Raw genomic sequence first — 71,755 nt, forward strand, 5'->3', positions numbered from 1 at the left:
CCTCACACAGGAAGCGGCGCAGGTCCTAATCCAGGCACTTGTCATCTCCCGTCTGGATTACTGCAACTCGCTGTTGGCTGGGCTCCCTGCCTGTGCCATTAAACCTCTACAACTCATCCAGAACGCCGCAGCCCGTCTGGTGTTCAACATTCCCAAGTTCTCTCACGTCACCCCGCTCCTCCGCTCTCTCCACTGGCTTCCAGTTGAAGCTCGCATCCGCTACAAGACCATGGTGCTTGCCTACGGAGCTGTGAGGGGAACGGCACCTCAGTACCTTCAGGCTCTGATCAGTCCCTACACCCAAACAAGGGCACTGCGTTCATCCACCTCTGGCCTGCTCGCCTCCCTACCACTGAGGAAGTACAGTTCCCGCTCAGCCCAGTCAAAACTGTTCGCTGCTCTGGCTCCCCAATGGTGGAACACACTCCCTCACGACGCCAGGACAGCGGAGTCAATCACCACCTTCCGGAGACACCTGAAACCCCACCTCTTTAAGGATAACCTAGGATAGGATAAAGTAATCCCCCCCCCCCCTTAAAAGATTTAGATGCACTATTGTAAAGTGGCTGTTCCACTGGATGTCATAAGGTGAATGCACCAATTTGTAAGTCGCTCTGGATAAGAGCGTCTGCTAAATGACTTAAATGTAAATGTAAAATAAAGGAAGGACTAAAAACAAACAAAATATAACTATTGTAAAATAGATTGTGTCTGTAAAATGGGTATAAGATGTATAAACTGAAGGTAGAAGCCTAAGTGTCATTGTTTATTCGTTTACTCCAATTGGGGTAAGGGTGGTAGGGTTTGTGGAGAATAATAAAGGTATATTCTAAAAAAAAGTGTGTATATCTATATAGGTATGTGTATGTATATGTGTGTATATGTGTAATCGGTGCTGTACTGCACCGCTGTAACTCTGCGTTGTGTGTGGTTGATTGAGACTATAGACGTGGACTTTGGAGATCAGGTTGTTTTAATGAATCAGAATTCACTCTCTGCATCCTGCATCCAGATGAAAATAAAACATTTGTAGAGCACCTATGTTCTGAGCATCGTTGACCTCTTTCTCTCATAGTGCATCAAAATGATTTTAGAATACAAAAATGAGTACAGCCTCTCCTTACTATGCATCAACACACAACATATATTTTACATAGATAAAACCACATATCTGCATCTAAAAACAAAATAAAACATTAGAGAATATATGTTCTGCGAACCGTCGCCTCTTTCTACAACATATGCACAATACAAGGGACTGGGATCATTTGAGGTGCTAGCCATCGTTCACACATACAATAAAGGGCGTGCTAATACCTTAGCTAGCTTTTAACCACATGTTGAATACAGAATGTTAATTTCATCCTAAAAAGTACAAGTACGGCCTCCCGGGTGGCGCAGTACTGCAGCGCCAGCTGTGCCACCAGACTCTGGATTCGTGCCCAGGCTCCTTCGTAACCGGCCGCGACCGGGAGGTCCGTGGGGCTACGCACAATTGGAGGGTTTGGCGAGTTTGTCTCATCGGGCACCAGCGACTCCTGTGGCGGGCCGGGCGCAGTGCGCGCTAACCAAGGTTGCCAGGTGCAGGGTGTTTCCTCAGACACATTGGTGCGGATGGCTTCCGGGTTGGACGAGTGCTGTGTTTTAAGAACCTGATGAAATTCACAAAGTACTTTAACAACTGTTAAATGTGCATATATGGATATATATTTACAACAAAAAAAGATATGGGGATTGGAAATTATGCAGACAATTACATTGATGGAAGCAACAATCTTTCCGCAATATTAAGCTGATCCACCCCTAAGAAAAAAAAAAAGAAAAGGGCTATAGTAACACTTTTCTACTCATTTATTACTTCTGAAGTACTTGTAGCGCTGAGTGAAAATGGTTTTGAAATCTCACAGTATCAATTTTGCTGTAGCTTTCTTTTATGCCTTCTTCATTCCTGCAAACACCGTCATCTGAGCCAGCCGATTAGCCCGCGGAAACCGAATGTGCACTTGATTTGCTCTCTGGGCATACCGGGAATGCAGTTTGTTTCTCTAGTCTAGACACATGAAATGGTTAAAAACGGTAAAAGTTGGCAAACCCGGCAGCTGAATTGAGTGTATCTACTGCCAACAGCCACCATTTTCTCCTTAATTTCGACGTTGTCTCATCGCTGACACTCCCCGAGCGGCGAAGGTGTCGTCATTATTGTTAAGTTTTCTACAGAAATATTGCGCAGCAGTCTCGGGACTACTGCGCGCACGCAGAAGTTTAGAGGGAACATTGGTTGTTTATCCTATCCACTATATTCATATATTGCTTACACCTCCCCTATCTGTGTTCAAATTCGTTTATCAAAACCTTCATGTGATTGTTGTTCATGCTTCATACTTGAGTCATTTTCTATTAAGGTATACTCAAGTATGAATGGAAACAATGAACTTACAATGACCGTGATATAGTGGTGTAAAGTACTTATTTTTTGACAACTTTTAGTTTTACTTCACTACATTCCGCAGGACAAGAAAATTGTCCAATTCACCACATATCAAGACAACAACTCATGGTCATCCCTTCAGCCTCTGATCTGGTGGACTCACTAAACACAAATGCATCTTTTGTAAATGATGTCTGAGTGTTGGAGTGTGCCCCTGGCTATCCATTCATTTTAAAAACAAGAAAAAGGTGCCATCTGCTTTGCTTAAAAGAAGGAATTTAAAAATATTTTTTAAACTTTTGATACTTAAAGTATATTTTAAAAATGACATTTACTTTTGATACTAAAGTATGTTTAGAACCATATACTTTTAGACTTTTACTCAAGTAGTATTTTACTGGGTGACTTTTACTTAAGTACGTTTCTATTGAGGTATCTATACTTTTACTCAAGTATGACAATTGGGTACTTTGTCCACCACTGCTGTGATATGTGGTTGTCCCAACCAGCTATCTTAAGATTTTTTTATATTTTTTATTGAACTAGGCAAGTTAGTTAAGAACAAATGCTTATTTACAATGACGGCCGACCCCAGCCAAATCCAGACGACGCTAGGCCAATTGTGTGCCGCCCTATGGGACTCCCAATCAAGGCCGGTTGTGATACAGCCGGGATCGAACCAGGGTCTGTAGTAACGTCTCTAGCACTGAGATGCAGTGCCTTAGACTGCTGCACCACTCGGGAGGCCCTAGGTGAATGCAATAAGTGTAAGTCGCTCTGGATAAGAACGTCTGCTAAATGACTAACATGTAAATGTAAAATGGGTTGTAAAAATACATGAAACATGTCCTGGGTGTGGGGAAAATGGGGAAATAAAGGTTTTTATCACAATCAACATCACATTGGATCACTTTTAAATGCGGAAGACACATTTCAGTTGAATACATTCAAGTGGAACTGACTAGGTATCCCCTTAACGGAAGACACATTTCAGTTGAATGCATTCAGTTGCACAACTGACTAGGTATCCCCCTTTCCCTTTGATTTGGGTTCGGTTTAAATTGTTCTATTCAGCCTGCCATCCAGATGGTGGCAGTAACGCATAGTTGGGATGTCAACCGCTGCTAAAATTCCAAAGCAAAGAAGAACTAGAAACGAATTCATTTACACACTCTGGAGGGGGGCATTGAACGACTCGTATTCATCCGTCAACGAAACATATTTAACATTCCTATCAACCTGAAGTCATTTCTAGAGGTTACGCCAGGCCACCTCCCAAATATTGACTGAAAGTAGTAGATTTCTAGACTGAATCATGGCGGATTCGAGCAACAGTGCTGCTTCGACTGGAGCTACAGGATCGAATACTAGTGCCGCCGGGGCTGTTGAGCCGGAGGGAGCTACTGGAGCTGCGGGGATCAAGCCCGTGTTGGAGGTGGTAAAGGGGCAGAACTTTGACGTTGGACCCCGCTATGTCAACCTCTCGTACATCGGGGAAGGGGCCTATGGAATGGTTTGGTAAGAGAAAATAAACAATGTTCGCCGTAAAAACGTTGCCTTCAGTATATATATATATATATTTTTTTTTAAACAAGCCAGCTAAGCTTCGCCTGAAGGCGTTGGCTAGCTCACTGCCTCCCCATATCGCCTAATAATTGACATATTGACAACTAACGTTATCTGGATGTAAACGCACAAGTCTGCACATACCCTTGTTGTGTATTCAATTGCACTTAACGTTACCACTTGTAGTGAAACTATTTATACGTAGTTAACTGGCTAGCTAGCAACAGATTGACAGCGTTTGGCTCACTTATCTAGCTAACGTTACAGTAGTTAGGTTTGTAGGTAATTACTAGCTAGCTACGCTGTGTGGTTTTAGTATGTTTTGATGCCCACCTATTGTATCCCAGTAACGTGCACAATTGCATAAAACGAACAAGCTAGTTTCTACAAGACACAGCATACGTCATTTGTAGTACATTGGGGCAAACAACGCTAGCAATCTAGATAGTTTGCAAACTAACTAGCTATATTATAACCGCAACGCAGGCTAACTTGCTAGCTAAAAACGTTCTTACAAATAGCTACCTAACTAGCTAAGTCGCTAATAGGCGTGGTTATTATGAGGCTGCCAAAATCTTTTTCAATACAGGAAGTGGGATGAAGTGATTGCGCAGGTCTTTGTAATGTTAATACATTTAAACAGTCCATCGTTCACACCGCGTGAGTCGATTTTTGAGGGGTCAACTGTTACTAGCTCGTTATTTACCGGTAGCTAACTAAACAGTTCGTTGGTTAGTTAACCAACCTCACTGATCGTACCACTAGTTTTCTAATAGAAAATGTCTCGCGAGGCTTTCTGTGCAATGTTGCATAGTGCACAAGGTGGGCGAGATAATTGTTTAATTAAGCAAGATCAAAGATTGAGTTTAGCACGATTTCAGATGTTTTTATTGGTCCTTATATGGTAAAGGGAAGCAGACTTTACAGCTATATGCAGTATCAACATTTTATCTACCTCTTGTAGGTGTATGGATGTCAAGTCAGCAAGGCAAGTTTTGACTTGCGAGTCAAGGCAAGCATTTCTGACCTTATCCAAGTTAACTAAACAATGGGAAAGTGTTACACCATTATTTCATACTTGACAGTTTTGACCAAATGCAGAACTTCCTAGGGCACGCCATAGCAAGCACACTGAATGTAATCAAAACCGTGTATAGACTGAATATTTATTTTTAATGGCTCAAGAACGTTTACATTTCCTTGACAGTTGTATTTACTAAGTTGTCAATTAGAGCCTAACCTTTAATAATTCAATATGAGCCCCTCTTCTGCAATGGTTCCTCTGGTTGTCTCATTGTGCTCATGCTCACGTGTCAGTCATCACTGTGTCACTATTATAAAGAACTGCCATGTCATATGCAATGTACTGGGCTTATTGTGCAGGTTGTAACTGGAGCCCTCTCTTCCCCATCTCTCCCCCACATCTTTCTCTCTCCCTGTCTCTCTCTTACATCCCATCTCTCCTAACTCTCCCCCATATCTCTCCCTCTATCTTCTCTCTCCTCCACCCCACGCAGCTCGGCCAATGACGGCATGACAGATTCTCGCGTGGCCATTAAGAAGATAAGTCCATTTGAGCATCAGACGTACTGTCAGCGCACACTGAGGGAGATCAAGATCCTGCTGCGGTTCCGCCATGAAAACATAATCAGCATCAACGACATCCTGAGGGCCCGCCGCATCGAGTGCATGAGGGACGTGTATTCTTTTACCCAGAAAGGGGGATACCTAGTCAGTTGTACAACTGAATAAATTCAAATGAAATGTGTCTTCCACATTTAACCCAACCCATCTGAATCAGAGACAAATGGGGAATCTGTCTGTCTGTCTGTCTGTCTGTCTGTCTGTCTGTCTGTCTGTCTGTCTGTCTGTCTGTCTGTCTGTCTGTCTGTCTGTCTGTCTGTCTGTCTGTCTGTCTGTCTGTCTGTCTGTCTGTGTGTCTGTCTGTCTGTGTGTCTGTCTGTCTGTCTGTCTGTCTGTGTGTCTGTCTGTCTGTCTGTCTGTCTGTCTGTCTGTCTGTCTGTCTGTCTGTCTGTCTGTCTGTCTGTCTGTCTGTCTGTCTGTCTGTCTGTCTGTCTGTCTGTCTGTCTGTCTGTCTGTCTGTCTGTCTGTCTGTCTGTCTGTCTGTCTGTCTGTCTGTCTGTCTGTCTGTCTGTCTGTCTGTCTGTCTGTCTGTCTGTCTGTCTGTCTGTCTGTCTGTCTGTCTGTCTGTCTGTCTGTCTGTCTGTCTGTCTGTCTGTCTGTCTGTCTGTCTGTCTGTCTGTCTGTCTGTCTGTCTGTCTGTCTGTCTGTCTGTCTGTCTGTCTGTCTGTCTGTCTGTCTGTCTGTCTGTCTGTCTGTCTGTCTGTCTGTCTGTCTGTCTGTCTGTCTGTCTGTCTGTCTGTCTGTCTGTCTGTCTGTCTGTCTGTCTGTCTGTCTGTCTGTCTGTCTGTCTGTCTGTCTGTCTGTCTGTCTGTCTGTCTGTCTGTCTGTCTGTCTGTCTGTCTGTCTGTCTGTCTGTCTGTCTGTCTGTCTGTCTGTCTGTCTGTCTGTCTGTCTGTCTGTCTGTCTGTCTGTCTGTCTGTCTGTCTGTCTGTCTGTCTGTCTGTCTGTCTGTCTGTCTGTCTGTCTGTCTGTCTGTCTGTCTGTCTGTCTGTCTGTCTGTCTGTCTGTCTGTCTGTCTGTCTGTCTGTCTGTCTGTCTGTCTGTCTGTCTGTCTGTCTGTCTGTCTGTCTGTCTGTCTGTCTGTCTGTCTGTCTGTCTGTCTGTCTGTCTGTCTGTCTGTCTGTCTGTCTGTCTGTCTGTCTGTCTGTCTGTCTGTCTGTCTGTCTGTCTGTCTGTCTGTCTGTCTGTCTGTCTGTCTGTCTGTCTGTCTGTCTGTCTGTCTGTCTGATTTATTTATTTAATTTATTACTAGTGGTGGGTAGGCTAAATAAATACAACAGAATAGGCCTAATTAAAATAATAGTAATTAAGGAACCGAAATATGCAGGGAAGAGCATGCCCAGAGCTCATGGCTGAACAGTCCCCGGATTGAAATTGGACTGGGTTGAAGGCCAACCTTGTTATTATAATTTTTATTATTATTATTTTTTTTTACATCTGCTCCACCCACCTGCAAAACAAGCATGGCTCCTCGCTCCACTCAGCTCACATGCTCTGGTGTGGTATTAAAAAAATATTCAGCTTTTCGTAGAATTGCATGAAATGGGTTTAATCAAAGGCTATTTTTTTCTCAGACCAGCAAATACCTTGATAGATTTATGAAATTCATCCAGCCTGTATCACAATCGGCTGTGGTTGGGAGTCCCAATTATTCCTAACTGACTTGCCTAGTTAAATAAAGGTAAATACATTTTTAAAAATGCTTTTATTATAAAGTTTAAAAAACAGTTTCTGAAACTGCATAGCTAAGGCTCTGGTCTGTCCAAGGAGTGAGGGTAAATGGTATGCATTTTCTCTGCTATATACCTTGTTTTAATTATTTTGGGGGGTATAGGGGAGGGTCTGAAAAAATTACATTTGTGGGAGGGTCTGGTACAAATATTTTACTGAAGGGAGGGCCATCCATTTTCATTTAAGAGTTGTCCAATTTTTCTCCAAGTATCCCTCATTATAAATAACGTGCAGTCCCTAAATGTTTTGCATGAATGCAGTATTTCCTTGTTCCTAGGTTGATGACTTAACCTTTGTTTTCAGTGTTATAATTCCATCCAGAAGCATTGTAAAATAAGCAAATTCATTGGACCTGCGCTGAAGCGAAAATTACTGGAAGTAAATGTTAGCAATACAGGGGGGACTACGTGATATTATTATGGGTGTGTAAAGGCCTTTGTTTACTAAAAATCCACCAAAAATTCACACTTAATACAGGGAATTGTTTACGGTCAGGTTCAAATGGATATGTGGTTGTTGTCCCGTAGTGCCTGTAACTGTCATATTCCTCTTCATCCTCTGTTGTCTCTTTAAATGGTGCCCCCTGCTGGTTCCCAGCTATATAGTGCTGAACCTCATGGAGACGGGCCTTTTCAAGCCTAGATCTAACAGAATAACATGGATTATGGTTTGGTCCCCCTCTGTTCGTTAGGCTCCTTAACCCCTTGTTTCCCAGCTACATAGTGCAGGACCTGATGGAGACAGACCTGTACAAGCTCCTGAAGACCCAGATGTTGAGCAACGACCACACCTGCTACTTCTTGTACCAGATCCTGAGAGGCCTGAAGTACATCCACTCTGCCAACGTGCTGCACCGTGACCTCAAGCCCTCCAACCTGCTCATCAACACCACCTGCGACCTCAAGGTAATGATAACCAGAATACTACTACTAACCCTATATCTACAATACTACTACTGCTAACTATAACACTATAACTAACCCCAACTGTAACCTTAAGGCATGGTTAGCTACCCATTGGTCTAAGATCGGGGCTGATATTTATAAAACGTTTCAGAGTATAAGTGCTGTTCTATGGTCAGTATTGCCTTTTCAATTATTTTTTATTTATCTAGCTAGGCAAGTCAATTAAGAACAAATTCTTATTTTACAATGACGGCCTAACCAGGCCAAACCCTCCCCAAATCAGGACAACGCTGGGCCAGTTGTGCGCCACCCTATGGGATTACAGATCACTGCCGGTTGTGATACAGCCCTGGATCAAACCAGGGTCTGTAGTAACGCCTCTAACACTGAGATGCAGTGCCTTTGACCGCTGCGCCACTTGGGAGCCTTAACTATTGCCTACCACTGGGCGCGAACTCGTGATACTCAGTTCACTAATGGACAGGAGGCACCTGATCCTAGATCAGCACTTTTTCTCTGAGACACTTATGAATACGCCTATGTTTACCCTAGCTATCACCCAATCATAACCATTAGAGAGTGGGGAAATCTAACCTTGGACCAGTGGTTAGGGTCTAACCAAGGTGTGAAGAAAAGTATCTACACTCTAACCAGAAGAGGGCGTTGTGATGATTTGCTGGCATGAACAGGCCCGTATTTATTCCGCCGATTCTGTTGCAAATTGTTTTTTAAGTTGAAGCTTTGCATATGTGTGTCTACATGCTTCTCTGCGTGTTTTAACGAGCCTCTTCCGTCAGATCTGTGACTTTGGGCTGGCACGGATAGCTGACCCAGAGCATGACCACACAGGCTTCCTGACAGAGTATGTGGCTACGCGCTGGTACAGGGCTCCCGAGATCATGCTCAACTCCAAGGTGTGTGTGTGTGTGTGTGTGTGGACTGTGCATTGATTCCATGTCTGTGGACCATGTTTTCTCTGTCAGGGCTACGCCTAGTCCTTTGTGTATGTGAATGAATGTGTTTGTACTAACTCCGTGTGTTGTTCAGGGCTACTCCAAGTCCATTGATATCTGGTCAGTGGGCTGTATCCTGGCTGAGATGCTGTCCAACAGGCCCATCTTCCCTGGGAAGCACTACCTGGACCAGCTCAACCACATACTGGGTGAGAGAGAGAGACAGGTTGCGATCCAAATGGCAGCCTAATCCCTATCTAGTGCACTTCTTTTGACCAGAGCCTTATGGGCCCTAGTCAAAAGTAGGACAATATAATATAATAATAATATATGCCATTTAGCAGACGCTTTTATCCAAATATAAAGGGAATAGGGTGTGACACTCCCTCAAACTTTTGCATGACTTGCTGTGTGCTCTTTTCTGAAATACCCTTTGGAAATATCCTTGACTTTGGCTTCTGTCTGTGAGAAGGGTGAACATGCAAAACTTACCTGAACTTGCCTTATACACTGAACAAAAATAGTTCCTCAGTATCTTGTCACGGTATATCTATGCATTCAAATTGCCATTGGTAAAATGAAATTGTGTTCGTTGTCTGTAGCTTTTGCCTGCCCATACCATAACACCACCGCCACCATGGGGCACTCTGTTGACATCCGCAAACCACTCGCCCACACAACGGCATAGACTCTGTCTGCCATCTGCCCGGTACAATTGAAACCAGGATTCATTGCTGAAGAGCACACTTCTCCAGTGTGCCAGTGGCCATTGAAGGTGTGCATTTGCCCACTGAACTCTGTTCCGACGCAGAACTGCAGTCAGGTCAAGACCCTGGTGAAGATGACAAGGACGCAGATGAGCTTCCCTGCGAAGGTTTCTGAGAGTTTGTGCAGAAATTCTTTGGTTGGGCAAACCCACAGTTTCATCAGCTGTCCGGGTGGCTGGTTTCAGACAATCCTGAATCTGGATTTGGAGGTCCTGTGCTGGCTTGCTTCCATTAGGTCTGCAGTTGTGAGACCAGTTGGACATATTGTAAAATTTTCCAAAACGACGCGGTCAAGAAATTAACATTAAATTCTCTGGCAACAGCTCTGGTGGACATTCCTGCAGTCAACATGACAATTGCATGCTCCCTCAACTTGAGACATCTGTGGCATTGTGTTGTGTGACAAAACTGCACATTTTAGAGGGGCCTTTTATTACCCCCAGTGCAAGGTGCACCTGTGTAATGATCGTTCTGTTTAATCAGCTTTTTGATATTCCACACCTATCAGATGGATGGATTATCTGGGCAAAGGAGAAATGCTCACTTAACAGGGATGTAAACAAATTTGTGCACAAATGGATCTCCTGAAACATGGGACTAACACTTCACATGTTGTGCTTATAATTTCCGTTCAGTATAAATGTTATATTTCCATTTTCAAAACATTTCAACTGTTTGCTACCTTGTGTCCTGCTGAACAGGACCCATGTTTAAAGTGTGTGATTGGTTGTGCAGGGATCCTGGGCTCTCCCACTCCGGATGACCTGAACTGCATCATCAACATGAAGGCCAGGAACTACCTGCAGTCTCTGCCTGAGAAACCCAAGGTCCCCTGGAACAAGCTGTTCCCCAAGGCGGACAGCAAGGGTAGAATACACATATACACACATTATTACATTATAGTAATTTATCTTACCCAGAGTGACTTAGATAGTGCATTCATCTTAGAGTCATTAGGTAAGATCGTTATTGTAAGTAAGAGTGTTCTTCAATAAAGCACCTATTAGCTAAGTCAGTGCAAGAAAGGCAAGTACAACAGCATTGTTTTATTATTTTTCACACACGTATGTGTACACCTTCCCATGCTAACACACACAAAATGCATACATTCACAGTTTTCAAATGCATTTGCAAGCATTACATGCGCACACACACACACACACACACACACACACACACACACACACACACACACACACACACTCACACTTCCCTTTTCCTAGCTTCACTAGTGGTCCCTGTTTTCCTACTCATGTGTGAGCTTATATGGGAATACTGGCTTTTGGTACACCGAGTAGACTTCAACCTAGTTCAAATGGTAACATTAGGTGTCTATCCTTCCCTTTCATGTTGGATTGTGGTATTTATGGATAATCTATTGATTTTGGGAAGAACTATCTGTTTAAAGGTCATGAACATTAAAAATCCTGTTTGTCATTCAATTTGGATGAAACAAGATCAAAGTATGTTGACCAAAGTATGAAAATGACTACATTGATCAAGTTTGATCATAAAGTTGGTGGTCCCCTCCCCCATGTCAAACACTTGGATTCAGGAGGTGGGATTAGTAAGGGGATAGGGTGACATCACCCTAACTAATTTTAATACACCAATGGTAACATAATATTCCCTTACCTAATTTAAATAAGTATAGTCTTGTAACCAACATTGGCGAAGTGTGCCAAACTGTGACTGTCAGCAAATATATAATACAAATTTTACACTTCATCTATGGCAAAGATACTTGTATGTTTCTCCTTTCATCTGTGTCTGGTGTTAGTTAGCTAGGTCTTCAGCCAGCTTGAAACAAAAGGGGGGAAGAGTCATTCAGTTGTCAACACATCCGTCAGTGTTGCTGTGAACTGCATCCCAAGAGACATGCCAAACATTGATGCAATTTCGATGTGCTTTGAGTTGCTTTGTGTCTCACAAAATTAGCTTGAGATGATTTTACTGCAACATGACCCCACTGCATCCAAGTTGATTTACACACTACTGGTCAAAAGTTTTAGAACACCTACTCACTCAAGGGTTTTCCTTTGTTTTTACTATTTCCTACATTGTCGAATAGCGTTGAAGACATTAAAACTATGAAATAACAGGTATGGTGTTTTAAAACTTTTGACCGGTTGTGTAGGTGTTTCAAAGAGCTGTCAGTCAAGGCGAGTTCATGAATGTAAGCTCCCCGGCCCACTCAGTATGTCTTTTCAAACTTCCTGGTAGTTAGCCATGAGAGGGGGGGGAATTCATTTTTCTCCGATGTTGAGCATTTCTATCCAAAACAAATATTATAGCTGAGTAACTCAAAAGGCTTTTACATGGGAATCAGAATGCCTGTTAAAGACCTTTTTAACAACACCCGTCTCTCCCTCCTCCCCTCCCTCCAGCTCTGGACCTGCTGGGCCGCATGTTGACCTTTAACCCTATCAAGCGCATCACGGTAGAGGAGGCCCTGGCTCATCCCTATCTGGAGCAGTACTACGACCCCACTGACGAGGTATGACAGCAGCAGGCTGCCCTCACATACACTATAGTGCCCTCACATACTGTAGTGCCCTCACATACTGTAGTGCCCTGTCCAGAAACCATCGAAGGCCCTTTTCACATATGAAATTCATTACTCTGGTTCAATTTCCTGAAGCGTTTGAGAATTCTACAAAATATGTTTTGCTTTCACAATGCCTAGAAATAGACCACATTTTACATGATAGCTTTCTAACGGTCAAAAAGTTCCACGCGGCTCATGCTGTCAAGTCACAATACCTGAAACTTTGGTCCTGGATTGGGGTCCGACTACTCCCGCAGGTCCAGGATTTGTTTCAGCCATGGTTCGTTTGCGTTTTGCACATGCTTTATAGCGTGGCTCAGTAGGGATGCGCATCTTTCCCTCAAGACATTTCGATTCGTATCTAGATACATGGGCTCTGATACGATACAAGAACGATACATTTTAGTTTGAAGCGATTCAGTTCAGAGAACAAATTGATGTGATTCGATACACTAACATTTGAATAAACACATTTTCCATTCTAAATAGAAATCTGCTGCTGGATCTCATGAGCTGGGCTTCTCTGAGCTGTATGTATGTGAGCAAGCCTCGTTCAGCAGGTATAGCCAGTAGCTTACTTTTATTCCAGTAAAACACCATTTTCAACAGTGTATAGATGATAATACCCAAGCAAATTATATGAGTTGTCACTCAACTATAGTAATAAAGCCTAATATCGCGCAAGCCATTTTGGCATTTGAATGCTGAAGGTGCTGTGCAGATGTGCAAGATTCAGGACAGGCAGCCTACCTAGCGTTGGTCAGGGTGTCAGGCTGGGCACAGTGCGCAGTTTGATTAGGATACTGATAGGCGTGTAACGTTTCAACAAACCCACTGTAGCATTGTACTTCTCATATCCCACTCTGGGCTAATGTGATGGGCTGTAACTGCTAAGTAGCTCTCTGTTGCCCTGGCAGTCCGTTCGTACAGTATGTAGTAAGTGCATGGATAATTAATTGATGCCTTCAGCTTGCTTATATAGAGTGGGTACTACTTGTTTGCTGAAATGGGTATGAGAGGGCGAAGTTCATAAGCACTTTCAAGAGGTGCTGAAAACACCCTATTCTTCTCAACCACCGAGAATGGGTGCATATTTGTGGCTATAAACATACCTATTGCTCTTGTAATTTCTTTGGCCTGGTCAGAATCCGCTGCGAAGGGCTGTTTGCTCCAGTGGTAGGAATACTGGGGTGATGTCGGCCCGTCAAAATGAAATCCAATTTTGGTGCCATACACATTTAGCAGATGTTATTGTGGGTGTAGTGAAATGCTTGTGTTCCTCCAACGGTGTAGTAATATCTAACAATTCACAACAATACACACATCTAAAAGTAAAATTATGGAATTAAGAAATGTAGCAATATTAGGACGAGCAATGTCAGTCTGGAGTGTATATGTATGTGATGGGATGTATAGACGTTATGGGCAGTATGTGGATAGAATATTTGGTATATTTGTAGAATACATAGGATAGAATTGTGTGTATGTGGCGCGCACACACAGCAATAGTTAAATAGGATGGCATTGACCAGAGTACAGTAATATACATGTGACATGAGTAAAACAGTATGTAAACATTTATTAAAGTGAGCAGGGATTCCATGTCTATGTACATAGGGCAGCAGGCTCCAAGGTGCAGGGTTGAGTAACCGAGTGGTAGCCGGCTAGTTACAGTGGCTAAGTACCAGGTGGTGATACAGCCCGACAGGATGCATCTGTAAAAGTTTGTTAGGGTCTTAGGGGCCAAGCCAATTTTTTTCCCTGATGTTGATGATGGAGAATTCTCCTGGTTTATCGACCCCACCACTCGCCATTGTACAGAACTGGGTCCCGGCTGCGTATCACAAAAGGACAGTTTGAAATGCGGCAATTGAGATTAAAATGTTTGCATATGGGCACTAGTTGTTTCAACGGAATAGTCTGAAATTGTTTTTTTTCCCCCAGCTCAGAATGACTCGAGGCATACAACATAACGTAGGCATAGCCTATAGGCCTAGTGTTTTTATATATTTTCTTGAATTTATTTATTTGGGTTCACAGTGCGGACCGAAACGAGGTCTCTGTGCTGAACGGTTCGGTACGAGATTTTCAGAAGGTAGAAAGTAATATGAGCAACAACAAAATGTGAATCGGCAATTCTGAACGTTTGAATCTATTTTTTTTCTGACGATGCGTGCTGCATTTGGATCGGTTTGGTGTCCGTGGACCGATGCAGTCGTATCTTAAAAATTTGAATCAGGGACTGATGCGTGTTGTGAATAGTTACATAATTTTGTTGTATACTGTTATTACACTTAAGAAAATATACTTAACAATAATATAAACGCAACATGCAACAATTTCAATGACTATATTGAGATACAGTTCATACAAGGAAATCAGACAAATTAAATAAATTCATTGGCCCTAAATTCATTGGCCCTAATCTATGGATTAAACATGACTGGGCAGGGGTGCAGCTATGGGTGGGCCTGGGAGGCCATAGGCCCACCCCCTGGGGAACCAGTCCCAGCAAATCAGAATGAGTTTTTCTGAACAAAGGGGCTTTATTACAGAGAAATACTCCTCAGTTTCATCAGCTGTCGTAGCTTTTGCCTGCCTATACCATAACCCCACCGCCAACATGGGGCCCTCTGTTGACGTCCTCAAACCACTCGCCCACAAAACGCCATAGACTCTGTCTGCCATCTGCCCAGTACAGTTGAAACCGGGATTAATCTGTGAAGAGCACACTTCTCCAGCGTGCCTGTGGCCATCGATGGTGAGCATTTTCCCACTGAAATTGGTTATGACAATGAACTGTGGTCAGGTCAAGACGCGGTTGAGGACAAAGAGCACACAGATGCGTTTCCCTGAGACTGTTTCTTCCTTGTGCTAACCCACAGTTTCATCAGCTGTCTGGGTGGCTGGTTTCAGATGATCCCGCTGGTGAAGAAACCGGCTGTGGAGGTTTCAGGCTGGCATGGTTACACGTGATCTGCAGTTGTGAGGCCGGTTGGACATACTGCCAAATTCTCTATAGTGACGGAGGGGGCTTGTGCTAGAGACATTAACATTAAATTCTCTGGCAACAGCTCTGATAGACACTCCTGCAGTCAGCATGCCAATTGCACGCTACCTCAACTTGAGACATGTGACATTGTATTGTGACACAGCTGCATATTTTAGTGGCCTTTTAATGTCCCCAGCACAAGGTGCACCTGTGTAATGATCATTATGTTTAATCAGCTTCTTGATATACCACACCTGTCAGGTGGATGAATTATCTTGGCAAAGGAGAAATGCTCCCTAACAGGGATGTAAACTAATTTGTGCACAACATTTGAAAGAAATAAGCTTTTTGTGCGTATGGAAAATTCAGGGATCTTTCATTTCAGCTCATGAAACATGGGACCAACTTTACATTTTGCGTTTCGACTTTTGTTCAGTGTAGTATTTTCATTGTGTGTGTGTAGCCTGTAGCAGAGGAGCCGTTCACCTTCACCATGGAGCTGGATGACCTGCCTAAGGAGAAGCTGAAGGAGCTCATCTTTGAAGAGACGCTCCGCTTCCAGGCCACCTACCAGGGCTCCTGAGACATAAAGGTACACACGCATACATACACTCACATCGCTCCATAACGCTTACTTGAGCTTTGAAAAAGATAGGTGGACATTCTGCTCACACATGAAGACACTTAGCTGTGACGATTTTTCTTTTGTCATTTTCATCTCCTGTTCATATGTGTTTCAGCTTTGAAGACGAGTGACAAAGCGAGTCTTGAAACAGGAAGACTCCAAACGACAAGATACAAAAACAACATATATATATATACAGCATACAAAAAAAAAAGGACCAGAAACATTTAACAGTTAGTATTTTCTTATATATATATTTTTATTTCTATCGCGGGGAAGTTTTTTTTTTGGGTGGGGGGACTGTTGTCTACTTAAAGGAAAGATTCACCCATTTTGAGTGTTATTTTGTTTATGTGCATCTCAGCGACTTTCTATTGATTCCTGGGTTATTTCATGTGTATCCTGAGCTATTGCCAATCAACAGGATGGTATGTCGTAGCATTGTAATAAAGCCGCTCTCACTACACTGTAAGTTAATAGGAATTTGACTGTTATATCGCAAAAACATCTATAATACATGTCAGATTTGGAATACTGGCTGATGTCACATGGGAGGTTGTCATCTCTCGAATGAACCGTTGATCATATTTTTGGGATTAATCCTACCTCGAAATATGTAATTAAACAGAGGGTCCACCACATTTCTCCTATTTGTCTGCTCTTTAAGTTGATGATGCATTTCATGGTTCCATTGCGTATGTCAGACTCTGCTCTGCGAGGCACATCGAGCTGCAGGTTAAACATGGTGAGATTGTAGACTCCTAAATTGATAGTGCTGTTTGTTTAGGCAATTTTACAACTATTTTACATGCTGATATTGACTCTGGTGTTATTTTGTGTAGCTACATTTTGCTAGCCAGCTTGCCAGCCAGCCCATAAAGAGAGCATTGGATTGTGGGTTCCATTTTCACATGTTGCCACCAACCTTATTATAACAACAAAATGAAACATTTGTTCACAAATATATTGTTCTTACATTGACACTGTAAATGATAGGAATTAGTGGTTTTGGGTGGATATTTTCTTTAAGTACTACGGTGCTCATTTTAACCACCATCAGGATACTCTTCCCTCTATCTCTTCTTTAACTGCTTTCTGCGAGGAGTGTGTACTGTTTAAAAAGCAAGACCTTAATCTTACTCCCGTCTGACCGACTCCATTTTACCACTCTTCCCTGTGAGCCTTTTTTTCCCCTCTCTGTAAATCTGTGCTCTTTCTCTCCATCTCTTTCTCACTAGCCACAGTATATGTTACTGTATTAACCAACACCTTAACTGTCTGTCTTGCTCCATGGAATTGTTGTTTGAGAAAAAAAGAGAAAGAAAAGATGGATGGGTGCTGGTTATATGTGTACATACATGGTTTTGTTTGAGTGATCTCATGGCGGTTTGGTTTGTACACCGTTATTTGAATGTTTATGATCAGTCAGGAGTCGTATTTGTATGTTTTGAAGTTTATATTTGACAATAATTTAATGGGTTTTTTTGGGGGTGGGGGCACTGATTTTTAGACATTCTTTACTTGCAAAAACAAACATTCTACATTTTACTGGCATGTTGAAGTTTTATATTTCGTTGTCTTTTCTTTAGAAATGATGTATGTTGTTCATCTAAATGAACATGCATACATTCTTGAAATGTACAAAAGTGGCAAAGGGAGAGTGGGATGGAGGCATGGAGAGACGAGAAATGGCTTAAATGCTCTTTGTGCTGTAGCCCACATCTGGCTTTCTCTATCCACACTTATAAAGAGGACTTCAGAGTTTTCCGATAGAAATGCATGACCTAGAACAGGCAGGATAACCCCACATCTTAGACATGCTGATGTGATTTCCCTATTCTTTCTGTGCTAGTCTCTGACTCACTAACACCGATCAGCGACATGCCACAGACCCTCACCGGTCCTTACATGGGAGGTTAAGAAAAAAAACTCCAATCTTTGTTGGAGAGGGGTACCTATAGTATGTTTCTCTTTGCCCAAAACCAAATTCAACTTGAAATCGGCCTCCATATTAGAAAATGTTAAGTTCTCTGCCTGTTTGCCATTCCTCCCTCTCTCCTCCCTTTATGTGTCTGGTATCGTTTCAGGGAGGACAGTGATCTGTAAATACTGTTCATTTATTTAGTTGTGGAGGGTGGCAGGCAGAATCAGCAGATTTCCGGCTGACCTATACTTCAAGCTTGTGTTAAACTGATAATGGTTGCCATGGTTACGGTGTCTATGGTAATTAGTGGCTGATTTGCTCTTTGTTTTATGGTGATTGTTGCTCAGAGCTTAACGCATCGCTGTCAGATCTCCGAATGTCACATTTTCCACTCGCATCTAACAGTGGACTGCTCCATTTTGCCATAGCACATCCTCAGCCCCTCAGAAGCTATAAGCCTCTATTCATTGGTAGAAGTGGCCCTACTTTCAGATCTGGGATCAGTTTAGCCTCTCCTAATCCTTACAAGGAGGCGGAGAGTAAATCTGAGGCCAGGTCTGTGTTCAGTACATTCTGGAACGTTCAATTGAACGCAAGCAATGCTGTACTGAACGACCAGTTGATAAACAGGGAGGGGTTGAGTAACGCTGTCAGCATGGTTACTGCCCTTTTTAAAACGCTGTCAGTTATGAGCAAACACACATCAAAGTGTGTTCAAGAATGTTTTTGGGAAACCGTTCCGCAACGTAGCAAATGTTCAAGCGAACTGAACGCACCTCTGATCGATCAGTGCATATGTGCAGTATCATCCATTCCACATCCCTCGATTACCAGCCATGCTATACTCAAAGGGCTTTCCCTCTCAGGTCCCACCCACCTTACATTTATCTTGCTTCTGATTGGCTGAGACCTCCCAAACCACATCCCAGGTTGTGCTGCCATTTGTTGACTCATTTCTTTTTCTCTTATTTCCTCCTGTACATATTCCCCATCATGGCTAGAAATTACAGCAGATCCGATTTTAAAAGGTGAGGAGCCTTTCTTGAGTGACATCTGTCAGTCATGTTGGGGGAAGAGGGGTTACTCGGGTCAATCATCTCAATCATCGCACCTGCACTTTGCCACAGTAACCAAACTTTTTCCCCTTCTGTTTTTTTTCTTTCTTGTTTTATTTTTTTAACTGTTTCTCTTAAATCAAGACATTGGCCTACTCTTTTGCAGTTAATTACATTTCTTATTTTTCCTCCCTCCAATCTGCTTGCTTTTCTGGGCAGATTTTTCATGGAAGCTCACTGGAGCTCGTCACACTTTTTATTGAGTGTGTGCGTGTCAAGTGTCCTAACACATGTTTGCGGTTTCACACCCTGGTCCGCACTGTTTCATTGTGTGTGTATAGTCTGTGGTTGAAACACAGCAGACACTACTCCAATCGGCAGGATGTATGCATGTGTCTCTGTGTTTTGTTGTTTTGAAACGCACTCCAGAGGCTTTCCCCTTACTTGTATCTGCATGTTTGGATTCTTGTGACTGTCTGTGTCGTTCTCTGACCAAAAGCTGCTTTACTATCCCCCAACCCCTTTTTACCCCCCTCCCACCAGCGACACGACCCAACTGACCGCCAGTCTCATCGGAGGACCATGCGAATGAACCAACGGGACCATGTTTGCAATACGCAATCACTCACTTTTTCACAGATACACACATCATTGCACACCACATATGCACACGCACACAATACATGAATAAAACATGCATAGTCAGGCATTTTTCTAAATAATGTCCTTTTTTAATTAAATGGCTGTTATTATTATAGTGAGTTTATTTTTTTTTTATATACATAAGGGAGTTTAAAAAAAAATGTTTTTATTTCTCTTTTTTGTTTCACTTATGGTTGTGCTATAACTAGTAGTGTTTTCACAGATATGAGCTATTGAGGGTTATCGTCTGAGTATTATGAATTAAACAATTATATACATATAATAAATACAATTCCTGATACTGGTAAACTGTCTGTTGGTTTTCTTTGTCTTATGGTCTGTCCTTGTTCGTGGTACTGAATGGCAGTGTGGACAGCGTTATAGAAATATCTTAGGCTAACAGTGAATTTACCAGTAATATTAGCTGTTAACGTGTCACAACCGGCTAAAAAAAAGAGTAATCTCCTCCCTCCTGTTCCAAGCCAAGTTGTCTGTCCTTTTAGACAACTCTTTCTCCTTTTCCTCCTCTGCATGTCTCTGCATGGGTTCGGTATTCTCCCACAGGGCTCAACCTCTGTTTACTTCATCAACGTTTGGGAATACGTAAAGCACGACTTTAGTTTAATAGCTAATGCAGGTTTGGGTGACAGACTGCATTTGCTATACTGGTTGGTTTACAGAAGGCAAAGGGCACTAGAACGTCTTACAATTTACAGTACCTGCTTAAACTGGACCTTGTGTGTGTGTGTGTGGCCTTGTCAGTTGAGGAAGGAATGCTATACTGGGGAGTGAACAATTACTTTTCCTTCTGGCATACATGCTATGCTTTTGCTTCTCTCCGAATAGCTAGTTTCTCGTTTGCTACCTTTCAGCATTTGTATTGGTGTAAACAATGCTGTGCTATACAGTATTCTGCTGAAGTTGCATGCCTGCTTGTGAAAGTGCATTTACATGTATTCTTTGTTAAGTACACTGTCTCTGTGTGTGTGTGTGTGTGTGTGTTTGCGCCTGTGTGTGATAAAAATGAGTTTACATACCCATCCTTTGTTAAAAGGTTCCTGACGGCATTGAAACCTGCCATGTATCAACGCTTGCTGACATGCTCTTTAACAGCCTATAGTGTTAGCTCTCTCTCATATCTGTTGCTAGAGGTAGCACCCATAATGTTATCATTACATTCATATTCCCACCCATAAATGCATGTTATTTGAGGTTTGCTTTTAATGTATTTTATAGCCGCACTTCGTGTAGGATAGTTCCATTTACATGATTACCTTATCACACACACAGTGAAAGAGAGCGTGAGTTTGTGTCACAAAAGGTTGTAACGCCTGAGAGAACAATATATGCCACAGGGAAGGGAAAAAGAGGGGAAAGACAGGTGTGGGAGGCCAGCTCCTACTGACGGACTAGTATTTAATTTACTGTGATTTTACGACTTTGTGTGCGTCACAGTTACTCAGTGTGGGAGAACGGTAAAAAGGGAAAGTGCGAAGGAGAGGGTTGACTACAAAAAGAACCCATGGAGGGAAAGAGAGTAGCGTTAAGTGAGGTTATGAGTAAGAGTTTTGCTAAGCATTTGAGTGGAAGTTATTTGAGTAGGACCTTGTGGCACTTCCTTCGGATGCCTCCTTAGGTTGTACCAGTTTTTCAAGTCATGTTTTTTTTTTTTTTTTACTGTATGAAAGTTGTTACAACATTGTTCTAGGCTGAGAGGTGACCAATGAACTGACGGAGAGAGAAACCGAGTGATCAGAATAAGAGAAGGAGTAGTAAAGTGGAGGATAGAAAGAGAGAAGATAATTGTGTGAAAAAGAGTCAAGTGAAGTTTAATATAACCAGATCAATTGAGTGTCTTTAGATGCACTTGAAGAGGATTTGGAGTGGTTTCTACATTGGCTGTTAGTTACCTATGTTATGAAGCAGCACGGTGGGCGATAGCTGAAAATATTTTATTACAACTTGCAGAACAAGGGACTCATATCTGGCAGGTTATTTTCCATCAGTACACAGCCAGACACTTGTAGGTGTTCTATTCATTTATTGTTAGAGTATCTAGGAGGATCCAAGGACCTCTGCCTTTTGATACTGCGCCTAATTGCCTTCGGACACTTGAGGACCGTTTGCTGAGGAGAATTGATTATGGCCAGTTTCCTGTACTTTATCCTTCCGGCCCTAGGGGGCTACACCCTGACGTCGCTCTACCTGTTGAAGAACCCTCAGATCCTCCACAAGAAGAAACGGGCTGCCTTCCACTGTACCCACATCTCACACAGAGGAGGTAAGGAAGGAACGGTGGAGGGATGTGGTAGTTACCTTGCTGTTTCACTTTTCATCTATAATCATTGATGTGAATGGACTGGACAAGTGAAAGTGGGATGTTTGGAGCCTGTGGTGTAGCTGCATGCAGGAATGCTGAGTGTCTATTGATTTGACCCAGAGTCACACTATATCTGGATAAATATTTGGCTCTGATTTGAACTATCCTGTTATTTCAAGTCAGTGGGGATCAAGGAAAAGCAGGCAAGAGAGCGAGAGTCTTGGAGCTGGATGTGACAGTGATGTTCTCTGCTTTTCTGATCTGTCTTGGCAGGAAGCGGCGAGAGGATAGAGAGCACCATGGAGGCCTTCACACAGTAAGTGACCAACCCTAACCAAACCTGGCTTCAGATCAGTTACAGTGCGTATCATAAGTATTCACCCCCATTCGATTTCTTAACATTTTATTGTGTTACAAAGTGGTATTAAAATGGATTTAATTGTATTTTTGTTCAACAATCTACCTAAAATCATTTTTTTTTCTCCATTTTTATAAACGAGTCAATACATAGAAACACCTTTGGCAGCAATTACAGATGTGATTCTTTTTTGGGTAAGTCCCTAAGAGCTTTGCACACCTGGATTGTGAAATATTTGCCCATTATTCTTTAAAAAATACTTCATGCTCTGTCAATTTGGTTGTTCGATCATTGCTAGACACAGACAGCGATTTTCAAGTCTCGCCATAGATTTTCAAGCAGATTTAAGTCAACTGTAAGTAGGCCACTCAAGAACATTCACTCATTGGAGGCTGCTGAGGGGAGGACGGCTCATAATAATGTCTGGAATGGAGTCAATGGAGTGGTAACCACATCTTTAATGTGTTTGATACCATTCCATTTACTCCATTCCAGACATTATTATGAGCCATCCTCCCATCAAACTTTATTTGTCATGTGAAATGCTTACTTACTACAAGCCCTAACCAACAGTGCAATTTAAGTTGAAAAAAAATAGGTATTAGGTAAACAAATAAGTAAAGAAATAAAAAACAGTAAAATGACAGTGAAAATAACAGTAGCGAGGCTATATTTTTATTTAATTTATTTTATTTCACCTTTATTTAACCAGGTAGGCAAGTTGAGAACAAGTTCTCATTTACAATTGCGACCTGGCCAAGATAAAGCAAAGCAGTTCGACAGATACAACGACACAGAGTTACACATGGAGTAAAACAAACATACAGTCAATAATACAGTATAAACACGTCTATATACAATGTGAGCAAATGAGGTGAGAAGGGAGGTAAAGGCAAAAAAGGCCATGGTGGCAAAGTAAATACAATATAGCAAGTAAAACACTCGAATGGTAGTTTTGCAATGCAAGAATTTGCAAAGTAGAAATAAAAATAATGGGGTGCAAAATAAATAAATAAATTAAATACAGTTGGGAAAGAGGTAGTTGTTTGGGCTAAATTATAGGTGGGCTATGTACAGGTGCAGTAATCTGTCAGCTGCTCTAACAGTTGGTGCTTAAAGCTAGTGAGGGAGATAAGTGTTTCAAGTTTCAGAGATTTTTGTAGTTCGTTCCAGTCATTGGCAGCAGAGAAATGGAAGGAGAGGCGGCCAAAGAAATAATTGGTTTTGGGGGTGACTAGAGAGATATACCTGCTGGAGCGTGTGCTACAGGTGGGAGATGCTATGGTGACCAGCGAGCTGAGATAAGGGGGACTTTACCTAGCAGGGTCTTGTAGATGACATGGAGACAGTGGGTTTGGCGACGAGTATGAAGCGAGGGCCAGCCAACGAGAGCGTACAGGTCGCAATGGTGGGTAGTATATGGGGCTTTGGTGACAAAACGGATTGCACTGTGATAGACTGCATCCAATTTGTTGAGTAGGGTATTGGAGGCTATTTTGTAAATGACATCGCCAAAGTCGAGGATTGGTAGGATGGTCAGTTTTACAAGGGTATGTTTGGCAGCATGAGTGAAGGATGCTTTGTTGCGAAATAGGAAGCCAATTCTAGATTTAACTTTGGATTGGAGATGATTGATATGGGTCTGGAAGGAGAGTTTACAGTCTAACCTGACACCTAAGTATTTGTAGTTGTCCACGTATTCTAAGTCAGAGCCGTCCAGAGTAGTGATGTTGGACAGGCGGGTAGGTGCAGGTAGCGATGGGTTGAAGAGCATGCATTTAGTTTTACTTGTATTTAAGAGCAATTGGAGGCCACGGAAGGAGAGTTGTATGGCATTGAAGCTTGCCTGGAGGGTTGTTAACACAGTGTCCAAAGAAGGGCCAGAAGTATACAGAATGGTGTCGTCTGCGTAGAGGTGGATCAGAGACTCACCAGCAGCAAGAGCGACCTCATTGATGTATACAGAGAAGAGAGTCGGTCCAAGAATTGAAGACACACTGAACTCTATCAGAGAAGTAGTTGGTGAACCAGGCGAGGCAATCATTTGAGAAACCAAGGCTGTCGAGTCTGCCGATGAGGATGTGGTGATTGACAGAGTCGAAAGCCTTGGCCAGATCAATGAATACGGCTGCACAGTCATGTTTCTTATCGATGGCGGTTAAGATATCGTTTAGGACCTTGAGCGTGGCTGAGGTGCACCCATGACCAGCTCTGAAACCAGATTGCATAGCAGAGAAGGTATGGTGAGATTCGAAATGGTCGGTAATCTGTTTGTTGAATTGGCTTTCGAAGACCTTAGAAAGGCATGGTAGGATAGATATAGGTCTGTAGCAGTTTGGGTCAAGAGTGTCCCCCCCCCCTTTGAAGAGGGGGATGACCGCAGCTGCTTTCCAATCTTTGGGAATCTCAGACGACACGACTGATTTGAAGGGGTCCAGATTTTGCAGCTCTATCAGAACATCAGCTGAACGGATTTGGGAGAAGGAGAAATGGGGAAGGCTTGGGCGAGTTGCTGTTGGGGGTGCAGTGCTGTTGACCGGGGTATTAGTAGCCAGATGGAAAGCATGGCCAGCCATAGAAAAATGCTTATTGAAATTCTCAATTATGGTGGATTTATCAGTGGTGACAGTGTTACCTATCTTCAGTGCAGTGGGCAGCTGGGAGGAGGTATTCTTATTCTCCATGGACTTTACAGTGTCCCAAAACTTTTTTGAGTTAGTGTTGCAGGAAGCAAATTTCTGCTTGAAAAAGCTAGCCTTGGCTTTTCTAACTGCCTGTGTATAATGGTTTCTAGTTTCCCTGAACAGCTGCATATCACGGGGGCTGTTCGATGCTAATGCAGAACGCCATAGGATGTTTTTGTGTTGGTTAAGGGCAGTCAAGTCTGGGGAGAACCAAGGGCTATATCTGTTCCTGGTTCTAAATTTCTTGAAGGGGGCATGTTTATTTAAGATGGTTAGGAAGGCATTGTTTAAAAATATCCAGGCATCCTCTACTGACGGGATGAGATCAATATCCTTCCAGGATACCCCGGCCAGGTCGATTAGAAAGGCCTACCGTGCTTCTACACCTGCATTGCTTGCTGTTTGGGGTTTTAGGCTGGGCTTCTGTACAGCACTTTGAGATATCAGCTGATGTACGAAGGGCTATATAAATAAATTTGATTTGATTTGCTCGCTGAAGTGTTTCAGGGAGTGTTTTAAAGTGATGAGTGGAGATCGTTTGACCGCTGACCCATTACGGATGCAGGCAATGAGGCAGTGATCGCTGAGATCTTGGTTGAAGACAGCAGAGGTGTATTTAGAGGGGAAGTTGGTTAGGATGATATCTATGAGGGTGCCCGTGTTTAAGGCTTTGGGAAGGTACCTGGTTGGTTCATTGATAATTTGTGTGAGATTGAGGGCATCAAGTTTAGATTGTAGGATGGCTGGGGTGTTAAGCATGTTCCAGTTTAGGTCGCCTAGCAGCACGAGCTCTGAAGATAGATGGGGTGCAATCAGTTCACATATGGTGTCCAGAGCACAGCTGGGGGCAGAGGGTGGTCTATAGCAGGCGGCAACGGTGAGAGACTTGTTTTTAGAGAGGTGGATTTTTAAAAGTAGAAGTTCAAATTGTTTGGGTACAGACCTGGATAGTAGGACAGAACTCTGCAGGCTATCTTTGCAGTAGATTGCAACACCGCCCCCTTTGGCAGTTCTATCTTGTCTTGTCCGGTGTTACCGGTACAGAGTCAATGTGCGGGTGCAGTCGGGCTAAATGAGGTAATATCTACATGTGGGTATTGTTAAAGTTACTATACATAGATGATAAACAGAGAGTAGCAGCAGAGTATGAGATGGGGGGGTAGCCATTTGATTACCTGTTCATGAGTCTTATGGCTTGGGTGTAAAAGCTGTTGAGAAGCCTTTTGGTTGTAGACTTTGCGATCTACCGCTTGCAATGTGGTAGCAGAGAGAACAGTCTGACTGTGGTGGCTGTGGTCTTTGACAATTTTTAGGGCCTTCATCTGACACCGCCTGGTGTAGAGGTCCTGGATGGCAGGCAGCTTAGCCCCAGTGATGTACTGGGCCGTGCGCACTACAGTCTGTGGTACTTTGAGGTCGGAGGCCGAGCAGTTGCCGTACCAGGCAGTGATGCTCTCGATGTTGCAGCTGTAGAACATTTTGAGGATCTGAGGACCAAAGCCAAATCTTTTCAGTCTCCTGAGGGGAATAGGTTTTGTTGTGCCCTCTTCATGACAGTTTTTGCGTGTTTGGACCATTCTAGTTTGTTGGTGATGTGGATACCAAAGAACTTGAAGCTCTAATCCTGCCACACCACAGCCCCATCAATGAGAATGGGGTGTGCTCGGTCCTCCTTTTCCTGTAGTCCTTTGTCTTGATTACGTTGAGGGATAGGTTGTTATTCTGGTGTAACAGTATAACTTTAGACCGTCCCCTCGCCCATACCCGGATGCGAACCAGGAACCCTCTGCACACATCAACAACAGTCATCCACGAAGCATCATTACCCATCGCTCCACAAAAGCCGCGGCCCTTGCAGAGCAAGGGGAACCACTACTTCAAGGTCTCAGAGCAAGTGACGTCACCGATTGAAACGCTATTTAGCGCGCACCACCGCTAACTAAGCTAGCCGTTTCACATCCGTTACACTGGCACCACCCCGCCAGGTCTCTGACCTCCTCCCTATAGGTTGTCTTGTCGGTGATCAGGCCTACCACTTGTCGTCTGCAAACGTAATGATGCTGTTGGAGTCGTGCCTGGCCCTGCAGTCGTGGGTGAACAGGGAGTACAGGAGGGGACTGAGTACACACCCCTTAGGGGCTCCTGTGTTAAGGATCAGCGTGGCAGATGTGTTGCTACCTACCCTCATCACCCGGGGGCGGCCCGTCAGGAAGTCCAGGATCCAGTTGCTGAGGGAGGTGTTTAGTCCCAGGATCCTTAGTTTAGTGATGAGCTTTGTGGGCACTATGGTGTTGAACGCTGAGCTGTAGTCAATGAATAGCATTCTCACGTAGGAGTTCCTTTTGTCCTTTTAAGGACGCACTGAAGAATTAACATATTAGACCAGTTATGTTCAGCATCAGCTGAAAAGGTTACAAATGGTTCAGAAATCTACCACTCTATAGAGCAAGCGTGAGCCGAATGTTGCAAAATGGTTATAAACTCAGTTTGAGTTTCGATCACTACAGAAGAAGCAAATCCTAGACGTCGCCTTATCAATCTGCAGGTGGAAGCATACGTAGCCTAGGATGAGAACATCGATAACCTCTGAAGCATTCTAACGAGATCAACTCTGAGAACTACTGTACAAGGTACGGTGAAGTATCCATTCTTACCACCACCATGACCAGTAGTTCTACCTAGTCTTACACCCAACATCTCCGTGACCAAGGATTTGGACGATCAAGGACAGCTCAGTCATAAATACATATATTGCGTTCTCTTTTCCCGAGTGAGCGAATATTAGAGTGCTTAAGAGTTTGTGTTTTGTGAGCGTAGCTTCCCAATGTCCAATAGAGTAACTGCTTTGTCTCCTCGCCACTGTGTTATACCCAAACGGTCCTGTTTTGCTAGTCTTCGAGAGACAATTTACTGTATAATGTTTGTGTATTCTGTAATTGTTTAATTAGTTAGTAAATTAATAAATAATTGAGCTGATTCATCAATAAAGTAGGGTTAGTGCAGACGACAAGAAATTACGACGTTCAGAATGACTGAGGTAATAATACATTAATAAGTGACTGTAATCGATAAGACATGAAAATATCTGAAGAGTTCAATTCGGGAAATAGTAACTTTTTCCCATGGTGCCACAACTTCTTAGTTCATTAATGTTACAAGTCTTCACATTAAGGAGAAGTCACGACAGTATGCTTATCATCATTAAGGACTGGGGAGAATTTTAGGATAAAAAAAAAAAGATACAGAATTGATCTAAGCACAGGCAAAACCTTGTTCAGTCTGCTTTCCACCAGACACTAGGAGGTTAATTTAACTTTCAGCAGGACAATAACCTAAAACACAAGGCCAAATCTACACTGGAGTTGCTTACCAAGAAGACGGTGAATGTTCCTGAGTGGCCAAGAAGACAGTTTTGACTTAAATCTACTTTCAGGCAAAAACCTGAAAAGGCTTGTCCAACAATGATCAACAACAAATTTGACAGTTTGTAGAATTTTGAAAAGAATAATGGGCAAATGTTGCACAATCCAGGTGGGGAAAGCTCTTAGAGACTTACCCAGAAAGACTCACAGCTGTAATCAATACCAAAGGTTCTTCTACAAAGTATTATACAACGGGTGGGTCTAATATCTTGTGTTTCACTGAGTCATGGCTGAACGAAGACACGGATAATATTGAGCTGGCTGGGTTTTCTGTGCATCGGCAGGACAGAACAGCTACATCTAGTAAGACGAGGGGTGGGTCTATTTGTCAATAACAGCTGGTTTGTGATGTCTAATATTAAAGAAGTCTTGAGGTATTGCTTGCCTGAGGTAGAGTACCTCATGATAAGCTGTAGACCACACTATCTGCCTAGAGAGTTTTCATCTATATAATTCGTAGCTGTCTATTTTACCACTACAAACCGATGCTGGCACTAAGACCTTACTCAAAGAGCTGAATAAGGCCATCAACAAACAAGAAAATGCTCATCCAGAAACTGCGCTCCTTGTGGCCGGGGACTTTAATGCAGGCAAACATAAATCCTTTTTATATAATTTCTACCAGCATGTCATATGTGTAACTAGAGGGAAATCAACTCTAGACCACCTTTACTCCAAACACAGAGATGCATACAAAGCTCTTCCTCGCTCTCCATTTGGCAAATCAGGGATTCTGGCCCACTCCTCCATACAGACCTTCTCCAGATCCTTCAGGTTTGGGGGCTGTCGCTGGGCAATACGGACTTTCAGCTCCCTCCAAAGATTTTCTATTGGGTTCAGGTCTGGAGACTGGCTAGGCCACTCCAGGACCTTGAGATGCTTCTTACGGAGCCACTCCTTAGTTGGCCTGGCTGTGTGTTTCGGGTCGTTGTCATGCTGGAAGACCCAGCCACGACCCATCTTCAATGCTCTTACTGAGGGAAGGAGCTTGTTGGCCAAGATCTCGTGATACATGGCCGCATCCATCCTCCCCTCAATACGGTGCAGTCGTCCTGTCCCCTTTGCAGAAAAGCATCCCCAAAGAATTATGTTTCCACCTCCATGCTTCACGGTTGAGATGGTGTTCTTGGGGTTTTACTCATCCTCCTTCTTCCTCCAAACATGGCGAGTGGAGTTTAGACCAAAAAGCTATATTTTTGTCTCATCAGACCACATGACCGTCTCCCATTCCACCACTGGATCCTCCAGATGGTCATTGGCAAACTTCAGATGGGCCTGGACATGCGCTGGCTTGAGCAGGGGGAACTTGCGTGTTCTGCAGGATTTTAATCCATGACGGCGTAGTGTGCTACTAATGGTTTTCTTTGAGACTGTGGTCCCAGCTCTCTTCAGGTCATTGGCCAGGTCCTGCCGTGTAGTTCTGGGCTGATCCCTCACTTTCCTAATAATCATTGATGCCCCACGAGGTGAGATCTTGCATGGAGCCCCAGACCAAGGGTGATTGTCCGTCATCTTGAACTTCTTCCATTTTCTAATAATTGAGCCAACAGTTGTTGCCTTCTCACCAAGCTGCTTGCCTATTGTCCTATAGCCCATCCCAGTCTTGTGCGGGTCTAAAATTTTATCCCTGATGTTCTTACACAGCTCTCTGGTCTTGGCCATTGTGGAGAGATTGGAGTCTGTTTGATTGAGTGTGTGGACAGGTGTCTTTTATACAGGCAACACGTTCAAACAGGTGCAGTTAATACAGGTAATGAGTGGAGAACAGGAGGGCTTCTTAAAGAAAAACTAGCAGGTCTGTGAGAAACGGAATTATTACTGGTTGGTAGGTGATCAAATACTTATGTCATGCAATAAAATGCTAATTAATTATTTTAAAATCATACAATGTGATTTTCTGGATTTTTGGTTTTAGATTCCGTCTCTCACGGTTGAAGTGTACATATGATAAAACATTACAGACCTCTACATACTTTGTAAGTAGGAAAACCTGCAAAAGCAGCAGTGTATCAAATCCTTGTTCTCCCCATTGTATCAATTGTAAATTCTAGACACTCCCATCTCAAATACAATCCCTCCTGGACAAGATCACGGAGAGGAGTGACTGGCACACAGACATTGTGGAGCCAACTAACTGGTTCCCCTTTAATCACGCCATCCCTTCACATGGTTTAGAAATAGTTACAGACACATTCACAGATAAGACTAACCTGACCTCTCCCCTCTCTGGACCCCAAGTAACTGAGCCCTAGCAGAGAAGGGATAACTGCACACTGTCAACAGTATTTTTCAAAAAGAAGACATTCTAATGACAATAAATAAGATAAAACATCTTATTTATCTATGTTACCTAACTAATTCTGATTTTGCTACCACAAGGTACATATCCCAACCAGAAGTCATGGTTTACAGGCAACATCCGCACCGAGCTAAAGGCTACAGCTGCCACTTTCAAGGAGCAGGACTGTAATCCGGACACTTATAAGAAATCCTGCTATGCCCTCAGACAAACCATCAAACAGGCAAAGCATCAATACAGGACTAAGATTGAATCCTACTACACCGGCTCTGACGCTTGTTGGATGTGGCAGGGCTTGCAAACTATTAAACTACAAAGGGCAACCTAGCCGCAAGCTGCCCAGTGAGGCGAGCCTGCCAGATGAGCTAAATGCCTTCTATGCTCGCTTTGAGGCAAGCAACCCTGAAGCATGCATGAGAATGCCAGCTTTTTCGGATGACTGTGTGATCACACTTGCCGTAGCTGATGTAAGCAAGACCTTTAAACAGGTCCACATTCACAAAGCCACGGGGCCAGACGGATTACCTGGACGTGTACTTAAAGCATGTGCGGAACAACTGGCAAGTGTCTTCACTAACATTTTCAACATCTCCCTGACCGAGTCTGTAATACTTATGTGTTTCAAGCAGACCACCATAGTCCCTGTGCCCGCGAAGGTAACCTGCCTAAATTACTACCACACCGTAGCACTCATGTCGGTAGCCATTCAGTGCTTTGAAAGACTGGTCATGACTCACATCAACACAATCATCCCGGAAACCCTAGTCCCAGTGCAATTCACATACCGCCTCAACAGATCCATAAATGACGCAATCTCAATCGCACTCCACACTGCCCTTTCCCACCTGGACAAAAGGAACACCTATGTGAGAATGCTGTCCATTAACTACAGCTCATTGTTCAACACCATAGTGCCTACAAAGCGCATCCCTAGGTTAAGGATCCTGAGACTAAACACCTACCTCTGCAACTGGATCCTGACAGGCCGCCCCCAGGTGGTAAGGGTAGCAACAACACGTCTGCCACACTGATCCTCAACACTGGGGCCCCTCAGGGGTGTGTACTTAGTCCCCTCCCGTACTCCCTCTTCACCCACGACTGTGTGGCCAAGCACGACTCCAACACTATTATTACGTTTGCAGATGACTCAATGGTGGTAGGCCTGGCCCCCGACAATGATGAAACAGCCTATAGGGAGGAGGTCAGAGACCAGGACAACAACCTCTCCCTTAATGTGAGCAAGACTAAGGAGCTGATCGTGGACTTACATGAAAAGTAGGGCCGAACAGGCCCTCATTAACATCAATGGGGCTGTAGTGGAGTGGGTCGAGAGTTTCAAGTTCCTTTGTGTCCTCATCACCACAAACTATCATGGTCCAAACACACCAAGACAGTCGTGAAGAGGGCACGACACCTTTTCCCCCTCAGGAGACTGAGGATTTGGCATGGGTCCCCAGATCCTCAAAAAGTAATACAGCTGCACCATCGAGAGCATCCTGACCCTTAGCATCACACCTGATATGGCAACTGCTTGTCATCTGACCGTAAGGCGCCACAGAGAGTAGTGCATACGGCCCGGTACATCACTGGGGCCAAACTTCCTGCCATTCAGGACCTATACACGAGGTAGTGTCAGAGGAAGGCCCAAAAAATGGTCAAAGACTCCAGTCACCCAAGTCTTAGACTGTTCTCACTGCTAACGAACGGCAAGCGGTACCAGAGCACCAAGTCTAGGTCCAAAAGGCTCCTTAACTGCTTCTACCCCCAAGCCATTAGACTGATGAACAATTAATCAAATGGCCACCAGGATATTTACATTGAACCCCCCTTTGCTTTTACACTGATGCTACTCGCTGTTTATTATCTATGCATAGTCACTTTACCCCTACCTACATGCACATATTACCTATTACCATATTACCTTCAACATTTCAACATTGTTTCAATATTCAAACTCAATCTCAAGCTGTCCCATAGTTATGAAAGTGTCGGGAGTCAGGATGAGACAGACAGGCAGGCAGCATTTCTCAGCCAGTCGAAATCATGAATCAGCTGGCATAATTTTCATGGATATATACAAAGAAATATCAATTGAAAAAAGATCAAATGAAATGAAGTCCGGCTAGTTTAAAGTCTATCCAGCTTCAGTTTGAAGTGTTTGTGTTAGCTGTGTTTTTGGCTAGCTCCTCTGAACAACAGTGTCCTGATGAGAGAGCACATTTTCTATGCCAGGAGAAATCCAAATAGATTACACTAGAAAGCAATTTAAACATATGCAAATTAAGCTACTTTGCTGTTATTTTGGCTGCACTGTTTGACGTGACTGTAAGTTAGCTGTAGTTAGCTAGCTAGAATTCAAGGGATAAAAATGTTGCCAGCCAGTATGGGTATGAAACATTTAGAACGAATGACTAGAACAATTTAGAACAAAAAGACTGAACAACTGGGTCGAGTCTCTGGCAAACGAACTGGCTTGGGGTGCAACCTTAGATTTGTGTCGGGACTATATCTTGCGGAAGGATGAAATAGTTTAAATAAATTCATCAAGATAAAGTTTAATAAAAATATGTCAATCATTATTTGAATATGTAGGTAACCCTCGAAGCCGGTGTTTGAAGGGTATTGGCACAGTTTGCCGGCCCTCGATGAACACCCGTGCCAATATATCCTCCAAACACAGGCTTCTTCGGCATTATCACTTAATTGAATCAGTACTTATGTAAATTCGATATTTGAAAGAAATTGATGAAAACATCTTTTAAATGTGTTATTATGTGTAGATGGGTGACAAAAATATATTTAATCCATTTTGAATTCAGGCTGTAACACAATAAAATGTGCAATAAGTCAAGGGGTATGAATACTTTCTGAAGGCACTATAGGTCCATTGTAATTTTGACATACTTTCGATTTGGTTTTAGTCATTTTAAATTATGTTTTATTTGAGTTTTTTGTATTTTTCCCTCAAACCACCCTAAAACTGGATTGGACCCCCTCACAGGCCAGACTCGGACCGTATGTTTGACACCTCTGAGCTAGATTCAATCAGATCAAACATTAACATGCGCTAACCGACACCTGCATAGTTGGTGTTTCAAATCGGTGAGCAGCTGCTTGTGTGGTCATTGTCACAAAGCCACACCCATCCCACTCACGTTATAAGTTCAGAACTAGAAAATGTAGGCTATATAGAAATAATGAAACTCAAATTAAAAATCATTTAAACTAAATATTTCAGCCTAATCGATGTGTAGATTGTATCACACATTCCAGTGTTGGAACTTGTAAACATGGCTACATGGGATTACTACTAATGTGGCAATGTCTGCAATAAGCATGATGCCGGGAGCCACTTGTGGATTGACAGCTCTAATGCAGTTCCACCTACGACACGTTCAAAACAACAGTTATGCGGGTGTCGGCATTTAATCTACCACCACCCCCCCCCCTCAGTGCGGTGGAGCAGGGTACAGGAATGCTGGAGCTGGACTGTCACCTGACCCGGGATGGTCATGTGGTCGTGTCACATGACGAAAACCTCCTGAGGCAGACTGGCCATGATGTCACCATCTCCTCCCTAAACCTAGAGGTTAGAGGTCAAATGTATATTAAAACCATAGAATATAAAGCTCCCCTTGATTGTTGCTTGAACTCTTTGTTTACCATAGCTATTCTGACCTTAATATGTATGTATTATAATGTGTATACATGTAGGCCCCTTTTATAATCTGTTCCATAAACTGGTTTAGCTTTTATAAACTGTCCCATACAGTAATGAGGCAGTTCATTCATTTTGTAGTATAAAATATGAATTGTGTTTTCTTTTCAGGACTTACCCTTGTATAAGGACAGACTGGAGGTCACATTTAATGCAGGTATCCACTGTAACACATACACTACATGGCCATTTATTATGTGGACACCTGGTCGGCAAACATTTAATTCCAAAATCAAAGGCATTAATATGGAGTTGATCCCCCATAGCTGCTATAACAGTCTCCACTTTTCTGGGAAGGCTTTCCACTAGATGTTGGAACATTGCTGCAGTTACTTGCTTCCAATCAGCCACAAGAGCATTAGTGAGGTTGGGCCTCGCTTTGTGCACGGGGGCATTGTTTTTCATTTTAATTTTTTTAATGTTTTAATTATTAGTTTAAATTTTTTTTTTTTTTTTTAACCCCTTTTTCTCCCCAATTTCGTAGTTAGTCTTGTCTCATCGCTGCAACTCCCATACAGACTCGGGAGAGGTGAAGGTCGAGAGCCGTGCGTCCTCCGAAAAACACAACCCAACCAAGCTTCTTGACACAATGCCCACTTAACCCGGAAGACAGCCGCACCAATGTGTCGGAGGAAACACCCTGACTGTGTCAGCGTGCACTGCGCCCAGCCCGCCACAGGAGTCGCTAGTGCACGATGGGACAAGGATATCCCTGCAGGGCAAACCCTCCTCTAACCCGGATGACACTGGACCAATTGTGTTCCACGCCATGGGTCTCTCAGTTGCCGCCGGCTGTGACAGAGCCTGGACTCGAACCCCGAATCTCTAGTGGAGCTAGCGCAGCTAGCACTGTGATGCAGTGCCCTAGACCACTGTACCAATCGGGAGGTCCGCACGGGGGCATTGTTACGCTGAAACATGAGGGCCTTCCCCAAACTGTTGCCACAAAGTTGGAAAGGGCCAAGCACAGAATCGCCTAGAGAATGTCATTGTATGCGGTAGCATTAAGATTTCCCTTCACTGGAACTAAGGGGCCTAGCCCGAACCATGAAAAACAGCCCCAGGGCATTATTCCTCCTCCACCAAACTTTACAGTTTGCACTATGCAACTACCTCTGCAACTCAATGCTGCAAGGCAAACGCAACTTTTCATTGGAAATTCGTGTACTTCTGGTGTACCAAAATACAACGACGCTGTCAGCCTAATTAAGGCACACACACTCATCCACCATACTTCTCTGACAGAAGTGGGTCAATGGCATAGACAAATTCTCTTTGTGAGGTTTCGCACCAATGTGTGTGTGTATATGCGTGCGTGTGTGTTATCATGACATTCACTACCTCACCCTTCTCCCTCTCATCCCCTCCCTTTCTTCCTTCCTTTCCAACACCAGGCCACTACAGCACCGGTACAGACAGGAAGTTCACCCTGTTGGAGGAAGTGTTCAGGAAATTCCCTAAGATGCCAGTCAACATCGAAATCAAAGAAGACAACAGCTTGCTGATGGAGAAAGTACAGGACTAAGCTAAATTCAATCAAATTCAACTTTATTTACAGAATATACTTTATAGGGTTCACAAGAAGACAGAAAGGACACAAGATAGTTGGATAGCAAAGCAAGCACTATATCATGTAGGAACTATCTTCCTTCATGTGCAATCAGTGAAAGCATTACCATGGTTCTCTCTCAATACCACATGTATGATGACATCTATAGTGCCACCAACTGGTCCAGTGCAGCCATCTAAGGTTGCAGTGACTTTATCACACAGCTTCTAAGGACATATACATTGGTTTACGTACCAAATTTCATGGCCCCATGTCTATCGGTTCAATTCTTATAGCCCTGGTGTTATATGGTGCCATCTAGTTGTGTGACGTGGCCGACTTTGAATGCAGCAACTAATCCTTCTCCAATTCATTACAGGCTAATTCATTGAGTCTATACCAAATCTGGAGTCAATATGATTTATGGTTCGTGAGAAGATTTGTGTTTTTAGCATTAGCATATGCTAACGTGCAGGTTACAGTGCAGCTATATTTGAATTTAACAACTAAAACCATTTAAAGACTGATGTCATGAATAAATAAAAAAATCTGGACATAATCTGACATGTGGTTCATGAGGAGAAGACGATTGCAGATGTTTTTGAGCATAAGCGTTCCTTAGGAAAAGAAGTTGTTAAGTTCTCTTTTTTGAGTAATCAATACCAATTTCAGTTTCAAGTTGATAGGCCATTGTGAAGTGGATTTAAAAAGGTTTTAAATGGACACACAAAATCAGATTTTTTGATTTGTCATTAACCAAACCCCAAGCTTGGTGTGATTTGGACTTGTTTTTCAAAGGTTTTCCAAAATTCTCAAGGTGGATGAAAAAAATATCCTGACAGGCCTTATGGGTCCTTGAGGCAAATTTGTTCAGCATGAGGAAAGACACCTACGTCAAACGGGGCGGTGGATATGAGGGTTTAAGTGAGACCGCTTATAACATTGCCACCTATAGGCCAATCGGTACCATTCTTTTTGACACATTTTACTCATGGTCTTTGTGTGCCAAATTAGGAAAAAAAGTTAACAATCTATGCTTGAGTTATTTGACTATGTCAGGGGGAAAAAAATAATCTAACGATAATAGGTTTCACAGCTTCACTAAATGTTTTAGTCACAGACAACGAATAACTCCCGTCTCCCTTTCTGCCCTGGTCTCTCTCTCGCTCTCTCTCAGGCGTCCAACATGGTGAAACAGTATGATAGAGAGGACCTTACAGTGTGGGCGACTGTAGACTCTACCATTATGAAAATGTGCCGCAGATCTGTAAGTGTCAACTAGGGGAAGATACAATAAACTGAACCAGGGGTCCAACTCCTGTCCTAGGGAGAGATATTTTCTTGCACTCTCTCAACCCAGCCTCTCTCTTCCCTGTCCCTCCTGTTCTCTTCTATCCCATTCCTCCATCTCTCCCTCTCCCTCTCTGCTCTCCCTCTCTCCTTATAGAACTCCACCATGCCCTATAGTTTCAGTATGAGACGAGGGCTGCAGCTGCTCCTCCTTTACTACAGCGGCCTGCTGCCCTTTGTTCCGCTGGGAGAGAGCTTCCTGCAGTTCTACCTGCCCCGCATCATTAACAGGTGTGTGTGTGTGTGCGTGCGTGTGTGTCATGTATGTTTTTTTGCGTATGGGTTCCAAAGTTCATGTGCTGATACAGTACCCATCTGACTTCACCATCATCTGTTATGTCTGTGCATGGATGTGTGTGGTCACATGTTTATCTTTGAGTATAGGTGCATACGGATGTGGTGACAGAGAGCTTTCTATTGTTCTTTCTCTGGCAACCCTGTGTGTGTATGTCGTAAATTGTAACTATCATATAATCTCATTCTATTTATGCAGAACATATATTCCTGAGGAGCGTCTTCTGAAGAACAGAATGGTCATCTATCTGATAGAAAAGTGGGTACATTTACTACAGTAACAAAGCAGTTCCCTTTCCCTACTAAAACCAACAGACCATGTACAAGCTTTGATAAAAGATTAAACCACCTGCAAAACGTTAATGTTTTTCCAGATTAACGATGAGGAAGAGTCTATTCAAACATCTGGCCAACAGAGGAATTCAGGTACAGAGCAACCACCATCATTACTATTATCATCATAATTGTTACTGCCATCACTTCCTAGCCCCTTCTGCTAACCGCTTCAGTATGTCATGGCCCGTCAGTAGGGTCAGCAGAGCTCCTGTTACATCCCTCTTTCCCTTATCCAGCCCTTTAAGAACTATAGACACTGAGTGTCTAGGGCAAGGAGCAAACATAGGAGTTCCAATCCAGCTCGATTTTAGTGGAATTTCTCTGTTCTACTGATCTATAATGGACTTTTGGATGATCAGTGGGCAATGGCTGGCCTACCCCACCAAGATGAGCCGGCCCAGTTCTGATAGACTTGAGGTCATGCAAACTCACATTCAAAGTCAAACGCGGCATCAGCAAAGAGACCTGCTCCCAACTCCATCATCAGTTAGTCAGCCAAGATCATGGGTGGTAAAAAACGGAAAGGGTGCCTATAAACTTAGAACACATTCTACATTGTCACCTCACTCAAAACATCCTATTTTTGAGATGGCTAAAACTATGATTTGGTCAAACACTAAAGTCCATTATCCTAATGATTCCTGTAATGAAAGTGGCTGCCCTCCAAATATGCCTGTGTCCTCACTGGGGCCTGCTGATGCAATGAGCGAGCCACTCTCCTCTCTCCCCATGCGCTCGAGAGAAAAATGCTTTCTAACGTACAACAAGCTTCATCCCCTTGTCCCTGTCGAAGAGAGGAGGTCCTCAGCTTTCTGTAGGTATACTTATTTATTTCCCAACTGTTTTTTAGCACATAACATTTAGTGTTGAATTAATGTGCTTTTTTAGTAGCTTCCACTTCTACAGGTGTTGAACCCTACATTAATTAGCCTATGATATTCGTTACTGCACATTAAGATGTATGTAATTCATCTCTATAGAACAAAAATAAATCAGTAAATCCTGGAGTCCTATTTGGACAGTAAAATATAGCAATTATAGTTTAATTTTGAACCCCAAAATTCATGACAATCACTGGATTAGCACATAAAAATATATTGAAACATGCATTCCTGCTTGGACGTGAATACCTCCGTAGTCTATTTATTATACTTCTTAATAAAGTACTACAAATGACTTATAAGATGATTACTTGTGATTTGGGTCCTACCAAATCATGGGCTGGTGCCACCAACTGTAAAAGTAAGTGACACCAGTGGAAAATGACAGTCTGGAGGCCTGTAATAGAAACGAATAGGGTAGGTGTTGATTCAGGGGAACACATATGATAGGCACTTGTTTGAAATATATCTTAAAGCCTAGATTCAATCAGATCAAGAGTTAACCAGCGATAGCTGCATTGCTGATGTTTTGGCGGTGTTGGAGCTGTCAAATCGGTGAGCAGCTGCTCTTGATTATTGTCACAAAGACACACCCCTCCCACTCACGTTAGAAGTTCAGAACAAGAAAGTGTAGTCTATATAGAAATAATGATGCTCATATTGAAAATAATTCAACTAAATAATGAGGATTTCTATCAGCCCAATCGATGTGTAGATTAATATCTCAAACTCCAGTGTTCAAAATTATAAACAAGGCTACATGGAATTTCTCTTAATGCAACTTGGTACAGCCTATGGCAATGCCCACTTTAGGTATAATGCCAGGAGTTACTTGTGGATTTGACATTTCTAACACAGTTCCACCTCCAAAACAATTGCTATGTGGGTGTTGGCTAAAGCAGAAGAAGCACAGAGTGACAGCAGAGAAGATGCTGAGACCGACCGACAGCACACCAGGAAGGCAAACAAAATAGCTAGAGCAGAGGCACAGTTAAGTGTTAAGTTGTATCTCCAGTGGTGCTTTTATATATTGTACTTGTTTTTAACATGAGCTGGTTACAAAAGATGAGGAGGACCACATCTCGTCAGCCACTGGTTGAGAAACGCTGTACTTAACTGCCAATGTTATGTGTCAACACTACTGCTTGTGTCTAAGTTTAATTTAGTGGATGAGAATGTCAGACAGAAGACTCAAGCCTGGTGTAGATGTAGGTCTGTGATAAAGTCTGGGCAGTGGCTGATAGTCTGGGGACCACTACCCCTGTGGGGGGTTGGCGGCACGTGTAGTGGTGTGGGCTCCCAGTCCACTCCTACGGCCCAGCTCACTAATAATCACCTATATTTTGACCATTTTTAGTGCAGCGCTCTTGACCTTGTTGAAGACCGAATGCACACCCGGGTCAAAATGAGTTTGACACTCCTGGTGAAGGGACAGGTGACTGAAATGGAACCAGGGTCATGTTCATTCAAGAACACCATAGCAAAATGTTGCGCAACAAAAAATGTAAATCAGCATTTCACATTCAATGTTCAGATAGTAGCTCCCCGTTTCACTTTGTTTTGAACCTAAACAACACAACACAGCCTTCTCACTCATATCCGCCAACGTGGAAAATACTATAGTAATTATTGTAGTGTTTTTGCAGATTTTAATATACTGTAGTGTTCACTGTAGAGTTTTTGCATAATGTACTATACTGTAGTATTTATGGTAGTGCTTTTGCAGGCATTACTGTAGGATTTACTATAGTGCTTTAGTTTTATTATCTTTGACATAGAATTGGAGGCTTTCTCCTACAGGAAACCTACTGGAGAAATACTAAAAGAGCAAATTTGACATAACCTGAAGGTAGGTAGGACTGGAGTCAGAATGAATAGTTCAGAGCTTCTGCTCTTTTCTATAACCTGTAGGGATCACGATATATGGTCCATACTTAGCATGTAGATGTCTCACTTACAGTGCATTCAGAAATTATTCAGACCCCTTCACTTTTTCCACATTCTGTTACGTTACAGCCTTATTCTAAAATTTATTTAAAAAATGTTTTTCCCCTCGTCAATTTACACACAATACGCCATGACGATAAAGCAAAAACAGGTTTTTAGAAACTGAACTATCACATTTACAAAAGTATTCAGACCCTTTGCTATGAGACTCGACATTGAACTCAGGCGATCCTGTTTCCATTGATAATCCTTGATGTTTCTACAACTTGATTGGAGTCCACCTGTGGTAAATTCAATTGATTGGACATAATCTGGAAAGGCATACATACACCTGTCTATATAAGGTCCCACAGTTGATAGTGCATGTCAGAGCAAAAAACAAAAAGTGAATGGAATATTTCTGGTGGCACAAAATAGGGTGAGGGGAATGGGCAGGGTATATGCAAATGGAATACTATAGTTCCTCATCACCTCTTTGAAGTCACATAGATGGTATTCAGAGAGTTAGGAAAATCAGCCTTTAATTTCCTTGCACCTTACTTGTGGCATGATCTACAATACACTTTATAATTGGTGGAATTTGTGCCTCTATGGTATTTCAGACGGTTGTGAGGGGACCTTTTTACTGAAGATTGTCTTTTCTGTTATTCTTTTTGTGTATATGAATGTGTTTAGATGTGTATTTTGGTGCTTAATACAGGGCTCATCTGGAAAAGTGACCTTGGTCTCAGCATTGACACCTCGTCAAAATAAAGGTTAAATAAAAAAAATGGTATTTACTATTGTTAAATAAGTGTAGTGTTTTTGCAGACATTACTGTAATATTTACTACACTGCTTATTTTTGCAGATAATACTGTAGTATTCTACAACATTCTAAAGTACAAGTACAACACATGATCAAGGGATACTACAGTGTGTAGTACAGTATACAAAAGATTACTATAGAATTCTTTAGCACGTACTGTAGTATTTTTCTCATGTGGGATAACTGACGTCTGGCCCTCTCGATCCTCAGGTGCACCTGTTCGTCTGCAACGAGGATCCTGACATCGAGGCGGCGTTTGAAGCAGGAGCCACAGGCGTCATGACAGACTACCCCACCCTCCTGACTGACTACCTACACAGACACAAGACTGACAGCCCAAACCTCAAATCAAACTACTAATTCACAAACAGGTTCTTAACTGACAGCTCGAGCTACCTATCAAGAGACCTCCACTCGTACATTGTGTGTCACCGAAAGAACCACACTGAAATCGCAATTTTACTTCACAACTCCGGTCTCCACCAATGAGCAGAAGGACAGCTCTGTGAGGAAGTTGGCCTAAAAAGCACAGATCCAAGACCAGCGTAACTTTCCGAAATCCCAACCTTAACCAATAGAGGGACAAACATATAACCAATCTCTGACCAATGTCTTTAGGCAACTTCATTCCATCTACACAAAAGTATGTCACTTACACTTACTGTCTTTTGGTTAATGGATTGTGGCCATATATTGAGACACTGTTCACCTCTCTCTGCAACCTTCCCAAACCCTAATGGATCTATCAGTGAATGTCTGGATGTTGTTGGGAGGAGAAGTGATTTCTTTAAGTATATATCCTTAATGTTCTCTCATAGTATTATGACATTTACATAATGGAACTGACTTTTGGGATATTTAAGACATGCTTTACAAATTGTATGTTTGTCAATGCAAAGATGATTTAAATAAATACTTGTATACCGTAATTTCCGGACTATAAGCCGCTACTTTATTCCCACACTTTGAACCTCGCGGTTTATACAACGACGTGGCTAATTTATGGATTTTTCCCGCTTTCACAAGATTCATGCCGCCAAAAAACTGAGCACCGTCACATAATGTGACGTAAATCGAGCGCGCTCAAACTTCCCAGCATAATGATTACCGTAGTAATTTTGTCACCCTCATCATGGCAAAGACACAGAGAAATGCATATGATGCAGCTTTCAAGTTGAAGGCGATAAATCTGGCTGTTGGAAAAGGGAATAGAGCTGCTGCATGGGAGCTTGGCCTTAATGAGTCGATGATAAGACGTTGGAAACAGCAGCGTGAGGAACTGACTCAGTGCAGAAAGACAACAAAAGCTTTCAGAGGGAAGAAACGCAGATGGCCCAAAGTATTTACAGCCACATCAGTGTAAATCGTGCATTTAAGGTGGCGCTCCTTGTTCAGTGGGAGGCTTGGAAGACAAGTGGGGAGAAATCCTTCACTAAAACGGGCCGCAGGCGAAGAGCATCTTATGGTCAAGTCTGCCAGTGGGTCCTGACAGCGTGGAGCATTGTCAAAAAATCCACTATCATCAACGGGTTTCGTAAGGCTAGACTGCTGCGTGTTGAAGGGGCAGCATGAGCTCAGCGGGGTATTTGCCTCTGGATGAAAGTGACGAGAGCGACAATGAAAACGATCCAACATCGGATGAAGCAATTCTGAGGCTATTCAACTCCGACACCGAAGGAGATGACTTCAGTGGTTTCAGTGCACAGGAGGAGGAAGATAGTGACCATTGACTTTCTTGGTAGGCTACTGTTTTAATTTTTGTTACAAGCCGTGTTTCGGTAAAGCCTATTTATTTTTGTTACAAGCCGTGTTTCGTTAAAGCCTATTTATTTTTGTTATACAAGCCGTGTTTCGTTTAAAGGCTGTGTAAAGTTAATTTGTTTCAATGTACCGGTAGGCACCTGCGGCTTATAGACATGTGCGGCTTATTTATATACAAAATACATATTTTTTAATAATTCAGTGGGTGCGGTTTATATTCAGGTGCGCTTAATAGTCCAGCAATTACAGTAGTTAAGCATTCAAGGCCAACTTCCATTTGTTTGTACCACTGGAAAATAACGGCTTCCAACACACAGTATTTATGTGTTTACTTGCTTCACTTCCTCATTCTCTCAGCCCAGGCCATGGTCAAAGTCCGTTCAGTTCTTAACAATAATCTACCAGCCAGTCAGGTCCCAGTGGGAAACAAAGGCTGCACTTCCTGGTTCTATGTGTGTTGGATGCAGTATAGCAAATAGGTTAAAATAATAAGTAGATAAATTCAAACAACTCTTTAGAGACGTATTAAGAGATTAAGACCTTGTCCTTTAGAATTCTGAGAAATAAGCCTTCTGTGACACACACAGCAGCCACAATGAATAAGAGCTGAAAACACAGGGCACTGGACTGGTTCATCTAAATCTAGATAAGAATTTCAGACTTGAGAGTTGAGCACAAGTCAGATCTTTAGCTAATGTAAATTTCTTATCATGTTCATGTATAATGATTTAATTCTGTTTTTAGAACAATAATTTGCCCCATTGTTTTCATTTTTGTTTGTGGCTTTGATGGTATGCCATCTAACAGTGGCTATATTAGTAGGCCTACTGCTAATGTTATGTGTCAGTACTACTGCCTGTGTCTAAGTTTAACTTAGAGTGGATGCGAATGTCAGAAGACTCAAGCCTGGTGTGGATGTAGGTCTGGGCACCACTACCCCCGTGGTGGGGGTGAGTTGGCGGCACGAGCAGTGGTGTGGGCTGGTATGGATAAAATGCGAGGGTCGAATTCTTGTCCCAGTCCACCCCAGCGGCTCAGCTCACTAATAATCACCTATTTTTTTAAACATTTTGACAGCGAGGACATATAACCAATTTTCAGTGCAGCGCTCTTGACCTTGTTAATCCAGTGGCTTTATTAGGCCTACAGTTATTGTGTTATGTAGCAAGTAAACTGTAGCTAGTATACGGTCTTGAGCTACAGTAGAATCTCTATGATCTTTCTCATGCGTGACCAAGGACAACATGGACAGGATTCAGATGACTTCTACATAGCTTAACCTATGAAACTAGTCCCCCTACTAGTTTCCTACTCGGGTCTTGACGAGAAAAAAAAAACTTGTCGGGGGAGGTTCTCTTCTGCACTGTTCAACCAATCCAGTAAATGTGGAGGAGAACAGATGGCGTGTCGCCATGGAAAGGAGTCACCCTACCTCAGTGGAGTAGCCTTGTTAACGTCCAAAAGAGGAAGTTCAGTCACAGGCTCTCTTTCCATTTCCCCTGAAAACCGGAACATCTGGTCGTTGGGGACTCAGCAGAGATACTTAGAAAGTAGGAGATAGGAATCTCAGTGGCCAATGAATAGTAAAACATATAATGCCCCACTAACAGACTTTTGACCAATCGTGTTCACGTTGTCATTCTGCGTCATGCGGTTGCTAAACTAATCATCAAGCAATCCCTTCTAAAAGTCAGGGTATGACGCCACATTCATGTGCAAGTCGGACCTAAGAAACTCTGACATTTCCGACTTGCTAACTGGTTATATACCACGTTCAGCAAGTCGGAAATTTCTGTGTTTCCTAGTTCTGTTTAGCATATGAACAGTACCACCGTATGAGTCATAATATCCATAAAACCTTGCAGTGAAACGGTTCCAATCATTTTCCCCATAAGCGATTTTAGAAATACTTAAAATAAGGGCTGTGTATTGTGCAGTGGTGAATAGTACTTAAGTAATTTTTGGTGGTGTATGTACTTTGCTATTTCCATTTGACAACTTTTACTTAACTACATTCCTAAATAAAATTGTTTAAGCTATATAAGCTAGCTAAATTTAGTAATGAATAAATTGGCTACATTTCTTTAAATTGACTATTCTGTGAACTGCCTTGTGCAAGTTTTAAAATTGTCACAATACCTGTTAGCAAAGGTGTCAGCTAGAGATGACATGCAGGGATTTGTAATCTTGCACAATGTCTACTTTGATGCTAATTACTATTTTAGAATCTGAGGGTAAATAGAGATATGTCACCTTATCCAGGAGAGATTTACATAGTTATCGAAACATCATGCCAGGGTAAGCCCACACCAAACAAACCTTATTTTAAAATCCCTTATGGGAAAAATGAATGGTGGAAAAACGATATTAACCATTTCCCTGTTTGACAGCTAGGTTTTATGGGTATTATGACACCTCCGCTGTGGGGCTCTATGTCGAGAAACCTGACTAGGTAATCTCACGATTTAAAAGCTATATGACATTACAGGGAGCAAGTTAATCATTTCATATTTCAGAAAATATTTGTAGTTGCACTTGTTCTTCACAGTAGGCTGCTGGGGGGAGGACGGCTCGGCTGGAATTGCAAACATGGAAGGGCAACATGGAATGGCATCAAATACATGGAAACCATGTGTTTGATACCATTCCACTAATTCCGCTCCAGCCATTACCACGAGCCCGTACTCCCCAACTAAGGTGCCACTAACCTGCTGTGGTTCACGTAATTCGTGCTAATGTTGAGTTTTTGACCTAGTGCCCAATTGACTTCCATTCCCTCCTTGATGGAGTGATCTCATGGCCCAGAATGCACCGACCTGCCCAAGCATTTGCAACGTACACAATGTGCGTAAATACGATTCCAATTGAGCTTCCTTCCCATCTCCTCAAAAGTATCTCTGGACTCGGCAGCGGCTAATGGTTCCAGCAACCTGGAAACTTTGGAAAAAACGAGCTCCAGCAACCTGGAAACTCGGGAAAAAACGAGCTCCAGCAACCTGGAAACTCCGATTTACCGACCTGAAGATCACTGCCGTCGCGATTTTTTTTAAAGAAGGAAAAAAAAAAAGTTTTTTCCCCGAGTTCCCAGATGTTTGAAAGTACCATAACTATGGCATTGTTCTATTAAACTGGCCCGGGTTAAATGTTCCTATAGCCCGTCGTGTGACTGGGTGAGCGCTAAGCGCCCTGCTCAAATCGAACAAGTCTGCACCGCTTGGTTATGTTGTCAACAAGGCAGCATTGTTCATGCTTCAGAAACATGGCTCACAAACATACCTGGGAATCGAATGCAATAAACTTTCAGCCAGTGCAAACCATGCCTACATTGGCGCCCGGTCGAATCTACTCATCGAAATTAGTAAAAATACAACTTAAAACTGTTCGACCTACATTCCCCCAGTCAATCTGACGATTCCCATTGGTCGTTGGGGATTGTTTTGTAGCTGGTGACGTGTTTGGTTCCGCCTCCTTAACCAGCGTTGTAAACAAACACTGCATAATATTGCAAGTTTGACCGTCACCACGAAAATATCCTATCTGCAAAAAACGTAGTCGGAGTAGCTATTGTTATTTTAACTACAACATACACGAAACTGTTTCATCTCTGATGAAAAACGTGTTCCTGTTGTCAAGTGTGAGAGACCGAGAGAATCTGCACCACGATTCTTCTTGTTTGTTTGGATCCATCAGTCCGATGGTTTCTTGCTGAAGAAGTGACCCAACAAACAATCTCCTAGACGATTTAGCAATTTACTGATGCATCTTAGTTGACCATCTTAGTTGCTGGTCATATCTTCGTTCAAATTAGGTCTTCCACTGAAACCCCGATAACTACTTTAGGTGAGTCCAGGGCTATTCTATTGTGCTTGTATTTCCTTCCATGTAGGTTGCTAGCTAAACCTGAAATGGCGGGTTTACAGTAAACATATGCGTCTTCTCTAAACCCAGATTATGGTTCAGTTGCTAGCTAGCAAGATAACGTCAACATGTTAGCTAGTCTCTCACGATAGTTTGCTAAAATGGGTAGCTAGCTCCAGAGGAAGGCGGTCGATGAATAATTCACTGTATGCATCGTTTTGGGGAATTATTGGCTAGCTGCCTATGTAACAGTAACGTTAGTTAGCTAACGTTAGCAAGTTGCTTTGTCAGGATGTGGGGCGAGTCAGCCAACGTTAGCAGGCCAGCAAAATCGCAAGGATCAGAGTGATGTTTTGCTTGTTCTTGTGTATACCGTGGCATTAATACCGAGGCGTTATATTGAAATTACTCTAGCTACACTAATGGATTTTCACACGGACATTTAACCGTTTTAAATGACATAAGACTTGAGTAAAAAGTAACACATTTTCCTCATCCATCTATGGAGCGCTTCTAACTGACCATACATCGTCGGGTTTAGCTGGTACAGTAAAATAGGTCAATGCATGTTGTGTTCTGTCTGGTGCAATGGTCAGAGTTATTGGGATCCTTGCGACGTCCCTACCCCAAACTTAACCCCTAACCGTAAACCCTTACTTAAGACATATCAAATGTAAACTTCAATAGGTAGGGAGGGACGTTCCAATGATCGCTTGATAGCACGGACCCTGCTGTAATTTTACCAGGAAGTGTGCTGCGAATTAGACATGCATATGGCTTAAAATAAAGTCACTAATATGCGCCCAGACCTGTTTCCCACTCCTAATAATACAGTTAGTTAATTGTGTGATTCCTTCTGACATTTTTTGACACTCAAGGTGTCATGCCTAAATGGAGGAAATTAACAGTTGAGTGCATGCGTTTTCTACAATGCTGGCATTACTTCTTTGCAGTGTTGGACAGGACAGAGGACAGACAGCCAAATGTTGTTGAACTTGTTTCTTTCTCTTGCATTTTTCAGTTGAATGCCATGGGAATCATACGTTTTTTGTTTGTGTTTACCCAAATTTGCCTAACCCTATTTGGCAAATAAGCTTACAAAATGGCATTTTCTCATAGTTACTACACTTCACAAATAGTGAAATTTAGGGTTTACCATGATCACATTTAGGAGTAGCCTAGCGTTAGGAGCCCCAGGAATGCCCAATATCCTCTCGGTCTCTCCTGTTAATCGCTAAGTCTCTCTGTTTTCTTCTCAGACATGGTGAAGCTGACGAAGGCTAAGACGTTCCAGGCGTACCTAGACTCGTGCCACCGGAGGTACAGCTGTGTTCACTGCCGAGCACACTTGGCCAACCATGATGACCTCATCTCCAAGGTGAGACTACAGGGACCGTTTATGGCCAGTGGGTTAAATTCCATATAGTTCTGTTGGATGCAGGGGTTGGAACCCGGTTCAGGGAACAGAACAGAAAACTGGAAAATAATGTCATTTTTCAATAACAGAAACAGAACGAAAGTGATCCATACTGCTCCATAAGAGAACCGTTATTTTAAAAGCATGAAAACCAGTTAATGTTATTTTATGTTCCAGGCATTTTTTTCCTTGTCCCACAAATAAAACGCAACAAAGAGCCTATGCAAAACCCTCTATCACTCAGAAACATATTCCAGTGTCTGTCTGCAAGCTGAAAATCTTAAACTCTTAGACTAAACATGCACAGGCAATCTGCCCCTCCCTCTCTGAAGCATAGGCTACTGTACTGATGTTAGAAGCGTAAGAAGATTGGATAGACATTTTTAATTAGCTAGAGAATAATGGATTTACTTTTTAAATGTCAGTTAACTGCTTATTTATCACATTTCATGTTGGACTTATTTTTTATTCTGGTGCCGTTCTGCAAACACAAGTGTTAGCTTGCTAGTTCAAAGTTCCCTCATAGAAGCTGCCCCTTCTAGGTATAATTCTGTGGACCTAATTCAGATAATGGATGTCACAGCAAGATGCCTAGCACTTCAAGCCTGCTCCTCAACCCTCTCTCCTGACCCATAAGATTTCAGTCACACCTTGCGAAATAGGCTACACTTGTCTGTCCATCACGCATGTAAACAACTAGCTTTCCTGCTCTATCCGCACTGATTGGGAAATCATTTAATGAGCTAAATGTAGAAACTGTTGATTTCACAGGTAAAGAAATGAACAGAAAGGAACTACATAAACATATACTTTTTTGGGGTTCAAAACTGTTCAGAGTAGAGGTCTACTGATTATTCAACACCGATACCGATTATTGGAGGACCAAAAAAAGCCCATACCGATTAAATCGGTTGATTTTCTTTTATTTATATATATATATATATATTTTTTTTAAATTGTATTTATTTATATATATGTATTTTTTATATATATATATTAAACAGCGATGAGCTGCTGGCAAATGCAGGAAAGCGCTGTTTGAATGAATGCTTACGAGCCTGCTGCTGCTTACCACCGCTCAGACTGCTCTATCAAATATCAAATCATAGACTTAATTAAAATATAACACACAGAAATATGAGCCTTAGTTCATTAATATGGTCAAATCTGGTAACGATCATTCCGAAAACAAAATGTTTATTCTTTCAGTGAAATACGTAACCGTTCCGTAATTTATCTAACCGGTAGCATCCATAAGTCTAAATATTGTGGTTACATTGCACAACCTTCAATGTTATGTCATAATTATGTACAATTCTGGCAAATGAATTATGGTCTTTGTTAGGAAGAAATGGTCTTCACACAGTTCCCTACGAGCCAGGCAGCCCAAACTTCTGAATATACCCGGGGCTCTGCTTGCACAGAATACATGAGTAGTGACACAATTTCCCTACTTAAAATAAATTCATGTTAAAGGCAATATTAACTAAATATGCAGGATTAAAAATATATACTTGTTTATTGATTTTAAGAAAGGCATTGATGTTTATGGTTAGGTACACATTGGTGCAACAGTGCTTTTTTTGCGAATGTGCTTGTTAAATCATCACCCGATTGGCGAAGTAGGCTGTGATTAGATAAATTTGCAGGCACCGCATCGATTATATGCAACGCAGGACAAGCTAGATAAACTAGTAATATCAACCATGTGTAGTTAATCACGAGTTATGTTAAGATGGATTGTTTTTTAAGATAAGTTTAAGTTTGACCTCTAGTTCAGAGCTTTATTTTGCTGGTCAGAAAACATAAAAAATGTGGTTTTGTTTAGAACCAAACAATTGGAAAATCATTTTTGTTCCAATCCCCGGTTGGCTGTGTGAAATTATATTACATTTCAATAACATTGGAAAAACAAGAAACAGCCACAGTCCTCTGTTGCATTGTAAGCTGGGAAACGTTACCTCAATGTCCCACTTTCTTTAAAACAACCACCAATTTAAAAAAAAAAATTAAAATTAGATTTATCTTGCATTGTCGCTCTCTCTCTCTCACTGTCTTTGTGGCACATTTGAGTTTATTCTCTTTTTTCTGTCGTCCAGTCTTTTCAGGGAAGCCAGGGACGTGCTTACCTCTTCAACTCTGTGTGAGTATCTTTACTTGTCATCCAGTGTATTGGCCATATAGCCTACACAGTGTACCCATAACTAATGAGCAAAATAGTATCCCTTTTAGGTCCCTTAAACACAGTCCCACCTTAGTTACCGCTCAAGCCTCAGTACACTGCCATTATCATGCATCTGCCAGGTTCTCCTTATGCCACTTCAATGTGTTTACTCTAGTCCTGTAAGCCATACAAGACAGTTCACTATCCTAAAAGTGAATGTCACGTTCTAGTTGAGTTATATTTACCTTCTGTTTGCTGTAGTTTGAATTTATTTTTTTAACTAGGCAAGTCAGTTAAGAACACATTCTTATTTACAATGATGGCCTAGGAACAGTGGGTTAACTGCCTTGTTCAGGGGCAGAATGACAGATTTTTACCTTGCCAGCTCGGGGATTCAATCTAGCAACCTTTCGGTTACTGGCCAAACGCTCTAACCACTAGGCTACCTGCCGCTCCATTTAGTATTTAGCATGTCATTTCTCAGCTGGTGCATAGCAAACACCCTCCGATTTGGGGCTAAATATTAGGTTCTGGATAGCATTATCACATTTCTTGTTTTAAAAAACATATATAAATATATATATGCTTATCTGGTGGGTCACCAGAAAATCTGATAGGCTTAGGTTAGGTCACAAAACAGACATTTGTGACGGGGAACCATGTCGGTAATTGACCTGTGGTTCTTGTTCCTGGTGTTTTCAGGGTGAACGTGGGCTGTGGTCCTGCCGAGGAGAGGCTGCTACTCACCGGGCTCCATGCTGTGGCAGACATCTACTGTGAGAACTGCCATACCACACTGGGCTGGAAATACGTAAGGACAAACACACTCACATACTATGCTACTTATCTATGTCTACACACTGTAAAATAACTCAAATAATATCCTCAATCCCCATTCTCAAAAAATGTGGATGTCTTTTAAGCTTCTCTACTCTGCACTCCAGCCTCTTATCCCCCCCACCATCTCTATCCCTACAGGAGCAGGCCTTTGAGTTGAGTCAGAAGTACAAGGAGGGGAAGTTCATCATTGAGCTGTCCCACATGATAAAGGACAACGGCTGGGACTGAGAGGTGAAGGGAGATGTTTTCATTGATGTTTCATCTCTCATCCATTGTTCTTCCTGGCCCGAATGTGTGTCCCCTCACACTGCGTAAGGGCCATCGGCTCTGCCACTCAGTCACTTCATACAGCTTTGCCAAGAGTAGCATGTGATGTTTTTATATATATATATACACACACACACACACACACACACACACACACACACACACACACACACACACAGAGTATACCAAACATTAGGAACACCTTCCTAATGAACAGCCTCAATTCGTCTGGGCATGGACTCTACAAGGTGTCGAAAGCGTTCTACAGGAATGCTGGCCCATGTTGACTCCAATGCGTCCCACAGTTGTGAAGTTGGCTGGATGGCGGAACATTCTTGATACACATAGGAAACTGTTGAGTGTGAAAAATCCAGCAGCGTTGCAGTTCTTGACCTAATCTGATGCGCCTGGCATCTACTACCAAACCCCATTCAAAGGCACTTAAATATTTAGTCTTGCCAATACACCCTCTGAATGGCACATATACACAATCCATGTCTCAATTGTCTCGAGGCTTAGAAGTCCTTCTTTAACGTGTCTCCTCGCCTTCATCTACACTGATTGAAGTTGATTGAACAAGTGACATCAATAAGGGATCATAGATTTAATCTGGATTCACCTGGTCAGTCGGTCATGGAAAGAGCAGGTGTTCTTAATGTTTTTGTATACTCTGTGTGAGATATATACATACATACATACACACACTCGTAGGTTTTATGAGTTTCATATGAAACCTACCCCAGTTACGGGAGCACCTTTGTCAGTATCCCAATGTTTAGTTTTATTGTGGTAGAGAATGAGCGAGTACAGGCTGTGTGTGTGAGCGCGAGCGAGAGTTTGTATACACTTGGGCATGTGTGAGTTGTGTGTTTACGAGTGTGTGTGTTGCAGTGCGACCACCTTAGCAACCTCACTAAATCCTACTCATGTAATCCGTGCATCTGTGTGGGATTGCAGTTATCAAAAAAAACTAAATTCTCTCAAGTGCAATTCACAGGGTTGAGGCAATTAGAACGTTATGCAAAAACATAGCGCCCTGAATGCTGTTCCCTTTTTTGGAGTTTTTAGGCGAATGTGTGAAAAAGCAAGTTATACCTTGCTTTGTGTGTGTGGGTGTGTTTTTTTTTTAAAGACTTCATACTTAATGTTTAATGGTGCAAGCAGAGTTGGGGGAAAAAAGTAATTATGTTTAGTGCTGCTCTGTCATGTTACTGTTGGAGTATGAAGTGCAATACAGTAGGGTGTCTGCGGGGTTAAAGTTCACTTTAAAATGTCATCAATATAACATTGGTCATGTTTTTTTATCTTTTAAATGGCAATCAATGCATTCCGTTGTTAATGATATCAAGGGCTGCAGCATTACAGTTTGTAAGTGTTTCTGTGCGATTGACCCATGTGAGTTTGAATACTGTGTGTGTAAATGTTTGGCGTATGGGTATTCTCTGTATGCTGCCTGTGGGTATGCATTTTATGGTTTGTGTGTGTTTATACAGTGTGCAAGAAGTGTGAGTGTAAGATTGTATGATCAGATACAGTACTTTCTAGACAGTTGGCAAATGCTTTAGTTTGGGGGTAAAATCTATTGTTTCTGATGTAATTGGATATTCATTTTTAGATTATTTCCATTTGAGATCAATCTTGTAAATACAGCTTAACACTGAGCAGCATGTACATAAGCATTTATTTGATAATATTAGAGAGCAGTGTGTAATATCAAACAGGATTGATATCTACAATTATGTAGTAGATGGTGACTATGTAAGCTTTTCATTGAAGTGTTTTATTTGAACCTGAACTTGCAACATTAAAGTACGTGGTAAATATACCTGCCTGTTGTTTCTATTACAGTAGCTATGTTTCCATCCAATTTAAGCGAATACTCCAAAATCTTGCAGAAACAAAATCTTCAAATTTTTCCACCAAATGCTAATAAAAAAGTAGTGCGTTATGACGTAGGGCATAAAAGGTACTTTTTCGCTTAAGTTGTCATGTACCGAATAAAATCGAAAGTTCTCAATATATTTTCAAATAGCAATTTCAACTCAAGCAATAATTTTGTCACAGCTGTTGCATTAAATGGCAAATATGCCACTCCGGTCTTGGCACGTGCGCTCTAGACAACAGCTCGCACATATAGTGCGGGTAAGGTTTGCAAATTCAAACACCACGCTATCACCGCACGGAACTAGAAACTGTCACTTTCTCTTTGGAAGAGCGGGGATAGATTGCCTTGTAAAACCACGCAGTGCGCCTTGTCGGATTTTTGAGGATAGTTATCCAGCCTCTGCTACTCTTTCGGAATGGTGCGGGTGAAGCACACCTCTGTTTCATGCAGCGCGCCAGAGCAGTTCTTCAACTGTCAGGACAAATTGGTTGCAGTCCAAACACTTAAGAGACACACCCTCGTCCACTTACTCTCGTCTTATGCACTTTGGGGGAATCCCCGTCGCCATGTTGGCGGGTGGTCCAAATTATTAGCCAAGCAAGGGAGGTTTGCAACGTTAGTCCCTCAGCCCTCGTTTTTATTCGGCTTTGCGAGTGTACAATTAATTATGTTCACTCCGGGACCTGAAACTTTCCATAATTCACCTTTCGACGATTGTACATCCGCAAAGAAAAGTCCGCGAAAACGTAAAAACATCAATAGACATACAAGTGTTAGTAAAAACGAATGCAAATAAGTTAGAAATGTTGCTACGACGTAAAAAGTAAATACGTTTCTGTTTTGTCTTTTGGAAATTGTAGAAATAAAACATTTTCCTTCTTCGGGAGTTCCAGCTAGGCAGGGTAACATTAGCAAATTGGTTTGCTAGCTATCATACAGTAGGTGTAAATTATATATTTAATATAAGTATACATGCACTCATAATTGACTGTAGCGCATATTCCCGTGGCTGAAAATACAATCATCGCGGAATTAAAGAGTGACGTTTATTTCCGGCCAAAGGTGGATAATTTAAAAATCATTCCTTCCTCACCCTACAAGTGTATATGTAACAGTATAGCTTCCGTCCCTCTCCTCGCCCCTACCTAAGGCTCGAACCAGGGACCCTCTGCACACATCTACAACTGCCTCCAACGAAGCGTAGTTACCCATCGCTCCACAAAAGCTACTTCAAAGTCTCAGAACTAGTGACGTCACCGATTGAAACGCTATGAGCGCGCACCCGGCTAACTAGCTAGCCGTTTCACATCAGTTACAAATACTCGTCAGACGTCATGGTACGTCAAATCAAATTTTATTTGTCACATGGTTAGCAGATATTAATGCGAGTGTAGCGAAATGCTTGTGCTTCTAGTTCCGACAATGCAGTAGTAACCAACGAGTAATCTAACCTAACAATTCACAACTACCGTATACACACACGTGTAAAGGGATGAAGAATATGTACATAAAGATATGAGTGATGGTACATACGGCATAGGCAAGATGCAGTAGATGGTATCGAGCACAGTATATACATATGAGATGAGTAATGTAGGGTATGTATCCACTTAATTTGTGGGCTGAGGGGATAGGGTGTGTCTTTTAAGTGTTTGAACTGTCGTTATGGTAACGTTTATTCATATGTTAATTGCACGCAAATAAAGGTTGATAAGCTTCCGCACCCACAACGGAAGCGCTGTCATGGCCTCGGATTCGAAGGTGTTAGAACAGACCAGGGGAGAACTACTGCGCCTCATTGAAGCCACAGAGGTTCTAGGGCGACCGCGGTACTGCAGATATTGTTAGCTGAAAAAAGGATCCACCATTATAGTGAATGGAAAAATGTCAATCTTCATGTAAATAAAGATGTATGTCCTTGAACTGATTATTTTAAAATCGAACACAGGATAAGGATAATTTAGTGGCTAATGGCAGCCTGCAGTACTCCGGTCAGCCCTTTAAAAATATTTGTATTTATTTAACCTTAATTGAACTAGGCAAGTCAGTTAAAAATTCTTATTTACAATGACAGCCTACCCCGGCCAAACCCGGACAATGCTGGGCGCCGCCCTATGGGACTCCCGATCACAGCCGGATGTGATACATTCTGGAATCGAACCAGGGACTGTAGTGACACCTCTTGCACTGAGATGTAGTGCCTTAGATTGCTGCGCCACTCAGGAGCCCCAAAATGTTGTTCCTCAATGAGAGGGTGCAGCACTGAGTTAGCCTGCAACGTCACTTGCTGGAGCAGCTCAGACTGTGCATGTCTCAATGAGATACCATCTTAATCTTAACCAACTTAATTTGGCTTCAATGCGCTATTGAGTCTTAGCATAAGAATGAATGGTGTCACATGATTGATGGCTTTGTCCATTTATATACAGTACCAGTCAAACATTTAAACACACCTACTCATTCCAGTGTTTTTCTTTAGTTTTACTATTTTCTACATTGTAGAATAATAGTGAAGACGTCAACACTATGAAATAACATATGGAATCATGTAGTAATCAAAAAAGTGTTAAACAAATCAAAATACATTTTAAATTTGAGATTCTTCAGAGTAGCCACTTTTTGCCTTGATGAGAGCTTTGCACTCTCTTGGCATTCTCTCAACCAGCTTCATGAGGTAGTCACCTGGAATGCATTTAAATTAACAGCTGTACCTTGTTAAAAGCTCATTTGTGGAATTTCTTTCCTTAATGCGTTTGAGCCAATCCGTTGTGTTGTGACATGGTAGGGGTGGAAAGGAAGACTCAAGTTCATTAGAGTTACCAGCCTCAGAAATTGCAGCCCAAAATAATGCTTCACAGAGTTCAAGTAACAGACACTCAACATCAACTGTTCAGAGGAGACTGCATGAATCAGGCCTTCATGGTCAAATTGCTGCAAAGAAACCACTACTAAAGGATGCCAATAAATACGAGCAATGGACATTAGACCGGTGGAAATCTGTCCTTTGGTCTGATGAGTCCAAATTTGAGAATTTTGGTTCCAACCACCGTCTCACACGGAATGGAATAGGTGAATGATGATCGCCGCATGTGGTTCCCACCGTGGTTCCAACTCTGAAGCATGGAGGAGGAGGTGTGATTGTGTAGGGATGCTTTGCAGGTGACCCTGTCAGTGATTTATTTTGAATTCAAGGTACACTTAACCAGCATGGCTACCACAGCATTCTGCAGCGATACGCCATCCCATCTGGTTTGCGCTTAGTGGGAGTATCATTTGTTTTTCAACAGGACAATGACCCAACACACCTCCAGGCTGTGTAAGGGATATTTGAACAAGGAGAGTGATGGAGTGCTGCATCAGATGACCTGGCCTTCACAATCACCCAACCTCAACCCAATTGAGATGGTTTGGGATGAGTTGGACCTCAACAAGCCAACAAGTGCTCAGCATATGTAGGAACTCCTTCAAGACTGTTGGAAAAGCATTCCAGGTGATGCTGGCTGTCATCAAGGCAAAGGGTGGCTACTTTAAATCATCTAAAATATCTTTAGATTTTGTTAAAACACTTTTGCTTACTGCATGATTCCATGTGTTATTTCATAGTTTTGATGTCTTCACTATTATTCTACAATATAGAAAATAGTACAAATGAAAAACCCTTGTGTGAGTAGGTGTGTCCAAACCTTTGACTGGTACTGTATATACACACAAATTAATGGATTCAAATTAATGGATTCTGCTTTTTCAGCCACACCCATTGCTTACAGGTGTATAATTTTCATTTTATTTTTTTAATCGATATTCCAATACAGCCATGCAATCTCCATAGGAAAACATTGACAATAGAATGGCCTTACTGGAGAGCTCAGTGTCTTTCAGTGTGGCACTGTCATTGTGTGGCACATTTCCAACAAGTCAGTTCATCAAATTTCTGCCCTGCACTAGCTGCCTCAGTCTCAATGAGTGCTGTTATTGTGAAGTGGAAACGTCAAGGAGCAACAACGGTTCTGCCGCAAAGTGGTAGGCCACGCAAGCTTACAGAACGAGACCGCCAAGTGCTGAAGTATGTAGCGCGTAAAAATCATCTATCCTCTGTTGCAACACACACTACCGAGTTCCAAACTGCCTCTGGAAGTAACGTCAGCACAAAAACTTTGTCGGGACTTCCTTAAATGGGTTTCCATGGCTGAGCACCCGCAAAAAAAGCCTTGGATAACCATGCCAACATGCCAAGCGGCGGCTGGAGTAGTGTAAAGCTCGCTGTCATTGGACTCTGGAGTAGTGGAAACGCGTTCTCTGGAGGGATGAATCACGCTTCACCATCTGGCAGTCCAACGGACAAATCTGGGTTTGGCCGATATCAGGAGAACGCTACCTGCCTGAATGCGTAGTGCCAACTGTAATGACAATGCCCCCTTGCACAAAGCGAGATCCATACAGAAATGGTTTGTCAAGATAGGTGTTGACTTGACTGGCCTGCACAGCACAGAGCCCTGACCTCAACCCCATCGAACACCTTTGTGATATATTGGAATATCAATGCCCGACCTCAATAATGCTCGTGGCTGAATGGAAGCCTTCCCAGAAGAGTGGAGGCTGTTGTGGCAGCAAAGGGGGGACCAATTCCATATTTGGAATGAGATGTTCGATGAGCAGGTGTCCACATACTTTTGGTCATGTAGTGTGTATATACAGTGTATTCGTATCCAAACCTCTTGACAAAGTAATGAGTAAAGGGTCTGAATACATATGTACGTTTATTTTTAATACATTTGCAAAAAATTCGAAATCTGTTTTCACTTAGTCATTATTGATGAGATTATTATTATTTTTTAAATTCATTTTAGAATAAGGCTGTAACGTAACAAAATGTGGAAAAGGTGAAGGGGTCTGAATGCACTGTATGCATCTGTCGTGTCTTTGGCTATGCCGGATTAAGTGATATGAGATGCTATTCTATAAAATCCTTTCTCTGTAATTAATATAACCTGATTGGGCTAATCATGTAAATGTAATTAACTAGAAAGTCGGGGCACCACAAAATAATACACACAAAATAAAGACCTAGTAATATTTTACATCAATAGCAGTCAATGTTAATCGTCACCTTATTTCAGTCTCTCTTGGTTATATTCACGAACCCTGGCTAACAAGTTGAATCAGCAATACACAATTGTTTTTTAATTATTTATTTACTCAATACCTAACTAATCACACAGAATTACATTAGCACAGAATTAATCATACCTTGATTACAAATTACGCCATAAAGGAAAACATCCCAAGCGCGCAGAACAGATATGACAGCTGGTTACCCAAAGAAAAGGGGCTGGGTTTGAGTGAAAGAGCGGGAAGACTGAGGAACAAAGGGAGAAGCGATGTCTCTATCGTAAATACAGTATCTTATGCATTCTAAATTACCGCTCATTTGGAAAAGGAAAATGCAATAAATATTTACTCTGAGCTGCGGTAGGTTGGTGGTAGATGGAAGGCCGTGTTGCCCAACCGAGTCCTTTGTCCTTTGAAGAATGTCTCTGGTGGTAAATTGGATACGTTGTAGTAACATCGTTGTGTGGTAGATGGGATACTCTGTCTGTTCTTTCCTAGCCCACATTTGCAGCTGCTGTTGCTAACTCAACGGCTAGGAGGTATCACTTCTGTAGTGAATAAGAGTTCAAAGTTCATACCATTCGCAACCAAAGCTCACGTTGGCTTAGTTCTGTAGTTGACATGTTAGTCCTTTTAACATATGGACCGTCGTCCTCACATCCTCGGAACAGGAGGTTACATTTTCGTCAAGGCTTTATATAGTGGAGCGAGAAGGGTGTGTTTGAAAAGTTTTATAACCCATGTCTCTTCACAGGGGCGGGCCACAGGGGCGGGCCACTGATTGAGCAGAGCCCTAACCTTATGAAAATCCAAATCTCTCATTTGGAAGCTAAAATTACATTTAATATCTTCACCAATAATATTTTATTCAAACATTTACATTGAACAACAATTCCATGTGAATCCAATAACTACAATTTGCAGAATTTCCACTGTAGAGTTTGTAATCCTATCATTGATGAGACTGTCTCAAATGACAACCGATCTGACATCATATTCTTTAAGTACCACCACATATGTTCAATTGGTCGGATTACCAGAAATAGTTAATTTCCCCCCCACCTTCTGATGTTCCCAGAATCTCTATGTTAACCAAGGGATTTTCAAATGTCACATCAGTAGGGTAGAGAGAGGAAAGGGGGGGGGGGGAGGTATTTATGACTGTCATAAACCTATCCCCAGGCCAACGTCATGACACATCTGTTGGTCACAGATACCGTAAAAAAAAGTAGAGGAGTGGATCAGAAAACCAGTCAGTATCTGATGTGACCATCATTTGCCTCATGCAGTGAGATACATATCCTTGTCATAGAGTTGATAAGGCTATTTATTGTTGCCTGTGGAATGTTGTCCGACTCCTCTTCAATGGCTGTGAGAAATTGCTGGATATAGGCGGGAACTGGAACACACTGTCATACACTTCAACTAGAGCATCCCAAACATGCTCAATGTGTGACATGTCTGGTGAGTATGCAGGCCATGGAAGAACTGGGACATTTTCAACTTCCAGGAATTGTGTACAGATTCTTGTGACATGGGGCTGTGGGATCTCATCACAGTATTTCTGTGCATTCAAATTGCCATCGATAAAATGCAATTGTGTTTGTTCGTAGATAATGCCTGCCCATACCCCATCACCACCATGGGGCACTCTGTTCAATGTTGACATCAGCAAACCGCTCGTCCATACGACATCATACACATGATCTGTGGTTGTGAGGCCGGTTGGGCGTACTGTCAAATACTCTAAAATGACAAAACGACAGCTTATGATAGAGAAATTCATTTTAAATTCTCTGGCAGCAGCTCTGGTGGACATTCCTGCAGTCAGCATGCCAATTGCACGCTCCCTCCAAACTCCAGTCATTTGTGGAATTGTGTTGTGTGACAAAACTGCACGTTAGTGGCCTTTAATTGTCCCAAGCACAAAGTGCACCTGTGTAATGATCATGCTGTTTAATCAGCTTCTTGAAATACCACACCTGTCAGGTGGGTGGATTATTTTGGCAAAGGAGAAATGCTCATTATCAAGGATGTAAACACATTTGTGCACAAAATTAGATTTGTAACATTTCATTGCGTTTATATTTTTGTTTTTTTATGCCATTATAGCATCTGTGACAGCATAGACGGGTTGGACGCGTGCACATGGGGCAAAACAGATGAGGTTGATGTAAATTGTTGACAAGACGTGTAAGCTATATTTAGTCTCCAATGTTTATTTAAAACATAAATACATTTGCACAATGACCACTTGTTGTCTCAAATACATCGTTACAGTTACTGGTTAGCTAGGTAGAGAATTTTAGCCATATTAGCATTGACATGAAATCAGTCAAATCAAGACATAGTATCAATAAAAAGATGAAACCAGCTGAAATGAACCACTTACGATTCCCCACACGGCAGTTTGTCCTTCTTGCTAAAAATTTGGCTATCCAGAATCACAACAGGCTGACTTTTGTCCAATGGAAGCAGTGGAAGTTTTTGTGACATTGTTAGCCAACCTGTCTATGTGCAGCGCCATTGAGGCAATCTCCATTTTAAAGTAGTACATTTTGCGCCCAACTCATAAGAATCCCCACCCAGTTGACTACTTTAAAATGGTGGAAGCCCTCAATGGCAATGTCCATGCTAAAATGGGTTATATTCATGATGAGTCCTATTATCTATGGATCAGTGACATAGCTTTTTTTCTGTGAAGGTTATAAAACTGTCATGAAAAATGCACTGTGCCGAATTGATGTAAATGTGCATACTATGTACTAGTGTTTATTTTTTGTAATTCATTTATTTAGTTGTCACACTTTACCAACCATATCTAGCTAAAGTAGGGCAGTCTCATAGGCTTTTCCAATGGAGGAAAGATATCAAGGCACAAGGCGAGACCCAGATGCAGAGGCAGATGGTTGGAGTCTTAACATGTTTATTAATCCAAAGGGGTAGGCAAGAGAATGGTCGTGGACAGGCAAAAGGTCAAAACCAGATCAGAGTCCAGGAGGTACAGAGTGGCAGACAGTGTCACACCCTGACCATAGTTTGCTTTGTGTGTTTATATGTTTTGTCATTGTGGGTTGAGGGTGATTGTCTATGTTATGTTGCTTATTAGTACTGTGTTTCAGTAGCGTCACGGTTGTCACTTTGTTGTTTTGTTTTTGAAAGTGTTCAGCTTTTCTATTAAAAAATGACGAACACTTACCACGCCGCATCTTGGTCCTCCTCTCTATCTCCAGATGACAACCGTGACAGAATCACCCACCACAAAAGGACCAAGCGGCGTGGCAACGGGCAGCAGCAGCAGCAGTGATGTCAGAATTTCTGGACATGAGAGCGAGATCTGGACTGTGTCACTACTTGGGAGGAGATAGACAGGTGGGCAGTTGACTCAGGGAGAGTGCCGGAGCCCGCCTGGGATTCTCTGGAGCAGTGTGAGGAGGGATACCGGCGAATGGAGTCAGCACGGCAGGAAGCCCGAGAAGCAGCCCCAAAAATGTCTTGGGGCTTGGGGGGGAAGCACCACGGGGAGTGTGGCGAAGCCAGGTAGGAGACCTGCGCTAACTCCCCATGCTTACCGGAGAGCGAGAGGGACCAGGCAGGCACCATGTTATGCCATGGAGCGCCATTCCAGCTCCTTGTATCCTTGTATCAAATGTTTTCTGTAGTTGCGTGTCAGAGCTGCACAACGGTCAAGAGGAATTTTCGACAATTCTTCTTCACAAAACTGTTTCAGTTCAGCAATATTCTTGGGATGTCTGGGGTGAACTGCTCTCGAGGTCATGCCACAGCGTCTCAATCGGGTTGAGGTCAGGACTCAGGACTGGGCCACTCCAGAAGACGTATTTTCTTCTGTTGAAGTCATTCTGTTGTTGATTTATACTTCTGTGTTTTGGGTCATTGTCCTGCTGCATCACCCAAATTCTGTTGAGCTTCAATTGGTGGACAGATAGCCTTACTTTCTCCTGCAAAATGTCTTGATAAGCATGGATTTCATTTTTCCGTCAATGATAGTAAGCTGTCCAGGCCCTGAGGCAGCAAAGCAGTTCCATATTTTGCAGTTCGGATTAGGTTTAGATGTTGGTGTGCAGTGACATCTCTCCACACATAGTGTTGCGTGTTCTTTCCAAACAACACAACTTGATTTTAATCTGTCCACAGAATATTTTGGAACATCCAGGTGCTCTTTTGCGAACTTCATACGTGCAGCAATGTTTTATTTTGGACAGAAGTGGCTTCTTCCGTGGTGTCCTCCTATGAACACCACTCTTGTTTAGTGTTTTATGTATCGTAGACTCGTCAACAGAGATGTTAGCATGTTCCAAAGGTTTCTGTAAGTCTTTAGCTGACACTCTAGTATTCTTCTTAACCTCATTGACCATTCTGCACTGTGCTCTTGCAGTCATCTTTGCAGGACGGCCACTCCTAGGGAGAGTAGCAACAGTGCTGAACTTTCTCAATTTATAGACAATTTGTCTTACCGTGGACTGATGAACATCAAGGCTTTTAGAGATACTTTTTGAACCCTTTCCAGCTTTATGCAAAGTCAACTATTCTTAATATTAGGTCTTCTGAGATCTCTTTTGTTCGAGGCATGGTACACATCAGGCAATGCTTCATTTGAATAGCTAACTCAGATTTTGTGAGTGTTTTTCATATTGCAGGGCAACTCTAACCAACATCTCCAATCTTGTATCATTGATTGGACTCCAGGTTAGCTGAGTCCTGACTCCAATTAGATTTTGGTCATTAGCCTAGGGGTTCACATACTTTTCCCAGCCTAAACTGAATGTTTAAATTATGTATTCAATACAGACAAGGAAAATGCAATAATGTGTGTGTCATTTGTTTAAGCACACTGTTTGTCTATTGTTGTGACTTAGAGGAAGATCAGATCAATTTTTTTCAGAAATTTATGTAGAAATCCAGGTAATTCCAAAGGGTTCACATACTTTGTCTTGCAACTGTACATAAAAAAAGTACACGTAGCCTACATATCAATACATACACACAAACTATCTAGGTCAAATAGGGGAGAGGCGTTGTGCTGTGAGGTGTTGCTTTATCTGTTTTAAAAAAAAACAGGTTTGTTGTTAATTTGAGCAATATGAGATGGGATTTCCATGCAATAAGGGCTCTATATAATAATGTACGGTTTCTTGAATTTGTTCTAGATTTGGGGATTGTGAAAAGACCCCTGATGGCATGTCTATTCGGGTAAGAGTGTGTCAGAGATGTGCTTAAGTTGACTATGCAAACAATTTGGAATGTTCAACACATGAATGTTTCTTATAAAAAGAAGAATGGTGTCCCACGAACTGAAAATATGGTTTTGACTCAGTGTACACAAATGGGTGTCATGCCTCCTGTGAATATTATATCAACATTTGCCCTGTTTGTGTCATTAAGAAACATCTTGAGGATTTCATAAATGTATCATATGTTGGGCTAATATAGATAGATGTGAGAGAAAAATGACAAGATTATGTTTAATACTGTTCATGAATCGAATAGCTATGGTGAGTACTCTCATCTGTGTCTGTGGCACTGAGTTGGGCCTCTGGAGCTTGAGCTGACAATTGACAATGACTGATAAAAAACCTACAGTCGGCATTCCATAGATATGATGTGGTGTGTGTGACCCGAGATAGAGATAGCCTGGAAAAGTTAGAACAATCCCTCATTGTCTCATCTTCGTCCTGGCATCTGGGAAACTAAGCCGGGTTGGGGGTAAAACAACATTCTGCGCAGATAACCAGGAGATGAACCCAGGTTGGGGTTCATAATGTGGCTTATGATGCCCATGATCAGCATGGGAGGGGTGGAACCAGCCCTGGCTAAGCATTTTTAGGTCTTCTGTTTTTTCATTATCAGTTAAGCTCTCGGCAGCACACTGCAATAATGAATCAATATTAAATAAAGATGATTGTTTGAAGAAATGACAAAGTCTCTTGATTAGAATATTCCACGACAATATCGAAAGAGGTTACAGAAGACGGAAATGCTGTGTCCCACTTTTTCTGAATTCACCCTATGTAGCCTACACATATCAAACAAGAAAGGCACAGACAGAGAGTAAAAAGTGATTTAATGTTCTTTTTTTCATCGTCATTGCAACATTGTCTAAACAGGAGCTGGCTATATGACAGCATAACTAGAAAGATGACATCAATGGAATGTGTAGACTGCGTCTTGCTTGTGCTATGACAATATCCGTTACAACAGACAGAGAAGGTTGTAGCCTTCATATATATTTTTGGAACGTTCGTTCAAATTGCAGCTGTTCAGAAATATCAGGCAGAGAGATAGGCTACATCATCATATTGATCAAATTGGTTGAGTGTTCAGAAGAGGGTGAGTAAGAGAGAAATGTGACTCCAATGAAAAATAGCTGCTGCTGTGGCAAAAGCTAATGGGGACCTGCAAGGCGGGTGCAAAACCTTTGTATTCGTAGCCTCAGTCGGACTTTACTTGAATAAAAACTGTGGACAGAATTTTGGTTAACTACATTTTAGACACCTTTCTGGACTGGTAACAGCACAAATACATAGTCCATGAATACAGCAATTAAAGTTAAAGTTCAAATCGTTATTGTCCATTCTATTTAAGAATGGAAATTTGTCTTTGGCTTCCAGGCCTGTGCGTCATACACATAGCAAATATACAGACAGAAAACATAGAAACAGTAGTTTCACCATACTTTCTGCAAAATTAGCAAAATATGACTATGTTTATTGTGTTGAGGCTTGTGACAAGCCTTAGCCTCACAGATCCAGCGTTGTTCATGGTTGAAACAGGACAGGTAATTTCAGCTCTCCAGGGGGTCTAAAGGATTGACCAAGATCTCCACAGAGTCCTCCTCCACCTCTTCGCAATGGTGGGAAAAGTACCCAATTGTTATACTTGAGTAAAAGTAAATATACCTAATAGAAAACTACTCCAAAACAATGACCCAGTAAAATACTACTTCAGTAAAAGTCTAAAAGGTATTTGGTTTTAAATATACTTAAGTATCAAAAGTTCATATTTTAATTGCTAAAATATACTTACGTGTCAAAAGTAAAAGCATATTAATGGCGCTGGAGGGGATGGCTGCCGTTTTATGGGCTCTTAACCAACTGTGCTATTTTGTTTGTTTTTTTGCATTGTTTGTAACTTATTTTGAACATAATGTTGCTACTACCATCTCTTTTGACCGAAAATAGCTCCTGGACATCAGAACATCGATTACTCACCTTGAACTGGATGAATCATTTTTCTTTAATGAGTCGGACGAGAGGGATTTACTCCAGACGAGGCCATCATCCCCGTCATTCACAGGAGAAAAAGACGGCGATATTGCGGAAGAAAATCGGGGTGCCTTGTAAGGATCCGGTGACGAGTGGCTAATCTGCCTTTGCCATTGGTACTATTGGCCAACATACAATCGCTGGATAATAAAGTGGATGAACTACAAGCACGTATACCCTACTAACGGGACATTAAAAACGGTAATATCTTATGTTTCACTGAGTCGTGGCTGAATGACGACATGAATAACATACAGCTGGCGGGTTACACACTGTATCGGCAGGATAGAACAGCAGCCTCTGGTAAGACAAGGGGTGGCAGTCTATGTATATTTGTAAACAACAGTTGGTACACGATATCTAAGAAAGTCTCAAGGTTTTGCTGACCATAATTATATCCTCCTGATTGCTGCTTACAAGCCAAAACTAAAGCTGGAAGCACCAGTGACTCGGAAGCAGATGCTAAGCTACAGGACTGTTTTGCTATCACAGACTGGAATATGTTCCGGGATTCTTTCGATGGCATTGAGGAGTACACCACATCAATCATTGGCTTCATCAATAAGTGCATCGATGACGTCGTCCCCGCTGTGACTGAACGTAAAATACCCCAACCAGAAGCCATGGATTACAGGCAACATCTGCTCCGAGCTAAAGGTTAGAGCTGCTGCTTTCAAGGAGCAGGACTCTAACCTGGAGGCTTATAAGAAATCCCACTATGCCCTCCAACGAACCATCAACCAGGCAAAGCAGCAATACAGGACTAAGATCGAATCGTTCTGCACCGGCTCCGACGCTCGTCTGATGTGGCAGGGCTTGCAAACTATTAGACTATAAAAGGGAACAATGGCCAGTAATGACACAAGCCTACCAGACGAGCTAAATAACTTCTATGCTCACTTTTAGGCAAGTAACATTGAAACATGCATGAGCTGTTCCGGACGACTGTGTGGTCATGCTCTCCAAAGCCGATGTGAGAGACACCTTTAAACAGGTCAACATTCACAGGGCCGCAGGGCCAGACGGATTACCAGGACGTGTACTCAGAGCATGCGTTGACCAACTGGCATGTGTATTCACTGACATTTTCAAACGGTCCCTGACTGAGTATGTAGTACCAACATGTTTCAAGCAGACCACCATAGTCCCTGTGCCCAAGAACACTAAGTTAACCTGCCTACAGTAAATGACTATGGCACTCTTTAACCACGAAGTGCTTTGAAAGGCTGGTTATGGCTCACATCAACACCATTATCCCAGAAACCATAGACCCACTCCAATTTGCATACCGCCCCAACAGATCCACAAACGATGCAACCTCTATTGCACGCAACACTGCCCTTTCCCACCTGGACAAAAGGAAGACCTACGTGAGAATGCTATTCATTGAGTACAGCTCAACACCACAGTGCCCTCAAAGCTCATCACTAAGATAAGGACCCTGGGACTAAACACCCCCCTCTGCAACTGGATCCTGGACTTCCTGGTGGGCCGCCCCCCAGGTGGGAAGGGTAGGTAACAACCCTTCCCCTCAGGGGTGTGTACGCAGTCCCCTCCTGTACTCCCTGTTCACTCATGAGTGCATGGCCAGGAACGACTCTAAAAGTTCATCAAGTTTGCCGAGGACAACAGTGGTAGGCCAGATCACCAACAATGATTAGACCGCCTATAGGGAGGAGGTGTGAGACCTGGCCGGGTGGTGCCAGGACAACAACCTCTCCCTCAACGTGATCAAGACAAAGGAGATGATTGTGCACTACAGGAAAAGGAGGATAGAGCATGCCCCCATTCTCATCGACAAGGCTGCAGTGGAGCAGGTTGAGAGCTTCAAGTTCCTTGGTGTCCACATTACAAACTATCATGCTCCAAACACACCAAGACAGTCGTGAAGAGGGCACAACAAAGCCTATTCCCCCTCAGGAGACTGAAAAGATTTGGCAATGGTCCTCAGATCCTCAAAAGGTTCTACAGCTGCACCATCGCTCGCATCCTGACTGGTTGGAGCACTGCCTGGTATGGCAACTGCTCAGCCTCCGACCACAAGGCACAACATAGGGTAGTGTGTACGGCCCAGTACATCACTGGGGCCAATTTCCTGCCATCCAGCACCTCTATACTAGGCGGTGTCAGAGGAAGGCCCTAAAAATGGTCAGACTCCAGCCACCCAAGTCATAGACTGTTCTCTCTGCTACCGCATGGCAAGCGGTACCGGAGCGCCAAGTCTAGGTCCAAAAGGCTTCTTAACAGCTTCTATCCCCAAGCCATAAGACTCATGAACAGTCAAAGGGCTACCCAGACCCCTTTTAACCTTTTTAAGCGCTGCAAAATAACACGAACACTAGACAGGAACTCTGCCTAGAAGGCCAGCATCCCGGAGTCGCCTCTTCACTGCTGACATCCAGCTAAAATGATTTGGAAATGTGATTTTATTCATCCAATATTTTCCTTGCCAAAACAAACGATACCGATAACCTTTTAAGCATTCGAATACAGTTAAATAGTAAACACACAAACGTGGATGCAGTGGTCTAAGGCATGTTTGAGTCTGATAACTCTGAGGAGGACATTGGGAAAAGATATCTTTGTTATTGAGTAGACTGATACCCCATTTCATAGATCCCCAATCCTAAGGTAAAGCTGTACAGTGCAATATGAATGTCAATACACACAATAGGCTGACTGAGGAGGTGATTTCTCACAGTCCCGTGATGAGAGCTACAACGCTAATATTTGTGTAAACTCTTCAGTTGTGTTCTGTTGGTGTCACCGAGTAGACTGGTAACCCATTTCAACCCAAATCAGTAAACACGGGCATCCTCATAGATGTCATCCTAACTAATTCGCCCTCCAAATACACCTCTGCTGTTTTCAATCAAGATCTCAGCGATCACTGCCTCATTGCCTGCATCCGTAATGGGTCTGCGACCAAACGACCACTCCTCATCACTGTCAAACGCTCCCTGAAACACTTCTGCGAGCAGGCCTTTCTAATCGACCTGGCCGGGGTATCCTGGAATGACATTGACCTCATCCCGTCAGTAGATGATGCCTGGCTATTCTTTAAAAGTGCCTTCCTCACCATCTTAAATAAGCATGCCCCTTTCAAAGAATGTAGAACTAGGAATAGATATAGTCCTTTGTTCAAGCCAGACCTGTCTGCCCTTGACCAGCACAAAAACCTCCTGTGGCATTCTGCATTAGCATCGAATAGCCAATGTGATATGCAACTTTTCAGGGAAGTTAGGAACAAATATACACAGGCAGTTAGAAAAGCTAAGGCAAGCTTTTTCAAACAGAAATTTGCATCCTGTAGTACTAACTCAAAGTTAATTGTAGTCTCAGAGTTAATCATTTAACTGCGTACACATACCTGAAAAATGTGTGACAGTGAGAAGCTACATATGATCATTAAAAAGGCCTCAAACTATATAAAGAAAATGAACATATTCTGTATGTTGAGTAACAATATACGATAGAAAGAATAATAGCCACATATAAGTCTGTATATATGTGTGTATGTATCTATACATAAATGTGTGTGTATATATATAACTTGATAACCCTTCAGAAGGTAGATGATTTACCGTAAATTAATGAACAATGTGACCACAGCGAGTCAGGATTTCAGGAGACATTAAACTCTTATTTACACTGTTTGCCTTTTCTTTGCTTTCTCAGTGAACTGGTGCACCAACATCAGTTCTGTCTCTTACTCTCTAGGCTAGTTACCTCACACAACTTAGCTGTAAATCAGACACAATGTCAAGTAAAAATGGCAACCGCTATCTTAGTGGAACAGGACCTCTTCAACTGTCCCATCTGTCTAGACATGAAGGATCCGGTGACTATGCCCTGTGGACAAAGACACAGTATGGGCCGTATCCAGGGATTATGGGAGAAGGAGGACCTTAGATGAGGTCAGATCTGCCCCCATTGCAAAGAAAGCGTAACAAAACCTTGGCCCTTGGCCCATTCTGAACCAAAATACTCTTGTGGCGGAAATGGTGGCCAAACTGAATAAGACAGAACTCTAAGCTGCTCCTCTTATGGAATATATGGTTGCATGTGACTTGTCCTTTAGAGGAGAGAACACAGCTGCTATCCTGCCTGGTGTGTCTGGCCTCTTACTGTGAGACTCACCTAAAGCCCCACTATGAAAACCCTTCTGTTGGTAGGCAAAAGCTGTTGGATACCACCAAAATCACATTTTATTGGTCACATACACATGGTTAGCAGATGTTAATGTGAGTGTAGCGAAATGCTTGTGCTTCTAGTTCCGACACTGCAGTAATATCTAACAAGTAATCTAACAATTTCCCAACAACCTAATAAACACATCTAAAGGGGTGAATGAGAATATGTACATATAAATATGGATGAATGATGGCCGAGCGGCATAGGCAAGGTGCAATACATAGTATAAAATACAGCATATACATATGAGTATGAGTATGAGTAATGTCAGATATGTAAACATTAAAGTGGCATTATTTAAAGTGACTAGTGATTGGGTCTCAGTGTAGGCAGCAGCCTCTCTGAGTTAGTGATTGCTGTTTAGCAGTCTGATGGCCTTGAGATAGAAGCTGTTTTTCTGTCTCTCGGTCCCAGCTTTGATGCACCTGTACTGACCTCGCCTTCTGGATGGTAGCAGTGTGAACAGGCAGTGGCTCGGGTGGTTGGTGTCTTTGATCTTTTTGGCCTTCCTGTGACATTGGGTGCTGTAGGTCTCATGAAGGGCAGGTAGTTTGCCCCCGGTGATGCGTTGTACAGACCGCACCATCCTCTGGAGAGCCCTGCGGTGCAGTTGCTGTACCAGGCGGTGGTATAGCTCGACAGAATACTCTCAATTGTACATCTGTAAAAGTTTGTGAAGGTTTTGGGTGACAAGACAAATTTCTTCAGCATCCTGAGGTTGAAGAGGCGCTGTTGCGCCTTCTTTACAACACTGTCTGTGTGGGTGGACCATTTCAGTTTGTCAGTGATATGTACGCTGAGGGACTTAACTTTCCACCTTCTCCACTGCTGTCCCGTCGATGTGGATAGGGGATTACTCCCTCTGCTGTTTCCTGAAGTCCACGATCATCTCCTTTGTTTTGTTGCCACACTCCGAGAGCCCTCACCTCCTCCCTGTAGGCTGTCTCGTCGTTGTTGGTAATCAAGCCTACTACTGTTGTGTTGTCTGCAAACTTGATGATTGAGTTGGAGGCGTGCATGGCTACGCAGACATGGGTGAACAGGGAGTACAGGAGGGGGCTGAGCATGCACCATTGTGGGGCCCCAGTGTTGAGTATCAGTGAAGTGGAGATGTTGTTTTCCACCTTCTCCACCTGTGGATGGCCCGTCAGGAAGTCTAGGACAAAATTGCACAGGGCGAGTTTCAGACCCAGGGCCTCAAGCTTAATGATGAGCTTGGAGTGCACTGTATA

The 71,755-nt window shown here is 42.5% G+C and overlaps 3 protein-coding genes, 1 long non-coding RNA gene and 1 other non-coding gene across 7 annotated transcripts; 3 read left to right on the forward strand and 2 right to left on the reverse strand.

Moving 5' to 3' along the window:
• Positions 1–986: 986 nt before the first annotated feature.
• On the reverse strand, positions 987–2,181 carry LOC127912231 (uncharacterized). Its single transcript, XR_008081602.1, has 3 exons — positions 1,906–2,181; positions 1,758–1,803; positions 987–1,652 (listed from the first exon to the last, which is right to left on the reverse strand). It is a non-coding gene; the product is annotated as an uncharacterized LOC127912231 (long non-coding RNA).
• Positions 2,182–3,540: 1,359 nt separating this feature from the next.
• LOC118358931 (mitogen-activated protein kinase 1-like) lies at positions 3,541–20,089 on the forward strand. The gene is made up of 9 exons (XM_035736953.1): positions 3,541–3,946; positions 5,512–5,694; positions 8,085–8,274; positions 9,072–9,188; positions 9,322–9,436; positions 10,730–10,861; positions 12,382–12,491; positions 15,998–16,126; positions 16,275–20,089. Exons 1-8 carry the CDS (start codon positions 3,744–3,746, stop codon positions 16,115–16,117), a joined length of 1,170 nt encoding a protein of 389 aa, XP_035592846.1. The 5' UTR covers positions 3,541–3,743; the 3' UTR covers positions 16,118–16,126; positions 16,275–20,089.
• Positions 20,090–20,338: 249 nt separating this feature from the next.
• Positions 20,339–44,994, forward strand: LOC118358933 (lysophospholipase D GDPD3-like). Its single transcript, XM_035736954.2, has 10 exons — positions 20,339–22,061; positions 22,374–22,416; positions 34,317–34,452; positions 34,693–34,738; positions 35,976–36,094; positions 37,308–37,397; positions 37,578–37,711; positions 37,974–38,033; positions 38,149–38,200; positions 41,956–44,994. The coding sequence occupies exons 1-10, from the start codon at positions 21,923–21,925 to the stop codon at positions 42,103–42,105; spliced, it is 969 nt and encodes a 322-aa protein (XP_035592847.1). The 5' UTR covers positions 20,339–21,922; the 3' UTR covers positions 42,106–44,994.
• Positions 40,774–40,827, reverse strand: LOC118359395 (U7 small nuclear RNA). Its single transcript, XR_004820650.1, has one exon. It is a non-coding gene; the product is annotated as a U7 small nuclear RNA (small nuclear RNA).
• A 1,259-nt stretch (positions 44,995–46,253) lies between the features above and the next one.
• LOC118358934 (protein yippee-like 3) lies at positions 46,254–53,877 on the forward strand. Of its 3 annotated transcripts, none has more exons than XM_035736957.2 (5): positions 46,254–46,350; positions 48,624–48,742; positions 50,881–50,924; positions 51,648–51,756; positions 51,924–53,877. In XM_035736957.2, exons 2-5 carry the CDS (start codon positions 48,626–48,628, stop codon positions 52,011–52,013), a joined length of 360 nt encoding a protein of 119 aa, XP_035592850.1. In that variant the 5' UTR covers positions 46,254–46,350; positions 48,624–48,625; the 3' UTR covers positions 52,014–53,877. The 3 variants fall into 3 exon arrangements, with proteins under 3 accessions (XP_035592850.1, XP_035592849.1, XP_052336202.1); XM_035736956.2 differs by lacking the exon at positions 46,254–46,350 and adding an exon at positions 46,405–47,346; XM_052480242.1 differs by lacking the exon at positions 46,254–46,350 and adding an exon at positions 47,502–47,908.
• Positions 53,878–71,755: the final 17,878 nt, after the last annotated feature.

Source organism: Oncorhynchus keta, chromosome 26, assembly GCF_023373465.1.
Source record: "Oncorhynchus keta strain PuntledgeMale-10-30-2019 chromosome 26, Oket_V2, whole genome shotgun sequence".
NCBI classification, from domain to species: Eukaryota; Metazoa; Chordata; class Actinopteri; order Salmoniformes; family Salmonidae; genus Oncorhynchus; species Oncorhynchus keta.

Coding starts and splice junctions, on each gene's coding strand:
- LOC118358933 (XM_035736954.2), top strand. CDS start 21,923: ATGGCCAGTTTCCTGTACTTTATCCTTCCGGCCCTAGGGGGCTACACC. Junction 37,398..37,577: donor TGAAAATGTGCCGCAGATCT/GTAAGTGTCAAC, acceptor CTCTCCTTATAG/AACTCCACCATGCCCTATAG. Junction 37,712..37,973: donor CTGCCCCGCATCATTAACAG/GTGTGTGTGTGT, acceptor CTATTTATGCAG/AACATATATTCCTGAGGAGC.
- LOC118358931 (XM_035736953.1), top strand. CDS start 3,744: ATGGCGGATTCGAGCAACAGTGCTGCTTCGACTGGAGCTACAGGATCG. Junction 3,947..5,511: donor GGGGCCTATGGAATGGTTTG/GTAAGAGAAAAT, acceptor CACCCCACGCAG/CTCGGCCAATGACGGCATGA. Junction 9,189..9,321: donor AGATCATGCTCAACTCCAAG/GTGTGTGTGTGT, acceptor TGTGTTGTTCAG/GGCTACTCCAAGTCCATTGA.
- LOC118358934 (XM_035736957.2), top strand. CDS start 48,626: ATGGTGAAGCTGACGAAGGCTAAGACGTTCCAGGCGTACCTAGACTCG. Junction 48,743..50,880: donor ATGATGACCTCATCTCCAAG/GTGAGACTACAG, acceptor TCTGTCGTCCAG/TCTTTTCAGGGAAGCCAGGG. Junction 50,925..51,647: donor GCTTACCTCTTCAACTCTGT/GTGAGTATCTTT, acceptor TGGTGTTTTCAG/GGTGAACGTGGGCTGTGGTC.